Source organism: Schistocerca americana, chromosome 4, assembly GCF_021461395.2.
Source record: "Schistocerca americana isolate TAMUIC-IGC-003095 chromosome 4, iqSchAmer2.1, whole genome shotgun sequence".
Lineage (NCBI taxonomy): Eukaryota > Metazoa > Arthropoda > Insecta > Orthoptera > Acrididae > Schistocerca > Schistocerca americana.
In genome coordinates this window covers 603705382-603777470 of record NC_060122.1, presented here as the reverse complement: position 1 = coordinate 603777470, position 72089 = coordinate 603705382, and the positions used below count along the sequence as shown (strand labels likewise).

General features: G+C 41.0%; 1 pseudogene; it reads left to right on the top strand.

The window, feature by feature from the left end:
* Positions 1–47122: 47122 nt before the first annotated feature.
* On the top strand, positions 47123–69443 carry LOC124613645 (annotated as a pseudogene).
* Positions 69444–72089: the final 2646 nt, after the last annotated feature.

Genomic DNA, 72089 nt, shown 5'->3' with positions numbered 1-72089 from the left:
AACGCTGAGCAATAGTATCAAGTGCTAATCTAATTCATACAGATAAAATGTATGCTATCCACGTTATGCAGAATGTCCTTTTAGTCTCTGTCAGTATATTTCTAATGATTTCATCAATAATAAGGTCAACAAGTGATCCACGTGTAACGCTTTTCAGCACTGGAATTATAACACTTTACATTGAATCCAAATGTTTTATGATTCCAAACACCCATGTCCTGCAACTCTCATGTATTGCTAAAGAACATCACAACATTTTGAATAAAAAGACATTTCCATTTGCTCACGTTCACAGGACTAGTGCTAATGTTACAATTTCGACTTGCCACCAAGTCTCTCTATAATGCAATATCTTTCCACTTTTAAAGCGTGTTTGGCGTCATTTTGGATCGAAACAGGATATCCAGACACTCTGCGATGATAATGGCATTGAAACAGAGGTTGACACGCGTAACGCTGAAATACTAAACACCTTCTTCCAAAGCTGTTTCACAGAGGAAGGCCGCACTGCAGTTCCTTCTCTAAATCTTCGCACGAAGGAAAAAATGGCTGACATCGAAATAAGTGTCAAAGGAATAGAAAAGCAACTGAAATCACTCAACAGAGGAAAGTCCACTGGACCTGACGGGATACCAATTCGATTCTACACAGAGTACGCGAAAGAACTTGCCCCCCCCCCCGCCCCCCCTTTCTAACAACCGGGCACTGCAAGTCTCTAGGGGAACGGAAGGTTCCAAATGATTGGAAAAGAGCACAGGTAGTTCTAGTTTTCAAGAAAGGTCGTCTAGCAGATGCGCAAAATTATAGGCCTATATCTCTGACATCGATCTGTTGTAGAATTTTAGAACATGTTGTTTGCTTGCGTATCATGTCATTTACGGAAACCCAGAATCTACTCTGTAGGAATCAACATGGATTCCGGAAACAGCGATCGTGTGAGACCCAACTTGCTTCATTTTTTCACAAGACCCAGAAAATATTAGATACAGGCTCCCAGGTAGATGCCATTTTTCTTGACTTCCGGAAGGCGTTCGATACAGTTCCGCACTGTCGCCTTATAAACAAAGTAAGAGTCTACGGAATATCAGACCAGCAGTGTGGCTGGATTGAAGAGTTTTTAGCAAACAGAACACAGCATGTTGTTCTCAATGGAGAGACGTCTACAGACGTTAAAGTAACCTCCGCCGTGACACAGGGGAGAGTTATAGGACCATTGATTTTCACAATATATATATAAATGACCTAGTAGATAGGGTCGGAAGTTCCATGCTGCTTTTCGGATGATGTGTAGTATACAGAGAAGTTGCAGCATTAGAAAATTGCAGCGAAATGCAGGAAGATCTGCAGCGGATAGGCACTTGGAGCATGGAATGGCAACTGACCCTTAACATAGACAAATGTAATGTATTGCGAGTACATAGAAAGAAGGATCCTTTATTGTATGATTCTATGGTAGCAGAACAAACACTGGTAGCGGTTACTTCTGTAAAATATCTGGGAGTATGCGTACGGAACGATTTGAAATGGAACGATCATATAAAATTAATTGTTGGTAAGGTGGGTGCCAGGTTGAGTTTCATTGGGAGAGTCCTTAGAAAATGTAGTCCCTCATCAAAGGAGGTGGCTTACAAAACACTCGTTCGACCTATACTTCAGTACTGCTCATCAGTGTGGGATCCATAACAGGTCGGGTTGACAGAGGAGATAGAGAAGATCCAAAGAAAAGCGGCGCGTTTCGTTGTAACCTCCCCACAAAAATATTAAAATGAATGAACCAAGTGTAACCTCACCACGGAAATAATAATTAAATGAATTTTAAATATTGTAACCTCTGAACAAAATTGGTTCCCATTTATGATCTCTGTGCAGAAATGCATTCACATTTAATGTACTCACAAAATTCTTTTCTCATTTAATGTTAAGTTTGAAACAGAAAAACTCCTAAACCCCGAAATAAAAAATATTCAGTAACCTGGTAAATTTTACGACGACAGTAGCGCTGCGCCACGGCCCTGTACTCTGAATAAAAAAAGCAAAAATTCTTACCTCAATAAAATCCGCGAATATATCAGCTCTTACCTAAAAAACAATTTTTTTGGCACAGCTCTGTGCAATGCTGGCCTTTACTTTTGTGATTCGTGAAAGGAATGATCATGTATTGGATAAATTCTTTAAATTGAAATGAATGTTTTTTTTTTAGAAAATTACTTTATATTATAAAAATTGTTATTGGGGCATTTTTTAAAAGAAATTGGATGACAGTTAACATACATTACTAGATATGCGCAAGGCTGCTTCTTTACCTTACACAATAATACTCATCCTCCAGAGTCCCGACCAGAGCAGACTGCACACAAGCGCAGATACGCGTAGACTACTGCCGACCACTGCCGACTCACGCAGACTACTCAAGACTACTGCCGACCAGCGCACACAAGCGACAAGCGACAACTAACAACATGCTGCTCTCTGGTCAGAGACTCTCCTATGCCTTGCCTATTGCAGGCAGCCCATATAGCGCATACCTCTTACATAACCCTCCACTGGGGGGGGGGGGGGGGCAAAAATTTGGCAGCGATGTTGAGTCAATTGGACTTGCCATGAGCAACAAATTTTTCCTAATTAACTAAGTTTACAATCACAAAATATATACATATATATAAGTGCAGAACATGAAATAAAATATGGTGCACATGCACTGACTACAGAACATATCAAGGAATGACAAAATATATACGCAATGAGTACAAAAAATATTAACAAATGGCATAAAGCGCACACGCACTGTAGTACAGAACATATCAGGAAATCACAAAATGTATACGCAATGAGTACAAATCATATTAATAAATGACAAAAGTGCACACGCACTGCCGTATTTTTTTTACCATTTTACAAGAACTAGGATAGGAAAGGGAAGGATTGCATCATGGTTGTAGCACTGCACTGAAAGTCCATATCTTTCTACAGAAGCACAACACCAAGTGAGACAATCTGAAGTTCTTTTCCCTGAAGTATTAATCAGTATAGCCAAGACACTGAAATGTCGTATTAATATTCCATGTTATCATTTTGGTAGTGCATTATGTACACCAAACAGTGGGACTATAATAACATCTCCATCGCTCAAGGTGGTGGACAGCATGTCGTGTCAACACCACGTTCTTGTAAGGTACACCAACGTAGAATTAGTGCAAAAACTAAGTATAGTGCTCCATGATCATGAGGATAGACAGGACAAACGGATATTGCAGTAATTTCTGGTAATTAGGTCAGAAGGCGAAGGACATTAGGTCTTATGCCAGTCATAATTGATAATTACACTAGTCTATCAACTGATTTAAGTAACTGGTGGCACTCATCGCCCAGTTATTGAACATTTCTGTACCATGTATGAAGTGTTACAGAACAATGTTCGTAAGTCAACTGTTTACAGATAACATTGGCACTCACTGACCAGTTACAAACCATCAGAAGTCATCATTCAAAACAGGAACTAATGAGTGTAGCATCAAGCTACTGGTGTTCATATATATAGCATGTAAGTGACATAATATAAATTTAAAATATAAGAAACAGTGGCATTCATTGGTCAGCAAGTATTGAATATTACAAAACATTTTTCATCATTCAAGTGACATATGACACATTTAAAAATAATTATTGGCACTCATTGGCCAGTTACAAAACATCAGAAGTCATCCTTCAAAACAGGAGCTAATGAGTGTAGAGCATGCATGCATTATTACAAAATATCATTCACTATTATTCCGAACTCATCATTCAAGTGACACATGTCATATTTAAAAATGTAACACTCTGTAACTGTTACTCAAAGTCTGTGGTTGGAGAACATCATTCAGTATTACTCATAACTCTTTTAAACTAGTAGCAATATTTGGGACTGGTAATACTTTTTTTTGTGCTAGCAATGCATTGCGTTGGGATCGATAATTAATTGCTGGGCATAACAATATTTGCTTTTGACTTATTGCTGCAAATGAGGATAGGTAACGTCATTCGTCATGAGTCAGCTGTAGCAAGGTTATGAAACAAATAGAGTATATGTGATCACATTCATGAATGACACAGGTTTAATGACCAACTGCTTATAGCACATTAATTTCATGAATAATTTCTCCAGAAAAAATACAAAATGGATTATTAAGCTTTAAGAAGAAACGCATATTATGCTGAAAAGTAGTGAACTTCGAATTAACAGGTAATGAAATGTGTATTAAATATATATGTTCTCTAGCTGTCCTTTCCAAAACTTTCAGTCATCATACCACGCGACATAAGACATACTTTCAAAACGAACTGCAACAAATACTTAAATAACTACATAGCATAAATACATAAACTTCAACATTATCCTCACCTGCAAAGAAAAACTTCATTATCCATATCATCATAACTCCGTTATTATCATCACCTGTAAAGAAAAATTTCACTATCCATATCACTATATTCTTCATCATTATTCATCACCATTCATTATCATCTGCAAAAAGTCACCTCATTATTCATTATACAACTATTCATAGTATAGAGTTCCTTATTTCTAGCATATTTCATCACTAAAACTAAGATGTGTAGTTATATCTGACAGCCTGTATCAATCGCCTCGTATTCTGAAAGAAAAAATTAGTTAAGACCGCTATCATACGATGTGTTTAGTATATTCTTGTTAATGCTTGTTAATTCTGATCCATTTACTCTTCGTGACGAAGTATTGCATCTTCTTTTGTTCATTCCGAAGGTGAAATTCGCATTTTTATTTCTTTTACACATTATTTCTTTCTGAAAATGATAAACAATGGTTAATGTCTTGCATTTAAATCATATACCCATTAAATAAAAGCTGGTTTAGTGATATAATTGAGCATACAGCATAGCATGACAGAAAACGTAATATGTCAAAAACATAGACAGTGTTCAGATGCAAAAATGTGCACAGAGTATCACAATGTAGCAGCAAAAAAATGTAAAATAGTCGCAATGTTGAGATGTCATAAGGCAAAATGTCAAAGTCAACTGATGTTTGTTATATCTTAAATATTTCATAGTGCATACAAACAAAACAGGAAAACAATCATACATACATGAAGAATGGAAAATGTGCACAGTCTGATGTGTAACGACAGGAAAAGCGACCTGCTAACCTTACCTTGCCAGGCACTTGCCAAGAAAAAATACGATAATCATAAATAAGTGTTCATGTAAATACAATTGCATAAGTGGTTATATATAAAAAAATCAGGAAATGGCATTACAGTGTGATAAATCATAAACTATGTTCATTCAATAAAGGGTTTGATGTTGGAGATATGGTGATTGCCTTTGGTTTTTCTGGTTCTCAGAGTTTCGGCGTGTACTACATTGGGGTGAGGAATGCTGCGCATTCGATATGGACCTGCTTGTAAAAGCTCAAATTTACTACATCTACTTTTTCCTCCATTAGATAAATAATGTGTGCGTACTAATATCTTCTGTCCAATGTGAATGTCACGGCGTGTACAAACCTGTTTTTGCTGTCATCTCCGGCGCTCTGCGGCACGTTTGATGTTGTTCAGCGTAATGTCAATTATTTCATGGTGTCGTAGTCGACGAGATGTAGGAAAGGTTACTAATTCTTTAATTTTGTTAGGTGGTTCAACATTTTTCAGTATAACAGATGGAGATGGCATAGTAGATTCATTTGGTATGGAATTAATTACATCCTGGAATGAGAGTATGTGTGTGTCCCAATCAATATGTTTTTTATGGCAGTATATTCTACACAGTTAACCAATTTCTTTCATTAATCGTTCACAAGGGTTCGAAGAAGCATGGTATCTGGATATATAGATCGGAGAAATGTTTCTAGCTCGTAACATACGTATCCATATAGCAGATCGAAACTGTGGTCCATTGTCGGAAATTACTTTCAATACATGCCCTACATGAAATAGAAAATGTTTTACAAATGCTTTAGAAACAGTTTTAGCAGTAGCTTTGCGTAACGGAGTGAAGGTAGCAAATCTCGAAGTGAGTTCAACAGCGACAAAGATGTAGCAAAAACCTCTATTAGTTCTGGGAATCGGACCAAAAATGTCTACAGCGGCCATGTGTCTCAATTTAACAGGTACAATGGGATGTAACGGAGGAATATGTGAAGTCGTATCTGACTTAGCTTTCTGGCAGATTCTACATGACACTAAAACTCGTCGAATACGTTTCTCCATGTTGGTAAAATAACAGTTCTGTCTCAGTATAAGAAAACATTTTCTGGCTCCATAATGTGCGTAACTTAAATGAGTATACCAAATTAATTTGTTAACAAGTTCGTCAGGAATTCATAATAACCCATTATTGCTGTCAGGGTGAGAGCGGCGAAACAGAATGTTATTGTGTACAGTGTAATGGTTTCTAATGGCAACATTATTCCTATCTTGCCAAAGGTGTTTAATTTCTTTCCATACGTTGTCTTTACTCTGCTCCTGTGCTATGTCTTGTAATTACGACGAAATGAAATTTTCAAATGCAACTTGTTGAATGTACATGACGCTGAAATTTGCTTTGCAGAAGTTGGTTGCGATGTCTTGCTGATTGTTGCTGAGAGAACGCGATAGTGCGTCTGTTACAATATTTTGTGTACCGGGAATGTGAACAATTGTAAAATTAAATTCCTGCAAGTAAAGTTTCCATCTACTTAATCTGTCGTGTGTAAATTTACCGGAAAGTAAAAACTGTATCGCTCTATGATCTGTGTAAACGGTAGTGTGTCTTCCATAAAGAAAATGCCGAAATCTCGTAAATGCCCATACAACACATAATGTTTCAAGTTCTGTAACAGAATAATTGCGTTCAGCAGGTGACAGAATGCGACTTGCAAAGGCGATGATTTTAATTACTGTAGTGCCATCTTCTTTAATTTCCTGAAAAATGTGTACGCCTAAAGTGGTGTTAGAACTGTCGGTGGCAATGGAAAAATTTCTAGTAAGATCTGGATGTGATAAAAGTGGTGCATTCAACAAAGCTTGTTTTAGATTGACTAATTCAGACTATTAGTTTATCATGTAAAAGTATGTCTCAGATGTCGTCAAAAGTAATAACATTTTCGTGAACAAAATTCTCTGTGTCAAACGTATTGCTTGCGTTACTGTAAGATGCAACCTGTACTGTATCTAGTCAAATTCTATCTCATGTACTATTATTTTCGGGAGGATGCTGTGGCATTTCCACTATTTGAACTGTTCTGATATTTCTTCCTGACGTATTACGTTCGTGATGATATCTACAGTCTGGTTCATTCATGATAATATGTTGTGGATGATTTTGCTGTTGGTAAGACCGACTTTTATTAAACGTACGCTGAAAATTGTGCTCATTACATTTACATCTGTCATGATAGTCATTTCTATACGGTGCATTGCGATAGGAACTGAAATGATGTGTTTTCTGTACGTACTGATTTCCTTGTCGCTGTGCATTACTATTTGTTGGAACTGACGCTATACGTGTAGGCGGCGAAACATTAAAGCTTAGTTGACCTTGACGACTGCATTGTTGGTTAGGTATGCTAACCGGCTGCCTTTGATGCTGTTGCGGAGAAAAACCTGTATTGTTACCAAAATGTGTTTGCGTCTGCTGAAAATTTTGTACATACTGATGATTACAATTTTATCTGTTATTAAAATTACGGCGGTAGTTGTGATTTCGGGAGTGTCTAAAGAAAACTGTCACTTTCGGTGAAACTCGTCATATCCGATTTCTTTACTCATTCATAACCCTAGATAGAACGATAGTTGAAGAGTTGTTTTGATAGATATAAAGGACAGTAGAAGAGAAGGCAGCAGTGCAGAAAACTGAAGATGAAACAGCACTACTACGGCTCGGGGCCCTATGCACGTTACGGCACATATTCATCGAAGCGTAATGGATCCCCTGAGGTCTATTACGCGGTGCAAATAAATTTTAGTTTCTGCATTACAGGAAATGGCGGTGAAAATTCAAAAGCAAGTTGTTCTATCCAGTCCAAAGCATGTACCTCTGCTCTGTCATTTTTAAATACCTTAAATTTTCTCACGGATAGAAAGTGTTTGTAATAAAAATTATCGTCTCTGTATGTATGAATAGGTTCAGGGTTGTATCAGAATCTATTTGTCTGTGATTGTTCGGAATCTAAGTCGCATACTCTCTGTAAATTACCTAAATTATACTGGCTGTATGAGTGTGACAAATGTTCGGAATGTGCCGTATGCTGTGACGTGTTATTGACTGAAACATTTTTCATCTCTGTTACCTCTTGCTGTAAAGTTGACAATTTTCTACGTAATGTATTATTGGACGAACCTATCTCACTGATTGTCTGCTGTAAATTTTGGAATTCGGGTGTTTGATTAAACGAAATCAGTGAAGTATGATTTTCTGTCATTATTATTTTCAATAACATCAATACGACTGGCCAATTCATCATATTTTTCAGTCAGTATTTTTACCTGATCATCGTTTTTAGTGTCACAAGCATTAATTTGTTTTTGTATTTTACGTGTAGTTTCGTTCAATTTTTTAACGTCTGCTTTGATGGCATCGGGATCCTGTATTAGTTCTAATTGTTCAAGTCTGTCGGTCACTGTCTGAAGGTCTACTGTGTGTGTATGTGTTTTTGATTTAAGATCGGAAATTTCATCACGCAATTCGGTGTTCAACTGTTTGATAATATTAATTTCGTCTGATACTGTAGCAATATTGTTGTCTACGTATGTTTTTGCTTTCGTAAACAATTTACGTTTATCTTCCTGTCTCTGTGCGGTAATTGTTTCCATGACTTTTCGCTTTACTTTATTCTGTTCCTGTATAAATTTACGGTAACGCGTTTCACTGTTTTGTAGGTAGTGATTAAAACGTTCGTCAATTTGGCTGTTCTGTTGTTCAAATTTCGCGTCTACCTTTGCATCCAGTGTGCGCGAAAGTTCTGCTGACATTAATTTAAACTCGTCGCGTAACTGTGTTGCGTTTTCAGAGCATTGTTTAGCGACTGCACTAATTTCGTCTCTAAGTGATTCTGTTGTAGCTGTTTGCGTATTCCTTAATTCTTGAGCAACAGATCTAATTTCTTCACTACTTTTCCTAGCACAAGCCTTAATTTCCTCACGTAATTGTTCTTTAGTATCATGACATTGTACGGCAATGGCTGTAATCTGTTCACTAAGCTGTCTGGAATTGTTGTCTAGTTTTTCATTAAGGTTGTCATGTTTTTCATTAAGTTGCTTGAAATTTTCATTAAGGTTGTCTTGTTTTTCATTAAGTTGTTTGAAATTTTCACTACAGTTGTCTTGTTTTTCATTAAGTTGTTTGAAATTTTCACTAAGTTATTTGTGATTGTTGTCTTGTCTTTCATTCTGTTGTTTGGAATTTTCATTAAGTAGTTGTTTAACATTTTCACCAAATTGTTGTTTGAGATTCTCGTTAAGTTGTATCATTAATGCTATGACTCAATCCATGCCAAAATTAGCTACTGTATTCTCTGTGCTGTGTGATGGTGTATGTGCATTTGTCACGTTTTCTGTAACCATTTGGTTCTTCTGTAATTCTTGAAAGGGTTTGCCAAACGGATGTGCACTGTTAGTCACTACCTCGGAATCAAATAAATCTGTCGTACTTTGAGTACACTGTTCATTTTCGTTAGAAAAATTTATCTGTTCACAATTCAAATTTTGCAAATCGGGTGTGTTAAACTGTGCAGCGTTCATTGTAACAGAACGTGCCGCGTCATCAATTGTCGTTAAATTGACAGACGACACAACTGAATTTATTTGTTCATCATTAGGATCAAAATCATTACTAGTGGTCGGTAGGCACGGATTGTCGGTAAATGGAGGATTATCATTAAGACACTGACTGTCGCTAATATTATCAGTCAAAATATTCGAATCTGCTATTTCATTCATTGGACATCGCGATGTACTGTTAACAGTTTTTCGCGGCATTTCCCACAAATCAAGATTAAGCACCAATGAAACAAGGACAATGCATAATAGAACAAACAATTACAACAAAGAGCAATAAATTTCCGATGATCTGTGAAAGCAAGAGTGACAAATTAGTAAATGCGTTGCGCAAGATGCAAACTACATTTGAATGAATAAGAGCAGATATATGACTACTTATCAGAAGATTCACCAAGAAATACGATCCTGGCCGGATGTCGCCAAGTGTAACCTCCACACAAAAATATTAAAATGAATGAACCAAGTGTAACCTCACCATGGAAATAATAATTAAATGAATTTTAAATATTGTAACCTCTGAACAAAATTTGTTCCCATTTATGATCTCTGTGCAGAAATGCATTCACATTTAATGTACTCACAAAATTCTTTTCTCATTTAATGTTAAGTTTGAAACAGAAAAACTCCTAAACCCCGAAATAAAAAATATTCAGTAACCTGGTAAATTTTACGACGACAGCAGCGCTGCGCTACGGCCCTCTATTCTGAATAAAAAAGCAAAAATTCTTACCTCAATAAAATCCGCGAATATATCAGCTCTTACCTAAAAAATAATTTTTTTTTGGCACAGCTCAGTGCAATGCTGGCCTTTACTTTTGTGATTCGTGAAAGGAATGATCATGCGTTGGATAAATTCTTTAAATTGAAATGAATGTTTTTTTAAAAAAAAATTACTTTATATTGTAAAAATTATTATTGGGGCATTTTTTAAAAGAAATTGGATGACAGTTAACATACATTACTAGATATGCGCAAGGCTGCTTCTTTACCTTACACAATAATACTCATCCTCCAGAGTCCCGACCAGAGCAGACTGCACACAAGCGCAGATACGCGCAGACTCCTGCCTACCACTGCCGACTCACGCAGACTACTGAAGACTACTGCCGACCAGCGCACACAAGCGACAAGCGACAACTAACAACATGCTGCTCTCTGGTCAGAGACTCTCCCATGCCTTGCCTATTGCAGGCAGCGCATATAGCGCATACCTCTTACATCGTCACAGGATTATTTGGTAAGCGTGGTAGCGTTACGGAGATTTTTAGCAAACTCAAGTGGCAGACTCTGTAAAAGAGGCGCTCTGCATTGCGGTGTACCTTGCTGTCCAGGTTTCGAGAGGGTGCGTTTCTGGATGAGGTATCGAATATATTGCTTCCCCCTAGTTATACCTCCCGAGGAGATCACGAATGTAAATTTAGAGAGATTCGAGCGCGCACGGAGGCTTTCCGGCAGTCTTTCTTCCCGCGAAGCATACGCGACTAGAACAGGAAAGGGAGGTAATGACAGTGCCACTAAAGTGCCCTCCGCCACACACCGTTGGGTGGCTTGCTGAGTATAAATGGAGATGTAAATGTAGACTCCTTCTCTTATATCTAGTCATTACAGCCACTCTGTACCTACATCTACATCTACATCTACATTGATACTCCGCAAGCCACCCAACGGTGTGTGGCGGAGGGCAGTTTACGTGCCACTGTCATTACCTCCCTTTCCTGTTCCAGTCGCGTATGGTTCGCGGGAAGAACGACTGTCTGAAAGCCTCCGTGCGCGCTCTAATCTCTCTAATTTTACATTCGTGATCTCCTCGGGAGGTATAAGTAGGGGGAAGCAATATATTCGATACCTCATCCAGAAACGCACCCTCTCGAAACCTGGACAGCAAGCTACACCGCGATGCAGAGCGCCTCTCTTGCAGAGTCTGCCACTTGAGTTTATTAAACATCTCCGTAACGCTATCACGGTTACCAAATAACCCGGTGACGAAACGCGCCGCTCTTCTTTGGATCTTTTCTATCTCCTCCGTCAACCCGACCTGGTACGGATCCCACACTGATGAGCAATACTCAAGTATAGGTCGAACGAGTGTTTTGTAAGCCACCTCCTTTGTTGATGGACTACATTTTCTAAGCACTCTCCCAATGAATCTCAACCTGGTACCCGCCTTACCAACAATTAATTTTATATGATCATTCCACTTCAAATCGTTCCGTACGCATACTCCCAGATATTTTACAGAAGTAACTGCTACCAGTGTTTGTTCCGCTATCATATAATCATACAATAAAGGATCCTTCTTTCTATGTATTCGCAATACATTACATTTGTCTATGTTAAGGGTCAGTTGCCACTCCCTGCACCAAGTGCCTATCCGCTGCAGATCTTCCTGTATTTCGCTACAATTTTCTAATGCAGCAACTTCTCTGTATACTACAGCATCATCCGCGAAAAGCCGCATGGAACTTCCGACACTATCTACTAAGTCATTTATATATATTGTGAAAAGCAATGGTCCCATAACACTCCCTTGTGGCACGCCAGAGGTTACTTTAACGTCTGTAGACGTCTCTCCATTGATAACAACATGCTGTGTTCTGTTTGCTAAAAACTCTTCAATCCAGCCACACAGCTGGTCTGATATTCCGTAGGCTCTTATTTTGTTTATCAGGCGACAGTGCGGAACTGTACCGATACTACATCTGTAAAATGATCCACAGAATTTTGCTAAGGAGTCTGTAAGCTATATCAACTCTTAACGTAGACTCTTCAGTCATTTTGGGAGCTGATGGCCTTGTGATTCTAATACTTTTCTTCCTTGGCACAAACTTGTAGCTTCCTAGGAAATAACCCATATGTATCCGATCAAGTCTTATGACACAAAAAGTTTAGTCCTCTTCCTACGTATAAATATAGATATCATGTACGACTATGTTGTATTCGGATTTTACCATACGTTTTGACATTTGTTGCCGTTTTCTCCACATTTTTTCCACCTTTCCTGTGCTTCCCATGATAGACGCTGTATAAGTAAAATTGCATATATATATACACCCTGTTGCTTACCTTACCAGGTGTGGGTTGCTATTTTTACCTTTAAACACTGATACAAAGTCCCAACACCAGAAGAATATCTACGTCCTGTACTTCATCCTAATTTCAACACACACACACACACACACACACACACACACACACACACACACACACACTGCTATCTCAGCATTTTCCGAATTTCGTTATTAAACCAGGTGGGTCTTTGCCATCGTTAATCCAAGTTACTAGTACATACCTCTACAGACCTCGAATTAAAGTCTACTTAAACTTTGCCCATAATTCCTCTAGGTCCATCTTACTGGACATAAGTGAGGTCAGTTCAGTGTCAAAGTGCGATATTAACAAATGCTTATCTGCTGTTTCTAGTAGAAACACTCTCGCAGCCTTCTTGGCCGATTGATTGACTTTCGTAGCCACAGTTACTATAATGACATCATGAGCGCTAATCCCTGTTTCTATACTAACGTTGTCGATAAGGTCCTGCCTTTTTGTAGCTGCACGGTCTATGTTATTTACACTGCGTGTGAGCTGCCGAACTAGCTGCTCAAGATAGTTCTCTGAAAACATGTTCAGAGGGACTACTTTGCAAGACGGTCTGTCTCTACCCCCTCCCCGCAATGAATCCAAATACAGTACATCCCAGTTTATACTCGGTATGTTAAAGTCGCCTCCAATTAGTATTGGATGATCTGGGTATCTATGTCCTACTGTTGGTAGACTTTCCTTGAATGACTCTAGAACTGTCGCAGCGGAATCGAGTGGCCGGTAAAAACATCCACGAATTAACTTGGTTTTACCTACACCTATTATACGAGACCAGATAACTTCACCGTCACACTCAATTTCGGCTTCGACAGAGACAATATTTTTGTCTAGTGCATGAACACTCTCCCTCCTGTGGCCTCTAATGTGTCTACCGATATACATTCCAAGATTCGCTAAATATCTCAAGAGTTTCCACTTCGGGTCTCAACCTGCTCTCGATCCAAGGAATAATTTGAGCACGAGAACTTTTTTAAGAATACTTCGTCAATTTGACAGTCGAAGTGCTTTACTCTGAACTCGGTCTGACTTCCCTTGCTGCGTATCGACTGGTGAGTGTTCATCAGACTACCTCAAACTACCAAATAGCCTAAAAAACCTGATGTGTGCTCCACGAGTACTCTACCACCTGAGTAGCAGCTTCCTTTCCTTAACTTCATCATACATTGTTTCGGCCTCTTCATCAGCTGCGGAGCTGGTAGTCATATATACTTGTACTATTTTGGAAGATCATGGTTTCGTGTCTCTCTTGGCTACGCTAAAGCATTCGTTATTCTGTTTGTGATAGCTCATCTGTATATTCCCTTGTTCATTATTAGACCTAATCCTTTACTGCTTCTATTTGATACAACATATGGGAACTGTAGAATCTCGTAACACAATTTAACATGCACTAAGTGCAACAAACTGACGTACAAGCAGCTGGAGTATGTTATGGGATGTGAGCTCAACGTTGTTGCCAAAACTGGTTGGTAGTGATGCAGAGAAATAATGTCCGACTACAGCCAATGTCTATTTATTGCTGTGTCTGAGGTAATCTTGTGCCTTTAGCTATCAGTTTCTCCGAGATTCAGAGTGTGGATTTCAATTATATCTTAAGGAATTACTTTTAACCGTAAACTGGCTGGAAAGCGCAAAAAACGGTCCTCAGTCGCACTTTTAAATTAGAAATGGTGGTTAGACGGGACGAGCAGTTCGCTTACACTGAAACAGTAGAGAAACATGTGATAAACTCTTTTGAAACACAGATGTCATTTATCTCATCTTTTTTTTCATGTTTTACACCAATGAGCAATGCTACATTCCTTGCCCTACTAGTTTAACAACACGGCACTATCAGGCATTGGCGCCCTGTTTTGTTTTATGCAGAGAATATGCTTGTTAATGAGCCGTCACTACTGTTTTGCAGATAACAAATGACAACTGCTGGCAGAATTTCAAAACGCAGGAAAGGAGGCGGGAAATTGCTATTCTGGCAGGCAGAGCGGCATTATGACTCGTTAATATTGACAAATATTGTGTGTGACACGGACATCCATTTACGAACTTCGAATCCACAGAATGTACAAAATTCGATTACACAATACTGTGACAAAAATGCAGTCTGACATGGCTGTTGTTCACGCAGAAAATGTTATTCAAAGAATCTCCGCTCAAATTCTGTACATATGATTCGTCAGAGTTGATAAAAAACTACATTTGATGGTATAAAGATCCATCATCTTCTTCATTTTAAAGGCAGACTTTTTTCATTAGACTCGAATCGATCGAAATGAAATGAGGATAAAGAAAAATAAAGAAAGCTTGCAACATATATTTTTTATTTGATCACTGGATAGAAGCTGCCACGTAAACTAAAACGAAAAATATGAAGACAAGATATATTGTATAAATTCGCCGAGTACCAGATTGTCCGTTAAGAATTTCTGTAGAGTATTTCGAATACTAACCTAGTCTTCTTTATCAATTGCTGCGATATATTCTCATTGACGCGATCGATTAGGACAGTAGCTTCTGCACCATCTGACGGAGACTATCAGCCGGCCGCTTTGGTCGAGTGGTTCTAGGCGCTTCAGTCCGGAACCGCGCGACTGCTACGGACGTAGGTTCGAATCCTGCCTCGGGGATGGATATGTATGATGTCCTTAGGTTAGTTAGGTTTAAGTAGTTCTAAGATACAGGGAACTGATAACCTCAGATGTTAAGCCCCATAGTACTCAGAGTCATTTGAACCATTTGAAGACTATCACGTCTGTCGTCGAAATATTTTTCATGAGAACTCAGAGTTCAGTCTTGCTGCACATAAACAATTTTAACTTCTTGTTAGCGTTGTAGGCTGGTTGATCATAGGGAACTCAAGATGAACGAACAGAATAACTCTTACATCAAATGAACACATTATGTATCACAGTTTCTACCTTAAAATAAAGTAGAATAACAAATAAAGAGAAGGGCGTGTTAAAGTACAAACTAAAAATTAAATTTTTTTTTTTTACCAGAAAAGGAAGGAAAGAAGCAAATGTTTTCAAACAGTGGCCACGAAAGGCAGAAAAAGATGCCGGAAATCCAAGCTAGTGAGACATGATTGTGTGAAAGTGAAAAGGGGACTAATCGAAAATGTAAGTTCGTACTACCTAAGAAATGTAAGCCTTGATCGAAGAACACGAACTTATTTACTTTGTCTAGTTGCTATTCAATGCATGAGGTGTAAGAAATACGAGCAAATTGTGAACTGCACTTGATTACACGGCGTTGCCAGTGCCACATCATTACAAAAGAATGTGTATTCGGAAATGAAGTATGTTGTAGATCTGAAGCTAGTCTGGGAGTCTTATTTGTGTACATCGCTGGAGTATGTTATGGGACGTGAGCTCAAAGTTGTTGCCAAAACTGGTTGGTAGTGATGCAGAGAAATAATGTCCGACTACAGCAAATGTCTAATTATTGCTGTGTCTGAGGTAATCTTGTGCCTTTAGCTATCAGTTTCTGCGAGATTCAGAGTGGGGATTTCAATTATATCTTAAGTAATTACTTTTACCCGTAAACTGGTTGGAAAGCGCAAAAAACGGTCCTCAGTGTTTTATATGAATTGTTTCTTCTCTATACATACACCAAATGCTTGTATGAAGACTGTGCAATAATTTTCTGATCAAATATTTATTGAATTTTGTTTGTCGTTTCCTTATAACTTAAATGATCTTTTCACGAAATGCTGTTGGTGTCAAATGTAATTATGGAGCAGGTAGAGAACCCTCTACCACCGAGAGTAGTTTCTATTCCGAAGTGAGGTGATTGCATCCAGGAACTATAATGCCTTGTCACAGGACCAAATAAGGTTGCCTAGGCACTTCGTATTGCAACTTTTAGCAATATAGATTAGCAACAATTTCCAATAATTCGTTGAAAAGAACTGTAACATACTTAACTGTAGTGCGTCGCAATAGTTTAAAGTTCACGTGCGCTGATCTAAATTTAGCTCCGGCCTAGACTTTGATCGATAAGGGGCAGTCAAATGAAATGGAGACAGTTGTCTCCGAGCAAAAAGTTTGCGGCTGTCAATGGCATCATGATTGTACGCAGGAGCACACCTGTTCCTCCGAAGCTAATAGACGACCACGTAGCCTTTGTTGAGGCCTACAAAACTATGGAAACTGCATGGGAAAAATTGTATGGACGATTTTAAGAACTTCCTAGTGAAATTTGGCAACATGGGCGGGCCCCAAGACATTCGTGGCTGTCGATTTGCTTTGGACAAAGAAGTGCACACCTGGTTATAATCGTAGTTTCGTAGGCAACCAAGAACTTTTTTCCATGTAGGCTTTGGATCGGCTTGTCTCACAGTCGGATGAATGTATTTATAGCTATAACAATTACTTTTGAAACAATGAACAATTTACTTACTTATTTTCTCGTCAGTCCCGTTTTTATTTGACTGCCCTTTATACGAAGACTAGTCAAACGCTTGGTTGTTTGGTTCCTTTTGGCGGCGCTTACTGCCACCATCCGGGATTCTGTCTTGCGGCACTGTTGATAGCTACTGTTGATTATGTCTCTGATACCGTTGATACTGACTTGAGTGGAAGCATATGCCCTCTTATATCCGCTTTCGGATATCGGGTTAGGAGCTATTTGCGTGATATATGGCAGATAAATAAAATTTTCCTTACCTTGTGCAGTTTCTGTTGGAAACCAGCCTTACTTCACTTGCATCTGAATACCAGACAGCTCTGCATTCTATCATGCAGGTTGCGTTCCGAATCTTCCAAAAGTCACAACAGCTAGCTGTAAACTTGAAGAAAAGTGCAGAAAAACACTGTCCTCTGTGTCTCACGTGAGTGTCAGTTCCAGTCGTATCTTGTATACTTATGGAAAGAATGTAACATAATTCTTAAACCAAATATTTACCGAGTTTGGCTTCTCGTGTTCTTATAATACGAGGCCTGTTCAGAAAGTAAGCTCCGATTGATTGCCAAATTGAAACCACAGTGAACATCAGAAATGTTTTACTTGTAACAATTAGCTACACCTTTCAGCTACTTCTCTACGTAGTCGCCGTTCTGACTTAGACTTTTGTCATAGTGTTGTACCAACTTCTCAATAGCCTCATCATAGAAGGCAGCCGCCAGTGCTTTCCGCCAATTCTCCACGCTGGCCTACACCTCGTTGTCTGTGTCAAAATGTTGTCTTCAAAGACAGAGGTTCATGTGACCAGAGATGAAACTCAGGGGGAGACAATTGCGGACTGTATTGTGGGTAATCTCACATTTCCATTTGAAAACGATGCAGGAGCATCTTGATTGCCCCTGCAGAATGCGGCTGAGAATTGTCTTGAAGAAGAAACAGCACGACAGTTATGTAATGTTAGCTGCATAGCTTCAGGCGAAATTTCTCACCAGGCCCTCGTACTTGGCGGCAGACACTATTTTCTAGACATCTTTACGCACTCACTGCGAGCTCAGAAATGAGAAGAGCGACGTGATGCTAACTGGGGTTATACTAGAGACACTACCCAACACATCTGTGCAAAGCTTTATCGGATTTTCATAGTCGTTTCCATTTCGCGACCGATCGGAGCTTACTTTCTGAACGCCCCTCGTATATACTGATACAGATTGTCCTTGGTTCTTGATTTTTTGATGTTGCTGTGTTCACTGAGCAGCAGCTGTTCAAGCCTCTCTTGGGAAATACATATTAAATGAACTCATTAAAAAGATACAATCCGACTGTCTTTAGGACTTTCAGATGAGCTGCATAATTAAACTACCTGTTCGAGCTAGAAAGACCGCACAAGACACGTCTTTAATTTCGTGTGATTGCTTTAAACGAAGTACTTCAGTAGGGAGACCTCTGCCCTCATCAAGGTTACTGACGGGTTTTCAAAGTACTGTTAATGTCCTGTGGCTGCCAGCGAATGTAGAAGATGCATCTGATAGGAGGAGGAACTTCCTGAAGAAGTCGTCAGTGGGTGAATACGTTTTCTGCCACAGGCTTAAGTCTGTTTGTGGAATTGCAATGTAGACATAAGTGAGAATCTACATTCTGGTCTCGCTGAAGTATGAACACCATTTAAACGTTAACACTCTAACATACAGCTTCCGTTTAGTTATAGGTCATGGATATTTGCGGAGCATGGAGTATTTCATTCCAATACAAGTAAAAGCATTTTCAGGGACATCGTGTGTACCATTTGTGGCGATTATGCGCGTTTAATCTTTCCATTGATATTTTTTCCGTAATTTACAGTACTTTTTCGCGTTATCTCTTCGCATTTTCATCATTCTCCGGTTAGACTTTTGGATACATAATTTTACGTAGGACTTCATCAGGTGCCCAATGCAACACTAAATCTTCAGGACCTAATTATATACAGAACAAACTTAGCACATGTTTATTCCAGTCTTTATTCATTTCCTTCTCCCTCCTCTGTCCATCTCCTCTTTCACTCACTTTCTGTGTCCATGTACTCCTTCACCCCCCCCCCCCCCCCCCCACTGTCAATCTGCTCCACCCCACTCTGCACCTCCTCCTGCTCAACCTATTTCCTCACAGTCCTTCTCTCAATCTGCTCTTACCCTCCCTACCCATCTCATCCTGCCCATTCTAATTCCATCTGCTCCTCTTCTCTTTGTCTATCTCCTCCTCTCTCGCCATCCATATCATCCTTCTCTTCCCTCTGTCCATATCACTTTCTCCGCTTCCTTTTCTCTAACCATTTCCCCGTTCCCCTTTCCCTGTCCATCTCTTCCCCCTGTTTGTGCCCATTTCCTCCTTCCCCGCCAGACTGTGTAGCTGAGCGGTTCTAGGCGCTACAGTCTGGAACCGCGCTACCGCTACGGTCGCAGGTTCGAATCCTGCCTCGGGCATGGATGTGTGTGATGTCCTTAGGTTAGTTAGGTTTAAGTAGTTCTAAGTTCTAGGGGACTGATGACCTTAGAAGTTAAGTCCCATAGTGCTTAGAGCCATTTTTGGAATTCCTTCCTCCATGGTCTGTCCATTTTCTCCTCCCCCCTTCTGCCTGTTAACACGCTCACGCCGTTGGTTCTCCCCTCACGATATTCCTTTACAGATTGTAACTAAGATGCGTACTAAATTTGGTTGAAATCGTTCCAGAGGTTTGGGACGAGCTGTTTACCCGTAGCTTTCTACATGTAGAAACATATCTAATATTTTTCACGCATATTTAACACATTCATCGTGTGTTTGTACACATATTTCACCCGTGTATCAGTTGAACTTCGTTTTTCAGTTTCATTTCCAAACAGTTCAGTGTTTACAATGTCGTATCTCCTGAACTATGTGGTCTAAAAGAACATAATTTTGCAGGTAAATCGAGTGGTATATGTGGCTACTGTCTGGGAAATGTGACTAGAGCTAGTAGCAAAAATTAATAAATTGAAAAGCCATTCTTCATGAACAGCGAAAATATTGTAGGCGATAACATTTTACCCTTTCATCACATTGTAGGGGGTGTCAGGGAGAAAAAGTTTTGTAAAGGTTTGAAATTATGTGTAAAGCTTATTATAAGGCACTAAGTGCTTTCGTTCTCAAATACTGGATCAGGTTGAAACGTCGCCTTAGAAAAATTATACAAGACTGTGCTTAAACTGACACACAATATTTTTGGCGCAACGCAATCTGACTTTCAATAATCCTTACAAAAGAATGGCTCTGACTAACATTAACCTATACGTTTCACAAATCACTTACCTCACAAAAATCTTCGTTACTCGAACTACTGCAATACAGCGAGTGCCACTACTGCCAGCTAAATAAAAGATTTAAACTACTGAAGGCACTAACTACTGATAGGCATAGTTAGCAAATGAAAGATTTTGATAGAGAACAAACAATGCATAGTTAGCAAATGAAAGATTTTGATAGAGAACAAACAATGCATAGTTAGCAAATGAAAGATTTTGATAGAGAACAAACAATGTATTTACCTTAATAGTGTTCAAAAGTCATAATATATACAGCAGTTCATGACATCCATTCTTACAAATGTACTGTTTCTGATGGACACACGTCCAGATCATCCGCTCTCAAAAATACGCCATCTCACTTCACCACATCCACTACTGCTGGCGGCTCACCTCCAACTGCCCAACACGACATTGGCCAACAACAATGCAAACCAGCCACAGACTGCACGCAGCACAGCCAGTGATTTTCATTAAGAGTGCTACGTGTCGGTGGCGTTACCAATATAAGAACCTAAACAGCCTGCTTATAAGGCGAGACCTTAACTTTTCCCGGCGAATCGAATGTTCACATAACTTACGGGTTTGCTGCCGGGTGACGTCGTCCGACACCGCCGATATTTCGACAGGAGCACACCCTGCCATTCTCAAGGCACAAATGCAAGGAAGAAAAAATGTGCAAGCAAATTTAATACCTCGGTTCATAGAGGAGAAACAAGGAAGATATCACACACAGAACAAGTGTCAACACAACCAAAGATAACCAACATCAGAAATATCAATGGTTACTATTAATCAACAGGTGAGGTAGCACTAATTTTCTCCCTCTGTTTTTTGAGGAGAGACAGAGCCGGATTCCAAGCAGCATTTAAACAAAATCCACCATCTCTGCGGACAAGGGTAACGCCACCGTTTTGTTGAACAAGCACGATTACATTCAAAAGATGCAGTGTCTACTTTCTGATTCGGCGTATCGCAAAATCGGTGCTGACCCTACTAAGAGTGTTGAGAGAAAGACAAATAGCCTCCTGAAGAAAAGTTCTTTGTCACAGGATACTATCAAGAATCTTAATTCTTACTGTGCTGTACCACCTAGATTATATGGCCTCCCTAAGGTCCATAAAGAGGTTGTCCCGTTGAGGCCTATTATTTCTAATATTGGTGCTCCGACATATCGTGTAGCTAAACATCTTGCTAGTTTGTTGAGCCCACTAGTAGGTAGGTGTGGACACCACATTAAGAACTCTGCAGATTTCTTACGTCGATTGCAGGGATTGTGTCTGAATGACTCTGATATTTTAGTCAGTTTTGATGTGGTTTCTCTTTTCACTCGCGTTCCTCTCTCTGATTCGTTGCAGCTAATTGAGGTTAAGTTTGGTGTCGAATTAACAAATTTGTTTCGACATGTGCTGACTTCCACTTACTTTTTATTCAATGGTCAGTACCACGAACAGACTGATGGAGTTGCAATAGGAAGCCCGTTGTCACCTATTGTGGACAATTTGTATATGGAGGACTTTCAGGAACGTTCATTGGAGTCAGCGACCTTGAAACCTGCGTGTTTTTTCAGATATGTAGATGATACTTTTGTTGTGTGACCTCATCGTAGTGAGAATTTAAACCGGTTTTTGGAACATCTGAATTCAATCCACCCGAATATTCAGTTCACTATGGAAGCGGAAAACAATGGATGCCTTCCCTTCCCTGATGTTTGGTCAAAAGGAAGACTGATGGTACGTTAGAACATTCTATTTATAGGAAGCCCACCCACACTGAATTGCATCTGCGAGCTGATAGTTGTCACCATCCAGCTCAGCGTGAAGGAGTACTTCGCACCTTGGTTCACAGGGCCCACGTTATCTCAGACCCTGAAAGTTTGGCAGCTGAGCTAGCACATCTCGAAGTCACCTTTCGTCAGAATGGTTATAGTGAGAGGCAGATCAAACGTGCGTTGCGCCATCAGCCTTCTGTGCAACGGGTGAGTGACGATAGCAACGAAGTGGCACCTAAGTCTACGGCCTTTTTGCCTTACGCAGGAAGCATTTCCAACAGGATTGGCCGCATTTTACGGAAATATGATGTGAAATGTATTTTTCGACCACCTTCCAAGATTAAGGGCCTGTTGGCGTCCGTAAAAGATGATCTTGGTTTGCGTAAGGCTGGGGTCTATCGTATTCGTTTCATTTGTGGCATGTCATATATTGGTCAGACAATCAGGACTGTGGAAGACCGGTGTATTGAACATAAGCGTCACACACGCTTACAACAGCCGAGCAAATCCGCTATTGCAGAACATTGCCTTGACACCGGTCATCCTATGGAATACAACAACACGGAAATTCTGGCTTGCACGTCCAGCTATTCGGATAGTGTTATTAAGGAAGCTGTTGAAATCAGACTATCAAGCAACCTTATTAACAGAGATGGTGGATTTTGTTTAAATACTGCTTGGAATCTGGCTCTGTCTCTCCTCAAAAAACAGAGGGACAAAATTAGTGCTACTTCACCTGCTGATTAATAGTAACCATCGATATTTCTGATGTTGGTTATCTTTGGTTGTGTTGACACTTGTTCTGTGTGTGGTATCTTCCTTGTTTCTCCTCTATGAACCAAGGTATTAAATTTGCTTGCACATTTTTTCTTCCTTGCGTTTGTGCCTTGAGAATGGCAGGGTGTGCTCCTGTCGAAATATCGGCGGTGTCCGACGACGTCACCCGGCAGCAGACCCGTAAGTTATTTGAACACTGGATCAGGTATTCGCGCATCGTAGTCTGCACTACTTTTTCACTCCCACCCTTTTCATCAGTAGGTGGTAGTTGCCCCACAGCGACGTTTCCCATCTAGTAAATTATGTGGGTACGAAGTTTGATTGAAATAGGTCTGCTGGTTTACGAGAAAATGCGTAACATACATCCATTTTTATGATAGGTATGGATGCATAGGTAAGAGCCAACAACGGTTAGTGAGACTGCTCAGGAGGACAAAAAAAAGTTCAAATGTGTGCGAAATCTTATGGGACTTAACTTTCAAAAAATGGTTCAAATGGCCCTGAGCACTATGGGACTTAATATCTGTGGTCATCAGTCCCCTAGATCGTAGAACTACTGAAAACTAACTAACCTAATGACATCACACACATCCATGACCGAGGCAGTATTCGAACCTGCGACCGCAGCGGTCAAGCTGTTCCAGACTGAAGCGCCTAGAACTGCACGGCCACACTGGCCGGCGTATGGGATTTAACTGTTAAGGTCATCAGTTTCTACCTTTACACACTACTTAACCTAAATTATCCTAAGGACAAACACACACACCCATGCCCGAGGGAGGACTCGAACCTGCGCCGTGACCAGCCCTCAGGAGGACACTGCATTCTTGTTTCGACAGGGGACCACTGATCATAATGCACTGTTTGGAACTTCTACGACATCATACTTGCGGCAGTTGTTTTTGTCGTCCAAATTATTTCTGACACATTAGCCATTAGCGTAAGTTCGTTGCATGGGGGATCAAATGCAAAATGCTTATTGTGATGCCCGGGGCAGTAAACGAACGACTCTGTAAAAGCGGACTGCACACACAGGAAGTCTACTTGGGGTTCGTCATGCTTCCACCTTACATTGATGTCTGTTGGTTTGCATAGCGAGTAGTACACTAAACACCGAAGGCGCTTTCAAGCCGGCGTTCTCAAACTTAGACGGTCCACATGGCCCAAAATCTCCTGGGACGGGGTCTTTCAGCTACCTGTGGCGCCCAGGGTAGAGGTGGTAATGCTCAGCACCCTATGTAAAAACTTAATGATGATCAGAAATTCGTACCATATCTCTATAAAAATCTGTTTATAGAGAAATGTTTAAGGAGAGTAGCAGTAATGATCTGAATGGCTGAATTACATTCTGATCCCCAGATTTTCGGGAAACCATTGAAGAGAATAGTAAAGTCTGGTGTTTATCAAACCGATCAGGGAACCGTAAATCAGTATGCGCCAGACCATTATCATCTCCAGAAATGCAGTTCTTCTCTAGTGCCAATGTGTCAAAAAAATAAATAAAAAAATAACCTACATAATTAAAACTTTTCCATAGACCGTAATAATTATTACGGTGGAAACTCGATTAACCGGACTAATTATTGGCGTAAGTCTTGCGGATAATCTGAAAACTATGTAGTTGAACATACGAATAAAAGTGATTTTTCATTACTAACTCTACAAAGTTAGCCTACGGCTCTCGCATATGATTATTTTCTTAGGTACGTTATTATGTGGTCCTCTTTCTACAGTTATGTAAAATGTTACGAGTTTATTCAAAATAAGTTACACTTATTAAAATCAAGAAAAATACGTCTTTATTGAGAGATAAAAGGTATGTTTTCGTACGGAAGTACATTTTTTCTTAAAAGTACTGAAATACTGCAACGTTGATCATGAAGTATCTAATAAGTCACATCAGACCATCACTATAATTTTGTTTAAAATATGTGGTAGTTGTCATTTCACATAGAAAATTTTCTCTTCACTGCTGCTACATCTTTAATTCATTTTAATTATAGCTGAACTCACAGCACAACACTCTGGTTTTCGAACCATGTGAAAGCCGTTTCCACGCCTTCCACATTAGATGGTCCTGCATAATTTTCTGCGTCTACTTTTTTCCTCTTCCATCTTCTAATATTTCCTGCTGTTCATTTGCCTGCATTATGTTTTCAACAATTACGTCATCCGATATCATCTGAAAACCTTCATCATTATTGTCACAAATGAGACACTTTTCCATATTATCTACTTCATATTCCTGATATTTGTATGTCGTTAGTTCATGTATATCCTCCAAACCACAATCACCCGGATCGGCTACATCACGCTCCTCTTGTAGTATTCTGTTCAAAGACTTGTTCAGAGTCTTCCTTTCAATCACATCCCACGCATCTAGAATAACGTAACAACACTTCTCTAAATTAATTTTCTTGAAAAACGACAGTAAAATCTCTATGTTTACTTCATCAATAGACAACAATTTACGAAATTATCATTTTCTATAAATTCGTTTTAATGTTTCAGTAACGCTTTGATCCATTGGTTCGAGCAAGGACATAACATTTGGAGCCAAAAATTTTACTATAAACATTCAATTTCGTCACTCTAACCGTTCAGCCGGAGGATGGTTGACGCATTATCCAGTAAAAGGCTTTTTTTTAGAATTTTATTTTGAATTTTCTTTATGTCAAGGTTTAAAGTGTTGTCATACGAGTCAAAGAACATTTCGGTGTTCATCCACGCGAGTTTTCGGTTTTTATAAATTATTGAAACTCTGACATTTTTAACCATTTGCCTTTTTTGGGTTTTTCGATGAGGAGCAAAGGAATTTTATGAGTCCCGGTAAAGTTTTCATAGATTAATATTATTAATGCCTCTATATTGGTTTTAAGTCCCCGAGAAGCTAAAGAATTTGACGGTAACGATTTCCAGTTTAATCCATTTTCATCACCATGTGAATAAAGTCTAAGTAACACTCATTTTCGTCAAATTATTTTTTAAAAGCGTCTTTAAAAGAATTTGCTATATCTCCAGCGATTGAAATTGTATTTCCAATTCGCGAATTCCATGACGAGATTTAAGTCTATTCAAACATTCGTTGATTGCTACAAAGGAATCATCGCTTATGTTTTTATTTCACTGTAAAGCTCTTTCACACAGCAAAGGACCAGATATCGATTGCCCAGTTGGTCGTTTATGTAAACACTAACAATAGAAAGCTTCTTCTAAAAGTTCGTTTTTCTGTTTCACCACTTTTCGATGTTAAATCCAGTCTTCGCTATCAAGTTTGCAGATGTACTTAAAAAAATTGAATCAGTATCATTCTTAATACCGCTAATCGCAGAAGTATTTACGCCGTATTTAACGACTAACTTGCGGCCTGTTTCTCCTTTTTGTAACGAATCAATAATGTTTATTTTATGTTTGTGCGATAACACCACTATCTTGCGCTTTGACATATTTAAACACAAATGCGAAGCGGCGCAATGGCTTGGCGATTGGTAACAGTCTTAAGGCAAACAACAACGAAACGCGAGCTGTTCAACACAAACGGTAATGAAACGCGATAAGCAGATATCCCTCTGGACGCTGGCGCATAGTGCCACCGTATGTCCGTGCACACACGAACTATATCGCAAAGATATTAGCTCGCGGTTGACAATCCGGATAATTGCGAATCTTTATAGCTAAGGTCAGTATAGTGGAGTCTAAACTGTATTTCTACTGGAGTGACCACGGATTCTACCAAAGATCGAATTGTGGTATGACAGTTTCAACGGAACCAACACTATGCTGAAGGAAGGAACGCAGATTGGGATTAATGTCCGGTTGACATCGAGGTTATCAGAAACGGAGAACATGCTAGGATTGTGCCAAAGATAGCGATGGAAATCGGCCGTACCGTTTCAAGGAAACAATGCGAGCACGGTTCCTTTGAAAGGATCGATTTAGGGAAATCATGAGAAACCTAAGTCTGGATGGACCACTATGCTCTGTATTCAGGTAAGATAACCTGGAATGTAATTTTTGACTATTTTCAACATGTTCAAGTTATCAGTTGTTCATTCTTTTCGTTCACAATACTGACAAAAAATTTATAATTTTAATGCAAGTTCCACGATGAAAGCTTTCTTCGCGTACTTTCTCTTCCATTATGGTCGTTGACATCGTGACCTACAAACCAACGCTAAACTCAGCAGCCTCTTTACAGCCATCAGTATTCTTACTAGATACTGAAATCTGATTTGTAATTGTGTCCAACGAATTAAATTCCTTGTGTCACAATGACAGAGTACCTCCAAATGTGTTTGATAGTTTTTCGAAATTAATTCACTGACTACAAATTTCTTTACGTCAGCTGTATTAAGTATAAACCTAATAGCCAATAACGGCATATGAAAATCTGTGCCGGACCGGGATCCGAACCCGGATTTGGCGATTATCGGGAGCAGTGTCTTGATCACCTCGGCTATCAAATGGTTCAAATGGCTCTGAGCCTATGGGACTTGACTTCTGAGGTCATCAGTCCCCTAGAACGTAGAACTACTTAAACCTAACTAACCTAAGGACACCACACACATCCATGCCCCCGGCAGGATTCGAACATTCGACCGTAGCTGTCGCGTGGTTCCAGACTGTAGCGCCTAGAACTTCTCGGACACCCCGGCCGGCCACTTCGGCTCTCCGTACAGGCTCCCTGGACTACTCCACATGTCACGTTGTGTGCAGCCTTTTATCGTAGTCCACTAAATTCTTCAGCTAATGATCGCAACTTTACTTGGATTGCCGCAACAATGCAACTAAGACAACAAGGAATCGAGACCAGTTCTGTGATCTTCGTGTCTAAAAGAACAGACACTGTTGACATTCTTCCAGACATAACGTGTAAGTATCACAAGCCCAGGCAGGCACTCGAATATGACAGCACTGGTCTCGAGTCCTTGTCGTCTCATTCTCCCTCTTGTGCGAATCTGAGTTATGTTGCGAGTATTCTGTGATGAATTTAGTGGACTACGATATAAGCAAGTAGACAGTGTGATGTATGGATGCTTGGGTTAGTCTGGGGAGCGTGCACGGATAGCCAAAGTGGTTATGGTGACCGCCAGCTATAAATAGTAAATCCGCCTTCGAGTACACGTCTTGCACAAACTGTCATATTTCACTTCCAGGGAGTAAATCTATACGTAATACAGCTGATGCCAAGGAATTCGCAATCGGCGAATAAATTTCGAAATTATTTAGAGTAGCCGTGGGACGCCAACAGTGTCTGTACTTTCAGACATGCATGTATGTTTGTTAATGTTGCACCGATGTACTAATAAGTGGTAACTGGTAATCTGCCTTGAGTAGACACGTGTGCTTTCTTTACACAAAGGACAGGTGGCAAATTTACTATCATTTGTAAATCCGGTCCATCGAGATAGCCAAGATGACTGAAGCGATACTGTCAAGAGCTCCATAAAGATATTACAGTATGCCCTACAGTACTCCCACTACTACTGGATTAGTTTTGTTGCTTTATGTTATGTTGATGTTGGGTCACGGCGTATTACAATTGTATTTTTAAATAAACTGACTTCTATTTCGTTACTAAACGTTCCACTCTGAAACGGAGTGTGTACTATTTTTAGTTCCCAGTCCAGCACTAAGTTGCAGCCTTTCAAGAAATTCAAATATTTCCTTTGACCCAAAAAAAGTTCAGAATTCAACATCCTTTTTGTTACGTCTTTCATCTAGGCATACAAGTCTGATGTTGGACTACATACACACCGATATACTTCAGAGTTATCACCAGAATTATTTTATTTGTTGGATCTCTCTGAAATTTACTCCACCTGTGTACAATGCTGACACAACAGTTCAACACGGTTCTTTCCCACAATACTGTCGGTCGACATGCAGAAGTAATAACTAAAATTTCTAAAGATTCGTCTTTTCGCCGGTTGTTTCGAAAGCGATTGTAGTTTGGCGTTCTAAACTTCAAGTCTACAGATATAACTTAGCAGTTATCATACATTAAAAGCTCTACTGAAAGCGGCTGTATTAATTCACACAGCTGTTATGTATCATTCAGTACAATAATCCAAATGAGAGTATTGCAATATCATGGCAGTTCGTTTCTCCAAGAATTTAATATTTCATAATTTTCTGACAGGTTGAAAAATGCTTATTTGCTATATCTTCCATATGTTTGAAAACAAGAGACGACGATAATCCTTACGTCTAATTGGTGGTGCTTTCCATATGATTCTCTTTCCCGGTCGACGACTACACACCGTTTAATTCTGTTAACATTTTAGATCAATGATGACACTTTCTTTATTTTACACATGCAACGAAACAGGACACCTTGGAATATTAAGCTAACTAGATATGACCCGTTCACCTAATAAAAGTGGAGGAAACACCGATACATCTCCCTGATGTCTCAGGTACCCAAGTTCTGAGGTAACTGAAACAATGAACATACATTTTTCCCAGGATTAACTGAATATTACAATCACAGACGCAAATAAGGTTCGAATAACTATAACGTGATGAGTATTGACACTTCTCTCAAAATGAAAAAGTTTCCCCCTAACAAACAAATTTACCAAACCCGGTGGACAAATCGTGGCGGGCTGCAGTTTGCTAACGAATCTGGGACACTGCACAATGCGCGTATTTGATTGAAACAAGACAACAATCCACACGAGAATTAGCACAAAAACGAGTGAATGCAAATGCACATCAACATCCATGAATAGCCCAAAAAATATGCGTAAGAGATTAAAAAGATAATAAAAAGTAAAGCCTAACATTGGTCTCATTTGTAATAATAGCAGTTATTTGCAATAAATAGCACAGTCTCGGAAATTATCGGGTTTGCCGAACTATATCGTCTATAGTGAAGAAAGGTTTAGTGAACGAAACAACTTTTAATTATAGTTCTCAATGTTACTGGAAAGAAAAAACAAATGCAGTTCATTGTGATAATTTGCAATTACGTGAAACAAGTGACAATAAAATGTACCATCGATTTTGCAAAAACATACAAAAAAATCTCTTACAGCATTATTTTGGAATATAGTTCATAAGACTTGAGCTTTTTATCATTGTTTTTCAAAGTCAATTCCCAAGCAGTTAGTGCTGTTAGCGAGTCGTCGACGTCAGAGCTGTCAGTCCACAATCACCGAGCGTGCAGTTCAACGGCTGTCCAAACTTTGCTTTTGCTCTTGATCGCAGTAGCCCGATGTATATGCAGCAGGATCGCGCAGTGTTGGTAGAATTCTCTCTTTTAGCGAATCCACACTCAGCAACGAACATAAGAGACGCGTCGTTCAGTTAACACATTATGTATGCCAACCACATAATTTTTATAGCCGTTACTCCACACTGTTTCAAATGAATGGGTTTCCGTTCGGTTGCGGCTTGGTACGTTTCATTGTACAACCACCCGCAATAATAAAAAGAAAATATTAATATCCTTGTATCTTGATTTAACAGTCGCGGTACGCATCAAAAAATCCTACTGTCAACAATAGTCACTAAAGGAAACAACTAGTTTACTGTTACCAGTCACCGCTTCGTTTATTTCCACGACGCGTTTCAAAGGTTTAAACCTCCATCATCGGTTGGATTTACATTAGTTAATATGACGTTTGTGTGTGTGTTGTGTTACGACATTTGGAGGAACTTGTGGCACTGCCTCCAGTGGTCACAGGTTCCTTTCACTGTTGCAACACATCACATTTATATACTAACTACTGTAAATCCACCCGATGATGGAGGTTTAAACCTTTGAAACGCGCCGTGGAAATAAATAAAACGGTGACTGGTAACAGTAAACTTGTTGTTTCATTTAATGTCAATAACAGTCACGGAAAAGCCTACGGTCTAAGGCGCTGCAGTCATGGACGGTACGGCTCATCCCGGCGGAGGTTCGAGTCCTCCCTCGGGCATGGGTGTGTGTGTTTGTCCTTAGGATAATTTAGGTTAAGTAGTGTGTAAGCTTAGGGACTGATGACCTTAGCAGTTAAGTCGCATAGGATTTCACACAAATTTGAACATTTTTGGTAAAGCCTAACCTAAAGAAGTTCGCATTTAAAACAACAGTCACCGTAAACACAGCATCCTCGCTGCTATCGGTAAATCCATTGTCAATTACAGAATGAGGTGACAAAAGTTATGGAATAGCGATATGTACTAATACAGATGGCGGTAGTGTCGCGTACACAAGATATAGAAGAGTAGTGCATTGGCGGAATGGTCATTTGTACTCATGTGGCTCACGTAAAAGATGTCCGACATGTGAGATTTAAAACTTTCCCGGCATACATATTGTTCCACAAAATTTCGGGAGAACTGCCAGATGTTTGCAACTTCCTGCCACAATATTTCTGAGCAGAGTCTTTTGGCCATCTGAGTATCATCTGAAGATGGCCAGAAGACTCTGCGCCGAAATATTGTGGCAGGAACTTGCAAACATCCGGCAGTTCGCCCGAAATTTTGTGGAGCGATGTCCGACATTGTTGTGGCCGCATAACGGAAATTAAAGACTTTGAACGCGAAACAGTAGTTGCAGCTAGCTATATAGGCGTTGCATTTCGAAAATTCAATATTTCGAGTTCCGCGGTGTCAAGAGTGTGCCGAGAATACCAACTTTTAATCTCACACAACGGACAGCGTAGTAACCGACACCCTTTTCTTAACGACCGAGACCAGCGGCGTTTCCGTAGATTTGTCAGTGCTGACAGACAGGCAACACTGCGGGAAAAGAACAGCAGAATTCAACATGGGACGTATGACGGACTATCCCTTAGGAGCGTCCGGCGAAATTTAGCGCCAATGGAATAAGGCAGCAGACGACCGATGCGAGCGCCTTTGCTAATAGCAGGTCGTCACCTTCAGCGCCTCTCCTGGGATCGTGGCAGTATCGGTTGGGCCCTAGACGACTGGAAAAACGTGACCTTGTCAGATGAGTCCCCATTTCACTTGGGAAGAGCTGATGTTCTGGTTCGAGTGTGGTGCAGACCCAACGAAGTCGTGGATCCGAGTTGTCAACAAGACACTGTGCAAGCTGGCGATGGTTCCATAATGCTACGAGCTGTGTTTACATGAAATGGAGTGGATCCTCTGGTCCAACTGTACCAATCATTGGAAACTGTTATGTGCGACTACGTGGAGGCTATTTGCAGCCTTTCATGGATTTCGTGTTCCCAAACAACGATGGACTGGGTGACAATGTGCCATGTCACCGGACCACAATTGTTCGCCATTGGATTGAAGAACACTCTGGACAGTTCGAGCAAATGCTCTGACCACCCAAATAACCCGACATGGGGCAGAATCTTGAGGTCAGTTCGTGCAAAAAATCTTGCACCGGCAACGCTTTCGCAATTATGGACGGCTACAGAGTCAGCACTGCTCAGTATTTCCGCAGGGAACTTGAAACGTCCTGTGGACTCCATGCCACGTCGAGTTGCCTCATCACGCCGGGCAAAAGGAGGTCCGAAAGATATTAGGAGGTATCCATCGATTTTTGTCACTTGAGTACAGTTCTCAATATCAGATCACGACACAGGAAAGCGTTATCATATCGAGTTATCGAGTACTTGTACTTTCCTATGTAGCACGCGCCCGCGTAATCGTATTTTATACTTTTGTGTCTGGCACATAGATAGCTAACACATACCTACGAGAAAAGTGGCGGCCATGCAAAGTTGTTAAAAAAATACAGTGTTGGAGGGATAGAACAACGGCTTCCAAAGATAATATTCTCCTAGAGCTCTCTCTTATTGCTAGTTTATCATCGCTCTATTTACACTGAGTGACATTATGAGCATAACATATCCAGTCAGAAAAAATCCTACAAGACCCTAGCTTGGACGTCACGATGGCAAAACCAAAATTAGATTCAATGCTCAAGGTGTACGACGGCAAAAGAGCTTATGCTGATAGCCACTTTGCTCGTTTTGTTGAAGAGGCGAAGGCAGTTATGGAAGAATTAGACGTGGAGATGAGTGTTCCTCATCTTACAGGCAGACAAAGGCACAGGGAAAACTGCGATCATAATGATGATACTATGACATATTGGAAAAGAGTTGTTTTTATTCCAGCACTGGACCATGTTACGACTGACATGAGAGAACATTTTGCTGAAGAAAATATTTATCATTTAAAATTCAACATACTTTTGCCCTCACAACCACTGAAACATGACGGTAATTACCTGGCACGTGAAGGAGAATCACTCTTCGTGTATAAAAGTGCATAAACGCTCTTAAAGATCGTGAGTCTCTTATGCAAGCGTTGTTGTCAGTTTGTCTTAGATCTGACTAGCCTACTTTGCATACGCTGTACAAAACATTTGCTTGTCTACCTGCATCACTTGCTACAGCTGAAAGAAGTTTTTCAACATTGGGGCGTACAAAGACATGGCTGAGATTGTCCTATTGGTGATGTAATTAACCAATTTGCGAGGAAGAATAGGCGCATAGAATTCATCATTTAAGGAAAAGAATCACAACTGTAACTTTTTATACCATAAGATGGCATCATCTTGTATATGTGTATAATCAGTTTAAAGAAAACTTCATTAAACTTTGCATGTGATTTGATTACTTTTTACTATGGTAAAAGTAAAGGTAGCACGAGGCGCTCCCTCCTTGAGGTTTTCCTGGATGCGTCACTGCCTACAGTGTTGACGCAGCTTAGCGGTCTGTATTTCGTAGATTTTAAGATTAATGTGCCGGGCAGGAGCTCCGACTAATAAGCTACGCGGCACATATGGTTGTTAATTCCTTGTCGGTACACACCGAAATTACAAAACTTATCACTGTCAGAACATTTATTTTCCACCGGCCACGGACGCAATACACTCTAGCACTCACGCGGCACGACAATCTCCTTCTTGTTCTCGTTCCCGACTCTTCGTTGGTGCCTGTTTCTGCCAACCTATTATCGATGTTTCTACGCCGCTCAACGCATCTCGCTTCACATTACACATTAAAAAGGTTTCGACTACATCGATGTAGAGTTATGTAAAATTACAACACCTCAATACTCTGTTCATGGAAAATGAATTTATACGTGTTAATGAAAATGGCAGTTATATTCCTGACCACCTCATGTCGTAAACGGAAAGATATTTGTACAAAGAAATAAATTTACAGCACTCATCCTGAAATATCTCTTTCAACGTGTCAGGAAAATAAAACACAGAAAAAGAAGCACATTAAAAGGAGAAAAATCTATATCGTACTATAGATTTAGCTTCACACACAATAAATTTGAAGATGAGGAAGGTATTAATTGAGAAAATATATCTTATTCATTTGTGTCTTTCGAACTGCGGTAGTAAGCATCGTATTCAACACTTTTGGAGCAATACCTGCGCCTCAATTCCGTTGGTCTGTTTAGTCGCTCAAGACACAAGACATAAGAAGAGAAACTTTTGTATTGTGTGGATCTGGAGCTCTGTTTCTCTCGTAGAATTAGCAGCATCTTCAGCATTGATCTCAGCTTCTTGGAGTTACAGTGTCGTATCAACGACACTTGATGTTCTTGTTTTCAGTGTCACTTTGGAATATAACTTTAACCTTACTTTCCAGTTCCTTGCCATCGTGTTACCTCCCCTGTAGTGTGGAAAAAAGCCTGGGAAAACACTATTCTCTTTTAATCCTTCAGCACGGCGCACAACAAATATGCATAGTAGATGGTTTTGCATACAAGTTTTATCTAGATAGACTTTATTACTTCATTTTAAATTGTGTTTAGGTAAGGTTTCTGCCACATATTAGTCTCCCCTCCCCAACTTCATGTCTGACCTACATATTTTTAGAGCTCTAGGGTTTCTATGCCTCTATTCTCTCGTCTTGCATATTTTTCATCAGTGACAACGATTTCCCTGATACAGTTTGTGTGGCTTTCGTTAGATCGAAAGGTTTTACAGTATTATCTCACAGAGTGCACGAAATTACCAGTTTGTCTTTCAAAACTGACTAAAGGGTGAAACTAAGAGAATATCCTGAATTAGAAGCTCTTGATTATTGTTATTGATGTTGGAATTTTTTGACGTGCACATCTATGTTATGAGCGTAATGAATGTGGTTACGACCTGATATGTTTATTAAACTAACATCTAAGTTTGAACTTGATCTCGTCCTCCTTCCATAAGCGAGGGTGTCTACCTGCAGACTTAGCATAGCAGATGTAGCTCGGTAATTATTTCGTCACTACTCCATATCCAAAGTGGGTAGTTTCACTGTGCCACAGAGTGCACTCGCACCTGCATCGATAGATGGCACAGTGAGACTGACTTAAGACAACTGATGAATATGCTTTAATTTTTCAGTGTGTTTGTTATTACCTGATATCAGCCGTACATGCTAATTGTAAACTAGTTAGTATCTACAGCGATAAATTCAACAAGTCTGCAGGAACAGACTCTTCTGAGACATATATTTCATCGCAGGAAATCCAAATTGATGTCGATCAAAAATGTATTGTTTGGCCAGCCGTGGTGACCGAGCGGTTCTAGGCACTTCAGTCCGGAACCGCACTGCTGCTACGGTCGCAGGTTCGAATCCTGTCTCGGACGTGGATGTGTGTGATGTCCTTAGGTTAGTTAGGTTTATGTAGCTCTAAGTTCTAGGGGACTGATGACCTCAGGTGTTAAGTCCCATAGTGCTCAGAACCATTTGAATCATTTTTTGTATGGTTTGTGATGAGACCGGTCGTGAGACAGTGTTGCAATTACCTAACCCTACAAAATACACCCTGAAACAGTATCTAAGAGGCATTTGACAGTTCCAGTGTACTCACACTCCTTATATAATATGTTAAGTGCTATTTAACTTCAATAATATGAAGGAAATCAGCTAAGAAACTATCCCCCACCACTATAACTGTTCTGTCTGACTTACGATGTGCATATGTTCCATGTAGGTTTTACAGATTATTGTACCGTTAGTGCAAATGAAACTGTCGATCGTTGACCCGCAAATACCATCTGGTTTTGCCTAAAAAATTTCTTTTTATACTGACTTATCATTCGCTGATTCTGTACATAAGGGTGGCAGCTTACTTTGATAAGTAATTTTGCTTGGCTATAAATCTATCAGTTACTGTGATTCATGTGACAATAGGACAGTTGTAGAAGAATGACGGGAAGTGTTAAAACTAAAATCAGTAATTACGAAGTTGGGGTAAGTAAATATTAATTGAAATCACTCGAACAATTATTTGTTTCTATAGAGCTAAATTTGTAATCCAGTAAAATTTAAGTCCCAATATACTATGGAAAATATTATAATAATCATCATCATAAATAAGATGTCAAATCATGTAAGATGATGTCGAATTTACTTGACAAATATCACATTTTATCTGTTTATACGCTCTATTTTCTCTCTGATATTATTTTGGAACTAAATATCCAATACAGAGCTCGAAATTACCCTTAAAGAAGAAAGCAATGAATGTACAACCATTTTATGTTAGTGAAAGAAGATATACGGGGTGTTCAAAAAGTCTCTCTGCAGTGCCGTATGATTGTTAGCCGCGCGTGCCGCATGAGTGTCCGCCTGCCTTGGTTACCTCCCTTCAAGTGGACTGTTCCAACACTCCACTGTTTCGTTTACCTCAGCCAGGGTCAGTAGTATTGTTGGTGTGTGACGTTACATGTTGACGTGAATGTTTAAGCTTAGTTTCTTTGTTCGTTTGTTTCGTTTTTGTCACTGTTAAAATGCTAACCATTGAAGAACGTGTGTTTTTAGTCGCAAAATTGTTCAAAGCTGGCGGTAAATACACAGTTTCAGTTCGTCAAACATCTAATTCAGTTATCCCGGAGACAACACTCCCACATCGCGATACTGTGCGAGATTTGATTAACAAATTTCGAAGTACGGGTTCAGTGACAGATGCGCCGAAAATTGGTCGTCCTAGCGTTTTGTCTGAGGATAAACTGCTCGATATTTCGATTAAAATGTCCATGAGTGCGAACAAGTCAGTAAGGAAACTTCCCCAAGAAATCGATGTTACTGTCGGAACGGCCCACACAGCTGTAAGGAAAAAATTAGAATTTTCGCATACAAAGTGACAGTCGTGAAGGAACTGAAAAATACTGATCATGGAAAGAGACTGCATTACTGTCAATGGTTCAAAAATTTCGTTTAACAAAATGGAAGGGATATTCTTAATGAAACGTTTTTCACTGATGAGGCGTGGTTTCATTTATCCGAGTGCATGAACTCGCAAAATTCTCGTATGTGGAGTACTGCAAATCCATTGTGTATTCATGAGGAACCACTTCATTCTGTGAAAATAGGAGTTTGGATTGCAATTTCTAGACGTCGGATTGTGGTCCCATATTTTTCAACGAAACAATAAACGCACAACGATACTGCAGTGATATTCTGTACCTATTCATAAGAGAACATGTGTTAAGTGAAATACTGAACGGTTATTTTCAACAACATGGTGCAACCGCGCATACATCTCGCGTTTCAATGCCACTGCTTGCTGATGTTTTCGGTGATCGCATAATTTCACAGGGACTTTGGTCTCCATGATCGCTTGACCTAACACCAACTGACTTTTTCTTCTGGGGTGCAGAGAAAGCAACTGTCTATAAAAGCCGTCCAAAATCTATCGATGAATTGAAAACAGCAATATCCACTTTCACTGCTTCTGTTAAAGAATAAATGTTACAGTTTGTACTTGGCAACTTGATTAGACGAATTGTATTGTATTGTATTCAACAACAGAGGGGACACTTTCAACATTTAATGTGAAAGTTTGTAATTAAAAATGAATATTCCATAAATTAATAACTTGTATTTCACTGAGTTTCATTTTGGTATATTCACGGCGGCACACGGCACGCGCGGCTAACAGTCATACGGCACTGCGGAGAGACTTTTGAACACCCTGTAATATCTAAAGTGTAGTGTTGATTGCCTCCATACACTGCCTCCTCAGTGCATCTTAGTCTGTAAACTACAGAAACAAAATCTAAAGAAGTTATGTATGCCTTCGTGGAAAAGAAAGATATCTCTTGATAGTATGGGGATTAGTGAATTCAGTAGAAATCTTTTTAATGAATGATACTTCGCTATGTCATGAAATACCTAGTCAACTGCCACTCAAAATTTTTCGTTATGTCAGCTGTACCCATTATTTTCTCAATTCGGATCTCAGCAAACTGTTCATATGAATTACTCCTCACTTCTGCCAGCAACGTACTATGAGCTTACAACCATTCTTTCGATAAAAGAATATCGTTCCATTGTCTCTCTGTCGGTAAAAACATCGTTGACGAATAAGAATAAATAAGAACCTTTGATTTACGTATTACGAAACTCAGTTACAGCCAGAAACGGAATGGGTTGGAGCAGCAGGTTTCACCAAAGGACATTTTAAATGGCCATCACTCAGGCGGCGCTGCGTTCGTTACAATTAACAGATTTACTGGCACTGGCGCAATTAACGTTAAAATTAATTTGTGTTGTCAATTGCTTGAATTATTGCTGACACAAGTAGAACTAATGAAGGGACTTCCTAATACCGGACCCTGTTCGCATTCAGGCTTACAACACAGACGAAGCTAATGAAAAATTGCTGCCAGGCATTGACTATAGAGATAAAGCTTTCGGCATGTTCCAGCCCTTTTTATATTTCCAATAAAAAAAATCACCAGCAGTGTTGGCTGAAGACTTCCGGCACAACATGTCATCCTCATTATGCCAACGGCCTTCTCAAAGAGCCAAGAGAGGTTGAGGGCATTTTATTGCCCTTGAGGTGGGAAACTGCCCCTAAAATGCGGAAGAATCACCAATGATCAGCGGCATGAGGATGCAGAAGGCAATGGAAACTACCACATTAAAGACACATAACATGTATCCACAGGACATGTGGCCTGTTATTTAAAAATTGTGATGATGATCTCTGCATCGGCAAAAGATTTCCGACTAGTCCCCCATTCGCACCTCCGGGAGAGGACTGCCACAGCGGAGATAACTATGAGAAAAAGACTCAATAACCAACGAACTTTCCATGAGTCGCAGAAAGGATTGACAGAAGTTTGAATGTGGTAAGAAAGCTAGAAAATCTGAAAATGGAACTGATAAGGCTCAATCTAGACTTAGTAGTGCTAAGTAAAATGTCATGAAGACAAGGATTTCTGGTCAGACGAGTGCAGGATAATATGAAGAGCAGCAGAAATAGGTATAAGTGGATTAGTATTCGTTATGAATGGGAAGGTAGGGCAGAGGGCATGTTACTGTGGCCACTTCAGTGATAGGTATTCTCATTAGAAACGACAGTAAACCAACACTGACAACAATAGTTCGGTTATACGTGCCGAAGTCGCAAACAGATGATGAAGAGATAGAGATAGTATACGAGGATACTCAACGGGCAATTCAGTATGTAATGGGAGATGAAAATCTAGTGTCGTGGAGGATTGGAATGCGGCTATAGGGAAAGGTATAGAAGAATGAGTTACGGGAGAACATGGACTTGGTAGTAGGGATAAGAGAGGATAAAGACTATTTGAGTTCTGCAATACATTGAAACTAGTAATAGCAAATACTCTGTTCAAGAGCCACAAGAGGAGGAAATATACTTGGAAAAGACCAGGAGATACGGCAAGATTTCAGTTAGAACACATCATGGTCAGCCAGAAATCCCGAAATCGGATACTGGATTGTAAGGCGTAACCAGAGATAGATATAGACTCAGATCACAATTTGGTGACCTTGGAAAGTAGGCTAAATCTTAAAGGAGACTTGTCAGGAAGAATTAGTGTGCGAAGAAGTGGGATGCGGACATACTAAGGAATGAAGAAATACGCCTGAAGTTCTCTGAGGCGATAATGAATAGCTCAGTAGGCAGTTCAGTTGAAGAAGAAAGGAAATCTCTAAAAAGGGTAGTCACAGAAGTTGGAAAGATAAACATAGGTGCCAAAAAGAAAACTGCAAAGAAACCATGAGTAACAGATGAAATACCTCAGTTGATCGATGGAAGAAGAAAGTACAAAAATGTTCAGGGAAATTCAGGATTACAGAAATACAAGTCACTTAGGAATGATATACACAGAAAGTGCAGGGAAGCTAAGACGGAACAACTACATGAAAAATGTGAATAACTCGAAAAAATATGACTATCGGAAGGACGGACTCAGCTTGTAGAAAAATGAAAAGAACCTTTGGTGAAACTGAAAACAGTGGGAATTACACTGTTAAATACAGATGAGAGATAGGCGGAAAGAGTGCATTGCGGACCTCTATGAGTGATGAAGTGATAGATGAGGAAACAGGAGTCGGTAGGGAAGACATAGAGGGTCCAGTATTACAATCAAAATTCAGAACAGGTTTGGAAGATATTCCATCGGAATTTCTGAAGTCATTGGGGGAAGAAGCAACAAAACGATTACTCACTTTAGGGTGTAGAATGCATGGAACTAATGATATGCCATCACACTTTCGGAGGAAAATCATCCATACAATTCGCAAGCTTGCAAGAGCCGACAAGTCCGAGAATTATCACACAATCAGATTAACAGCCCATTGCATGCACGTTACTAACAAAATAACGCACGGGCGAATAGAAAAGAAAACTGAGGATCTGTTACATGATCTCTTTGGCTTCATCAGAGGTGAAGGCATCACAGAGACAGTTCTAACATTGCGGTTGGCAATGAAAGCAAGCTTGAAGAGAAATGAAGACACGTTCATACGTTTCATCGGCCTGGAAGAAGCGTTCGTTGATTTAAAATGGTGCAAGATATTCAAAATCCTGAGGTAAGCTAAAGCGAAAGACGGATACTATACAATATATACAAGATCCAAGAGGGAACAATAAGATTGGAAGACAAAGAACAAAGTGCACGAATTACGAAGCGATGTAGACTTTCGTCACTGCTGCTCGATCTGTACACCGAAGAAGCAATGACGGAAATAAATGAAAGGTTCAGGAGTGGAATTAAAATTCAAGGTGAAAGGATATCAAAGATATGATTCGCTAATGACATTACTATCCTGAGTGAAAGTGAAGAAGAATTACATGATCCGCTGAATGCAATGGGCAGTCTAATGAGGGCAGAACATGGATTGAGAGTAAATCGAAGAAAGACCGGTAATACACAATACACAGAAGCGGCAAGAGGGAACATTAACACTGGAAGACCAGGAACGAAGTGCTCGGATTAAAAAGGGTGAAAGACAGAGATGTAGTGCTTCACCTCTACCGTTCAGTCTACACCTGGAAGAAGCAATGAGAGAAATATAAGAAAGGTTCAAAAGCGGACTAAAATTTTAAGCGAAGGGATACCGATGATAAAATTCCCCTATGACATTGCTATCCTCAGTGAAAGTGAAGAATTACGTGAGGTGCTGACTGTAATGAACAGTATAATGAGTACAGAATATGGACTGAGAGTATATCAAAGAAACCAGGAAGTAATGAGAACTGCAGAAATGAAGACAGTGAGAAAATTACGAACTAGAAGAAGTTAAGAAATTCTGCTACCTATGCAGCAAAACAACTCTTGACGGACGGAGCAAGAAGGACTTAAAAAGCAGACTAGCACGGTCGGAAAGGACATTCTGGCTACGAGAAATCTACTAGTATCAAACATTGATTTAATGTGAGCCAGATATTTCGGAGAAAGTACTTTTGGAGCACAACACTGTATGGTAGTGAGTCATGTACTGTGGGAAAATCGGATCAGAACAAAATAGCAGAATTTGAGATAAAGAGCTACAGAAGATTGTTGAAAGTTAGCTGCACTCATAAGGTAAGGAATGGAGAAATTCTCAGCAGAATCGGCGAGGTAAGAAATATATGGAAAACAGTGACAATAGGAAGGGAGAGTATGACAGAACATCTGTCATGACATCGGAGAATCGCATCCATAGTACTAGAGGGGGCTGTAGACGGTAAAAGCTGTAGAGGTAGACAGAGATTTAGGTATATCCCGCAAATAATTGAACTCGTAGGTTGCAAGTGGTACTCCGAGATGAAGAGGTGGGAACGCTGACAGCTGAGGGGTTCGTGGCGGGCCGCATCAAACCCGTTAGAAAACCGATATTTAATGAGAACAATAAAATAAAAAAATTCCTTTCACAGCTGAAAATCATCCCGATGTCGTCTTTCACTTGTTGTTTTTCTCACTCTTGTGCTGCTGATAAGACATCTACAACACGCTAAAAAGAGGGTATGGGTGACAATGATAAGCTGCAGTACAATTGTTTGATTCAGGTTAATCACAGGAGTTTTCAGCCACTAAATGCCACAATCACCTATGTGCCTTCTATACGGGATCACAAGTCACAGCCTGCTTAGAATTCCAAGAAGAGTAAGTCTCTTCCTAACTCACCATTTTCACAAAAAACCTTGCTGTCAGGCACCATTTTCAAATGTACAATTACATGGACGCTCAAAACCAGCACTACAGTGAATGCTAGAGAGTACTATTAACTAGCGTTAGTGAGCCATGTTACATTCAATAACGAAGCACCAGAAAAATGACTCTGCAATTTCAAAAATACATATTTAAGATGTTTTACTACGTATAATACTGACACGTTGAAATAACAGGTCCAAATACGGAGGCAGGGTCTCGAATCAAGCACAACACATGGAACTGGAAGCACATTTGTTGCAGCCACCAACGTACAGCCAAAAGGGAACTAATTTCCTGAATGGAGAACAGTTATTTATACAAACGTCGACTGTTCCAGAATGCTTGTATTTGTAGAACCATCGAATATTCCAGATTTACAAAAGCTACAAACACAAAATGTTTCAAGAACTTTCCAGAAATGATAAATACGAAATAACAAGTAATTGCTGATGGGCAAATGTGAGGCAGCTTCCCACAATAAGCCAGTCAACGACGTTAACCACTACACCACACCACATGCACCGCAGCTTGCGCCGTTGCTCCTGTCCTAACGAAACTGAGACCCGCTGTTTCAGAAGCCCTCGGTGGAGCCGACTGCAGCACCATGGATATGGAACTCGTCAGTAGTACTTCGTGTGGCGGCACTGGTGGATCCTCGCGTTCGGGTCACGTTGTTATATCCGCTATCAGATTCGATGGCAGCCTCTCCTGTCGAAGCCTTTCGATCGTCGGGTTGGTCTTCAGTATCCTTGAATCTCCAACCGTCGATTTGCGCCTTTGCACTATAGTAGGAACTGATATGGAGGATGTGGACGACATCTCTGTGCTTCTGATTGCTTGATGAAAGATGAAAATCCGTCGTATGTGACGTCCGACAAGCGACGAAGGACACGGTACAGCAAGTAATAGTGCTTTACTAACTATTGCGATGATCTCATTCTCTGCACAGACCTAAAGATCCGTCTCCTTGGTTGCCTTTTGGTCTTTCTCTAGAGCGTCCTCGTCCATATCCAGAATCTACTATGTAGGAATCAACATGGATTCCGGAAACAGCGATCGTGTGAGACCCAACTCGCTTTATTTGTTCATGAGACCCAGAAAATATTAGATACAGGCTCCCAGGTAGATGCTATTTTTCTTGACTTCCGGAAGGCGTTCGATACAGTTCCGCACTGTCACCTGATAAACAAAGTAAGAGCCTACGGAATATCAGACCAGCTGTGTGGCTGGATTGAAGAGTTTTTAGCAAACAGAACACAGCATGTTGTTATCAATGGAGAGACGTCTACAGACGTTAAAGTAACCTCTGGCGTGCCACAGGGGAGTGTTATGGGACCATTGCTTTTCACAATATATATAAATGATCTAGTAGATAGTGTCGGAAGTTCCATGCGGCTTTTCGCGGATGATGCTGTAGTATACAGAGAAGTTGCAGCATTAGACAATTGTAGCGAAATGCAGGAAGATCTGCAGCGGATAGGCACTTGGTGCAGGGAGTGGCAACTGACCCTTAACATAGACAAATGTAATGTATTGCGAATACATAGAAAGAAGGATCCTTTATTGTATGATTATATCATAGCGGAACAAACACTGGTAGCAGTTACTTCTGTAAAATATCTGGGAGTATGCGTGCGGAACGATTTGAAGTGGAATGATCATATAAAATTAATTGTTGATAAGGCGGGTACCAGGTTGAGATTCATTGGGAGAGTGCTTAGAAAATGCAGTCCATCAACAAAGAAGGTGGCTTACAAAACACTCGTTCGACCTATACTTGAGTATTGCTCATCAGTGTGGGATCCGTACCAGATCGGTCTGACGGAGGAGATAGAGAAGATCCAAAGAAGAGCGGCGCGTTTCGTCACAGGGTTATTTGGTAACCGTGATAGCGTTACGGAGATGTTTAATAAACTCAAGTGGCAGACTCTGCAAGAGAGGCGCTCTGCATCGCGGTGTAGATTGCTCGCCAGGTTTCGAGAGGTGCGTTTCTGGATGAGGTATCGAATATATTGCTTCCCCCTACTTATACCTCCCGAGGAGATCACGAATGTAAAATTAGAGAGATTAGAGCGCGCACGGAGGCTTTCAGACAGTCGTTCTTCCCGCGAACCATACGCGACTGGAACAGGAAGGGGAGGTAATGACAGTGGCACGTAGAGTGCCCTCCGCCACACACCGTTGGATGGCTTGCGGAGTGTAAATGTAGATGTAGATGTAGATATGTTTCCAACTGCCTTGCTACTTCGGTCCTAGTGATGAGGTGTCTCATGTAGTCATCTTGGGTATCATCTGATTAAATGGAAGCATTACGCCCAATTCTGTTTTGGCTTGGACACTGGAGCAGAAAGAAAATAATGGAGCTTATAATGTCTTGCGCCGCTGTGCTGTAGGGGAAATTTCAAATGGTTCAAATGGCTCTGAGCACTATGGGACTTAACATCGGTGGTCATCAGTCCCCCAGAACTTAGAACTACTTGAACCTAACTAACCTAAGTACATCACACACATCCATGCCCGAGGCAGGATTCGAACCTGCGAACGTAGCGGTCGCGCGGTTCTAGACTGAAGCGTCTAGAACCGCTTGTCCACACCGGCCGGCGTAGGGGGATGTCATCATCAGCAGTTTTGTATTCCAATCTCTCTGACACCAAAATGAACTGAAAGCATATATGCCAAAGTCTTGTTAAAGCGTTCTGTGAGGCCATTATTCTGTGGATGGTAGGAAGTTGTCATCCTGAGGGTGATGTCACAATGAGAAATTACCTATGAGACATATCTCGACTGGGAAATTTTCACACGATTAGAGATCAATACATGAAGTACTTCTGTTTCAAAATGATAACTTCTGCAATGAACTTGGCAGTTTCCAGGGTTTCGGTATTGGGTACAGCTTTACGAACAGCATAATTGGTGAAGTAGTCTGTGCATACTATTATCCATAGATTCCCATTTGTTGACTCTGAGCCTTCCCAAGAGATGGAATGCTAATGCTACAGGCAGAGTCGACACGAGACGCTCCGCAGGTAATTGTGGCAAGCATTTTGTTGTAACCGCAGGAAGAAGCCAAGTCTAATTGCAGTACCTTGAGAATAGTACGTAGGCAGAAGTTAAAGTTGTAGCGCTGGACGCCAGGCGTGGCCGAAGGGTCAGCCGAGGCGGCACTCAAACTGCTGGGCAGCTGGGTGCTTGATAAGAAAGTAAGCAGCCAGAAGATACAAACGAAGGTCTGTGCAGGGACTCATGATAAGCAATCAAGTAAGGAGTATAAATAGATGCATTCCTGGCTAGAGAGAGAGAGGTCTGGGAATGGAGAGAGAAAGAAAGAGGGCCCTTGGTGGGGACAGCGCTACGTCACGAGGAGCCAATGAAGGGCTCAGGACGCAGTGCTTGACCATATAGGAAGAGGCGCCTCTATCCCTCCACTCAGCCTCTGAAGAACAATAGCAACAACAATGCTTTAACGATACCAAATAAGGACAAGTTGCCTTCGACGCTACGTCATGCCAAGTGCTGGCGGGGTCGAAGGGGACACGCTAACAAAATCCGAGAGCACGCCGCTCTGAGGGTCTTGTCGGGTCTTGTCTGGTCGGGTCGAGTAGTTAGAGCGTGATAGCAGCAGCCGACATGGGCTGAGGGACGGGCTGTAAGCAGGCAGTCGGAGATAGTCGCTGGAGCGCGCCAGGGCGTAGCCGCGGGACTCTAACGTAGGGTGTTAGAAATATTGCAGAGCTTCTAGTAGGCAGTCGGAACGGTGGAGTCAGTCACCGTCTCAGTATTAGACTTGGCCTTCCTGTGAATGCAATCACCGCGCAGTTAGGGTGAGCTGTATTCATTTAGAATAAACTGCAATTTGTTAAAGTTATCAAGACTTTAATCCTACCCGCTTCCTAGCCTAGTACCTTCACACAATGGATTTCTACATCTAAGCCAGATCAAAAAGTCTCCCTCTCACTAAGGTCAACCGGCTAAATCCCATCCACGAACCGTGTCGCTCAATCCCTCGCAATACCCACGCTTGGGACGCGACATAAATAAAAACTTTTTGGTGCCAGGTGTGGGGTTATCACAAAGGCGCATAGGGAAATAGGAGGTAGGAGCCATTAGATTTTGCTACAGCGACTGTGGCAATTGGCAGGAAGTTGTGGCGACTCGCAACTTTCAGCATTTGTAGCACCAGTACGTCAGAGTCCAGAAAGGTAGTCCTCGCGGGTGCAGGGCAACGCAGGACAGCGGCAGCGCGACGAGGAGCGACGAGGCACGGAGGTACCTGAGCAGCCAGCGTTCGAGTCCGAGGGTCCGGGCCGAGCAGCAGCAGAAGCGGCAGCAGCCGTAGCAGCGGCAGCCGAGGAGAGCGACGGGGTCGGCACAGCCCAGCAGAGCGGCGGCCGGCGCATCGCAGCAGCGCGGAACAGCGCGGGCGCAGAGACAGCGCGGAGCAGCGCGGGACAACGCGGGCACAAAGAGAGCGCGGAGCAGCGCGGGACGACGCGGATCAACAGAGCAGACGGCGCACCACAAGAGAAGCGGTACTTGTAAAACTGTATTGTATTTTGTTGTGTAAAGTATTAACTTAGTTAAGATGCCCCTAACTAATGAAGTTGCGTCATCCTCCACTAATGGTAAGATGTCAGTGAAGGAGGCCGTATGCGTTGTGTCTAAAGTGTTCGAAGGGAACAAGAAGGATTTAAGGGAATTTATCGAAAATGTAGATCCAGATTTTGAATTAGTAAAGCCAGAGGAACACTAAACGTTATTGAAGTTCGTTAAAGCAAAGATAACCGGTGAGGCCAGGTCGAGGTTGCAGGTGCGTGAACACACAGGTACGTGGCAAGAGGTGAAACGCGTGTTAGAAGAAAACTATGCCAGCAAGCGTACTATAGACTACTACGCATGTAAAATTTTCCATGCCAGACAGGGACAAGGGGAACCAGTAGCAATGTGGGCAAGCAGAATAGATGAAATGCAGAGAGATTTTCGAGAAGCAGTAAACAGAGTTACGTCCAGAGAAAACTTGAAAGGTGCGATAGAACTAGTTGATTCCTTAGGAAGAGCGTGCTGTATACAGGGTTTAAGTAATGACAGAATACAAACAATAGTGAGAAGCAGAGGCGATGAAATTACGTTGGCAGCAGCAGTGGAGTTGGCACTGCAGGAGGAGAGTGCGATATTGTCCATGAAAGAGCCGGGACTAGCCCCGAGGGTAACGTACACTCGAAATAAAGAAGCTGTAAAAAACGCGAGAGAAAATAAAGAGTTGAAATGTTTCAATTGTGGGCTGAGAGGTCACATAACCAGCAAGTGTAGGAAAAGCAGGCCAGAGCATAGAGTACGAGCAATGACGGGTAGAGAGTTTACAAACTTTTGCTATGGGTGTGACAAGCCGGGTCACACAGACATGGAATGCCGGGTGCGGTTAAGAAAAGTTCACCCGATAGATGTAAGGGAATTCAGAGGAAATCACAGAGAAACCGATGGAGGGTTACGAGAGTGGAGATGTCCACAGTGTAATTTACCAGGGAACTGCGGAGTTCCGTGCACAAGAGTAAAAGATGTTGCGTGTTTTAAGTGTAAGCGGCAGGGCCACTACGCGAAAGATTGCCACGAAGGGCCCTGGCACGCCTGGAGAAAAGGCAGGGTGCCAGTATCGAGCAAAACAGGCAAGGTGGTACAGGGAAACTAAGAGGCGGCAAGGCCGCGCAGTCGGGCCTTGTTGCGATAGGTAAACCCACAGTGAGGGTAATCGACTGTGCAACAGAAAACGACGTGGTCATATTGTACTGCGTAGAACTAAAGAAGCAATTGAAACTACTAATAGACACAGGAGCACAATTGTGCTTGCTAAAGAGGACGAGTATTCCGGTAAAGAGTATGCTTGGAATCAATGAAACAGAAAAGCTTCGGTTAAAGGGTGTAACGAGTGAAGCCGTTAGCACAATAGGCACGGTAGAAATAAACTTAAGTATAGACGGATCTGAAAAAGTGAGACAGAAATTTCACGTGTACGGTAGAGGTCTAGACATTCCGTACGACGGACTGATAGGAAGAAATTTCTTAACAGAGCATAGAGTCAAGCTGGACTATGCGGGTAAAGTAATACGGGTAAAAGGGCGAGATATACCCTTAGTAGTAGAGGAAGAGCCAAAGGGACAAGATATAGAAGCAGATTCAGAAATAGGCGGGGAGATAGGGCCCCGGGAAGAAAGAATAATGTTGTTGAAAGTGGATGGAAAGGTACCACGGGGAATCGAAAGAGAAATGGTCATACCGAGGCAGGAGATTGCACAAGGGGTGCATGTACCTGAGTCCTTAGTAAAAGTGCGAAATGGGAGATGCATAGTAAGTGCATTGAACGTGTCAGAGGACAGAGTTCGACTAGGAAGTGTCAGATTAATAACGGAAGAACTAGAAAGAATAGCGAAAGTACGCGAAGTAAAATGTAGCACTGATGCAGTAGGTAAGACGGAAAGTCGTGCTAGTGTGTTGCGAAGGCAACTCAGAATGGATCATTTGAACGTCGAAGAAAAGAGCGCTCTAGCAGAGGTCTGCACGGAGTACGGAGATGTATTTCATCTACCAGGGGACAAACTGTCCTATACTTCTGCAGTGAAACATAGAATACCGATTGCGCCGGAACACGCGGGGAAGGTAGTGAACTCTAGACCGTACAGAATCCCTGGAGCGCAAAAGGAAGTGCTAAAAGAGCAAATAGAACAGATGGTGAAGGATGACATAATTGTCGAAAGCAAGAGCGCATGGAACGCACCGTTACTGTTAGTTCCAAAGAAGTTAGATGCCAGTGGCAAGCAGAAATGGAGAATCGTAGTGGACTACCGGCAATTAAATGACATCACGATAGGCGATGCATTTCCACTACCGAATATCTCCGATATCCTGGATCAATTAGGGCAAGCCAAGTACTTCTCGACGCTTGACCTCGCAAGCGGGTACCATCAAATATTGACGGACGAGAAGGACAGAGAGAAAACGGCATTCAGCTCAAACTATCAACATTACGAATACAAAAGAATGCCGATGGGACTGAAGGGAGCCCCAGGATGTTTCCAGAGACTGATGAACACAGTATTGGCAGGTTTGCAAGGTGTGAAATGTTTTGTCTATTTGGACGACATACTATGTTATGGGAAAAACCTGCAGGAGCATAACGAAAAACTACGGGAAATATTTGACAGATTGCGAGAGCACAATTTGAAGTTGCAACCAGACAAGTGTGAATTTCTGAGGAAGGAGGTAATCTTCCTACGTCATTGTATCACGGACAAGGGAATATCACCGGATATGGCAAAGGTGGAGAAGGTGAAGTTCTTCCAACAGCCGAGAACAACAAAAGAACTAAAAGGGTTTCTAGGATTGATAGGGTACTATCGACGTTTCATTGCAAACTTCAGCAAAATTGCGAAACCTTTCCATGAGCTCTTAAAGAAAGGAGTATAGTACCAATGGGGAGAACGACAAAAGAATGCGTTCGAGGAACTGAAAGAGAAATTAGTGAATCCGCCGTTACTTCAGTATCCTGACTTTACGAAACCATTTATAATCACAACGGATGCGAGTAACGCAGCGTTGGGCGCCGTGTTATCGCAAGGGAAAAAGATTGGCGAAGACTTGCCGATTGCATATGCATCCAGAGCACTGAACAAAGCAGAACTGAACTATAGTACAACGCAAAAGGAGTTGTTGGCAATAGTGTACGCGGTAAAGCAGTTTAGACCATACGTGTATGGGCGAAAATTCACAGTGGTGACAGACCATAAGCCACTAACATGGATATTTAGTGTGAAGGATCCGAGTTCGAGGCTCCTAAAGTGGAGACTGAAGCTCGAAGAGTACGACTACGAGGTAGTATATAAGCCAGGAAGGCTAAACAGTAATGCAGACGCGTTAAGCCGGATAAGGCAGGAAGGAAAGGAAGAGATAAGTTCAAAGCGAAATGTGGAGGCAGAAAGAACCTCAGCAGCACAAGCAAAGGCGGAACAGAGTTCCGTAAACGTGCGGCAAGCGCAAGTGTCAGGTGAGATAGACCAGGAAACAAATAGTAATGAAATTAGCCCCGAAGAAAAGGAAAGTATATTGAAGGAGATGCACGATATTCCCTTGGGAGGGCACCAGGGAATGCATAGGACATTCGAGAGGATAAAAGCGTACAAGCAGTGGCGCGGAATGAAGCGGGACATTGAAAATTATATTAGGAAGTGTCCATCATGTCAAAAGAACAAAAACACACAAAATGAAAACAAGGATGCCCTTAGAAATTACAGACTCAGCTGAAACAGTATTTGCAAAATGTGCAATGGATATAGTGGGTCCACTAGATGTATCTAGTACAGGGAAAAAGTACATGCTAACATTCCAAGACGATCTGAGCAAATTCACCGTAGCAGTCCCGATTGACAAGCAAGACGCTGAAACTGTAGCAGAAGCATTTGTAGAAAATATAGCACTAAGATATGGGATTCCATCAGTTTTGTTAACAGACTAAGGATCGAATTTTCTGAGTGACGTATTCAAAAGGGTATGTAAAGTGTTGAAGGTAAAACGTATAAACACTACAGCGTACCACCCTGAGTCAAATGGTGCTCTAGAAAGGAGTCATAGAACAATTGTAGAATATCTCAGACACTTTGTAACAGGAGATCAAAGTTCGTGGGACAAATGGGTGCCGTATGCAATTTTTGTGTTCAACACTACACCACACAGCAGCACAGGTTACACACCATTCGAGTTAATGTACGGAAGGAAGGTTTACATACCAGGAGTACTGCAGCAAGAAACATCACAGGTAAGTTACGATTATGATTCGTATGTCAATAAGCTAAGAGCAAGAATGCAGGAAGCCCATAGAGTGGCTAGGGATTCTATTATAAGAAGTAAGGTAATCAGTAAAGGACAGTATGATCTGAAACAGAACCCAAAGGAATACTGTACACTAGAATCAAATGAACAAATTCTAAGGACAGGCATGCAGAGACTAGAAAGGTTCATGAAAGAATATGTGAAGGAAACAGATATGGGTTTCAAACGAGTAGCAACTTTTGCCACTGTAACGGAACAAGTATTACAATTAGCGGCAGTGTTTGGCCAAATCGAAGAAGAGTACGAGAAATGATAAATGCCATTGTAAATGCTCAAAAGTTAAAATATATTAGAAGCGTCTTATGAAAAGGTGTAATCAATTTTAGTGTTTTGTCCATGTTTTATGAAACTGTACGTACTTGTAATTACCAATGTTGAATGAAAATGGTATTTTGTATCAATGTTTTAAAAATGTACCTTGATTGTAATTGTATCAATGATTTGAAAAAAAAGTGTATCTTGATAAATGTATGTATAAAATGATTGTATCTCACAAAGAACTTAATGGAATTAAGTGTATATGAAAGAAAAAGAAAACATATGAAGTGTTGATGTAACAAAAGAAAATGTAAGCAAATAAAATGAGAGAATCACAATTGACGCCACTCTGAGGAGTAACGCCAATTTCCCTGCCGGGGGAGGTGTTGTAACCGCAGGAACAAGCCAAGTCTAATTGCAGTACTTTGAGAATAGTACGTAGGAAGAAGTTAAAGTTGTAGCGCTGGACGCCAGGCGTGGCCGAAGGGTCAGCCGAGGCGGCACTCAAACTGTTGGGCAGCTGGGTGCTTGATAAGAAAGTAAACAGCCAGCAGATACAAACGAAGGTCTGTGCAGGGACTCATGATAAGCAATCAAGCAAGGAGTATAAATAGATGCATTCCTGGCTAGAGAGAGAGGTCTGGGAGTGGAGAGAGAAAGAAAGAGGGCCCTTGGTGGGGACAGCGCTACGTCATGAGGAGCCAATGAAGGGCTCAGGACGCAGTGCGTGACCATATAGGGAGAGGAGCCTCTATCCCTCCACTCAGCCTCTGAAGAACAATAGCAACAACAACGCTTTAACAATACCAAATAAGGACAAGTTGCCTTCGACGCTACGTCATGCCATGCACTGGCGGGGTCGAAGGGGAAACGCTAACAAAAACCGAGAGCACGCCGCTCTGAGGGTCGGGTCGAGTAGTTAGAGCGTGATAGCAGCAGCCGACATGGGCTGAGGGACGGGCTGTAGGCAGGCAGCCGGAGATAGTCGCTGGAGCGCGTCAGGGCGTAGCCGCGGGACTCTAACGTAGGGTGTTAGAAATATTGCAGAGCTTCTAGTAGGCAGTCGGAACGGTGGAGTCAGTCACAGTCTCTGTATTAGACTTGGCCTTCCTGTGAATGCAATCGCCGCGCAGTTAGGGTGAGCTGTATTCATTTAGAATAAACTGCAATTTGTTAAAGTTATCAAGACTTTAATTCTACCCGCTTCCTAGCCTAGTACCTTCTACATCTTAACCGGATCAAAAAGTCTCCCTCTCACTAAGGTAAACCGGCTAAATCCCATCCACGAACCGTGTCGCTCAATCCCTCGCAATACCCACGCTTGGGACGCGACAATTTGACTCGTTGGAATTCCTTTCAGTGGCTCACATAGCGTTTAATGGATCGGTAGAGACCTAGTCAATGATACCTATGACTTGTGTCTAGAGTCTTCAAGGAATGTTCCGGGGGATCAGAGGTAGGAGCGCTGTGGATATATCTTACGAATGCTGGCCATAGATGATTTGGGCGACAAGCAACCTTTTCTGCCCCCATTGGATCCTCGTTCCTTTTACACATAGATATGTTAATTAATTGCAGTCCTTTAGGTGGTTACTCATTCTTCAAGGCTTATATGGTTTTCAGCAGTGCTGGGACCTTCTATCTGTTCAGTAGCAATGTCACTTAATACAGCGATGACTGAGATTTCATTCACACTTTTGTTGATGCCAAAGTATGTCTTCAAAGACAGTCAGTGCCCTTACGTTTCCGTCCGTTTTTCTGTGCCACTGTGACGTCGTATTCCGAAGCTGCAGTGTCTATCTCACAGGTCGACCCAATGGAGCCCTCAGGTTAGGCAGGCAGCATAGAGAGTGGTAGTCCATCACAATGGGAAAGGTTTGCCAAATAAAAACGGCCAGAACTTGTTGCTGGCCCAAACATACGCGAAGCACACTTCTCTATCGGGTAGTTCTTATCAGACTTTAAGGACACCCTGGAAGCTTAGCTATCACCTTTTCAGAACCTTCTTGATATGTCCTGCCACACAACGATAGAGCTGGAAAAGGTGTTGACACCTCCTTCAGTACAAGGTAACATCATCCTTCTTCCCCTTTCCAGGAGAATTTGATATCTCCATGTATTAGATCCTGCAAGGGAGCGCCTTGGTACGGAGATCTTTTATGTGTAGCTGATAGTACAACCACATTCCGCGAGAACTCACAACACAGATGTTCTGAGGAGTCGGAAAATCTGTGATTGCCCGTATTTTCTTTGGATAAAAATGGATCGCATTGCAGTTCACTGGGTTTATAAAGATTTTTCTTTCTTGGATGATGAAGAGGCACATTTTTGGATTCAAGTGGAGACCTGCAGCCTGAACACACATAAACATAGTTGCTGAGGCAACTTCAATGCTCTTAAAATGTTTTAAGAAAGAGCAAAGTCACTGAGAGAACAAAGGCACTTTGTCCATCTGACGTACCGAAGCAAATTGTCCATCTCTGTTGAAATGTGGTTGCAGCGTTAAATAATAGTAACGTAATAACTTTTAACTCAACAGAGGCCTTCAGGAATTATGAATGTAGTCATTTCCCACTCACTCTGATCCGCCTCGATTTGGCAGTAGCCTTTCTGCATGTCCATAGTTGGGACATACCCTTTAAGAGTTAAAAAAGAGACGCATCACAAGGAATTATCCAAATGGAACAGATATCGGCAGATATGATATACGTGTACAAGCAAACAAATGATTAAAATTTCATAAAAACTGGATGATTTATTCAATAGAGCGAGATTCACAAATGGAGCAAGGGAAGGAAGCGCTCGTCCACCTCTGGCCCTTATACAAGCAGTTAATCTGCTTTGTACTGATAGATGTGGGTGCTGGATGTCCTGAGGGATGTTGTGCTGGTTCCTCTCCTATAGGCACGTCAGTTCGTCAACATCGTCAGCTGGTTGGGGGGCCTTGCCCATAATACTCAAAATGTTTTCAGTTGGGGAGAGAAGTGGTGAGCTTACTGGCAAGGTCAAGTTTTCTCAAGCACGAAGAAAAGCAGTAGAAAGTGATGCTTTGTGCGGGCAGCCATCATCTTGCTCAAATTTCAGCTCAGGCTGTTTTGTCACGATGGGCAAAAAAACAGGGGACAGAATATCGGCTACTTACTGATGTCCGGTAAGGGTGACAACTGAAGGGGTCCTGCTATGAAAAGAAATAGCACGCCAGACCATCGCTCCTGGTTATAGGGCTGAAGGCCAGGCGACATTTAAGTTGATGTCCCACCGCTGTCTGGGCGTCTCCAGATACCTCTTCGTCCTGGAAGTTCATTTACTCGACTATAATTGTCTTCAGTCATAACGCCAAGAAGGAGTTGTCCGGCATAAGCGAAAGTTGATAGACGTGTTTCTACATCTGCAGCAGCAATTTCACTAACACAACGAACTGCTACAAATCCGTTACTTCAAGGACAGCTCCAAACCAGACGAACTGTAGCATGCATTCCATCGACCCTGAACCACCGCCATTTTAGACTTCAGTAGCTTCAAGCAAGAATTCATAGGAGGGTAGGATGGAGGTCTGTTGTGTTTTCTGATGAAAGTGGGTTCTGCCTCGGAGCCAGTGATGGCCATATATTAGTTAGGAGGCCGTTTAAGAGCCTGCAGCCAACAACTTGCCGCTGTAGTTATGGTCCATAGTACGATTCGTATGAGCACTGTCATGATTCTCGCATGCATGCTGACCGCAAAATTGTACGTCAGTCTGGAGACTCGACCTGTTGCACTGCCATTCCATGGGGTGTTTTCCAACATAATAACACTCGTCCACATACCGCTATTGTAACCCAGCATACTCTACAGATTGTCGACATGTTGTCTTGGCCTGCCTAATCACCAGAACAATCGAGCTCATATGGGACATCATTGGACGACAACTTCAGTGTCATCCACAAACATCATTAACCGTCCATGTAATGACCGACCAAGTGCAGCAGGCATGGAACTCTGTTCAAGAAACTCACTTCCGTCACCTGTAGAACACAATGACAGTACTGGCATTCAATATTCTGGCAGTTACACACGTTAGTAACGTACCAGCATTTCACAATTGAAATGGCTTATCTCTCGATTAAATTAACCTCTTATCTTACAATGTGAAACACTTAAATATGTTGACGTGCTAACCTCTTCATCTCAGAGCAGCACTGGCAAACTACGTCCTCAATTACTTGCTGGATGTATTCCAATTTCTGCCTTCCTCTACAGTTTTTGCCCTCTACAGCTCCCTATGGTACCATGGAAGTCATTCTCTCTTGTCTTAACAGATGTCCTATCATCCTGTCTCTTCTCCTTATCAGTGTTTTCCGCATATTCCTTTCCTCTCCGATTCTGCGTTGAACCTCCTCATTCCTTACCTTATCTGTGCACTTAATTTTCAACATTCGTCTATATCACCACATCTCAAATGCTTCGATTCTCTTCTGTTCCGGTTTTCCCATAGTCTGTGTTTGACTACCATACAATGCATAAGGGAACAATTGACAGGAATGGGGGAAAGAAATACAGTAGAAGAAGAATGGGCAGCTTTGAGGGATGAAGTAGTGAAGGCAGCAGAGGATAAAGTAGGTAAAAACACGACGGCTAGTAGAAATCCTTGGTTAACACAAGAAATATTGAATTTAATTGATGAAAGGAGAAAATATAAAAATGCAATAAATGAAGCAGGCAAAAAGGAATACAAACGTCTCAAAAATGAGATCGACAGAAAGTGCAAAATGCCTAAGCAGGGATAGCTAGAGGACAAATGTAAGGATGTAGAGGCTTATCTCACTAGGGGTAAGATAGATACTGCCAATAGGAACATTGAAGAGACCTTTGGAGTCAAGAGAACCACTTGTATGAACATCAAGAGCTCAGATGGAAACCCAGTTCTAAACAAAGAAGGGAAAGGAGAAAGGTGGAAGGAGTATATAGAGGATCTATACAAGGGCGATGTACTTGAGGACAATATTATGGAAATGGAACAGGATGTAGATGAAGATGAAATGGGAGATACGATACTGCGTGAAGAGTTTGACAGGGCACTGAAAGACCTGAGTCGAAACAAGGCCCCGGGAGTAGACAACATTCCATTGGAACTACTGACGGCCTTGGGAGAGCCAGTCCTGACAAAACTCTACCATCTGGTGAGCAAGATGTATGAAACAGGCGAAATACCCTCAGACTTCAAGATGAATATAATAATTCCAATCCCAAAGAAAGCAGGTGCTGACAGATGTGAAAATTACCTAACAATCAGTTTAATAAGCCACAGCTGCAATACTAACACGAATTCCTTACAGACGAATGGAAAAACTAGTGGAAGCCGACCTCGGGGAAGATCAGTTTGGATTTCGTAGAAATACTGGAACACGTGAGGCAATACTGACCTTAAGACTTATCTTAGAAGAAAGATTAAGGAAAGGCAAACCTACGTTTTTAGCATTTGTAAACTTAGAGAAAGCTTTTGACAATGTTGACTGGAATACTCTCTTTCAAATTCTAAAGGTGGCAGGGTAAAATACAGGGAGCGAAAGGCTATTTACAATTTGTACAGAAGCCAGATAGCAGTTATAAGAGTCGAGGGGCATGAAAGGGAAGCAGTGGTTGGGAAGGGAGTAAGACAGGGTTGTAGCCTCTCCCCGGTGATATTCAATCTGTATATTGAGCAAGCAGTAAAGGAAACAAAAGAAAAATTCGGAGTAGCTATTAAAATCCATAGAGAAGAAATAAAAACTTTGAGGTTCGCCGATGACATTGTAATTCTGTCAGAGACAGCAAAGGACTTGGAAGAGTAGTTGAATGGAATGGACAGTGTCTTGAGAGGAGTATATAAGATGAACATCAACAAAAGGAAAACGAAGATAATGGAATGTAGTAGAATTAAGTCGAGTGATGCTGTGGGAATTAGATTAGGAAATGAGACACTTAAAGTAGTAATAGAGTTTTGCTATTTGGGGAGCAAAATAACTGATGATGGTCGAAGTAGAGAGGATATAAAATGTAGACTGGCAATGGCAAGGAAAGCGTTTCTGAAGAAGATAAATTTGTTAACATCGAGTATAGATTTAAGTGTCTGGAAGTCTTTTCTGAAAGTATTAGTATGGAGTGTAGCCATGTATGGAAGTGAAACATGGAGGATAAATAGTTTGGACAAGAAAAGAATAGAAGCTTTCGAAATGTTTTGCTACAGAAGAATGCTGAATATTAGATGGGTAGATCACATAACTAATGAGGAAGTATTGAATAGGATTGGGGAGAAGAGAAGTTTGTGGCACAACTTGACCAGAAGAAGGGATCGGTTTGTAGGACATGTTCTGAGGCATCAAGGGATCACCAATTTAGTATTGGAGGGCAGCGTGGAGGGTAAAAATCGTAGAGGGAGGCAAAGAGATGAATACACTAAGCAGATTCAGTAGGATGTAGGTTGCAGTAGGTACTGGGAGATGAAGAACCTTGCACAGGATACAGTAACATGGAGAGCTGCATCAAACCAGTCTGAGGACTGAAGACCACAACAACATCAACAATGCTGTACCCCAGATGTACATTCTCAGAAATTTCTTCCTCAAATTAAGGACGATATTTGATATTAGTAGACGTCTCTCGGCCAGGTACGCCTTTTTTGCTATAGCTAGCATGCTTTTGATGTCCTCATTGGTTATTTTACTGCCTAGTTAGCAGAATTCCTTAACTTCATCTACTTCATGACCATCAATCCTGTTGCTAAGTTTCTCGCTGTTCTCATTTCTACTACTTCTCATTACCTTCGTCTTTCTTCGATTCACTCTCAGTCCATACTGTGTACTCATTAGGCTGTTCATTCCGTTCAGCAGATCGTGTAAGTCTTCGTCACTTTCGCTCAGGATAGCAATGTCATCAGCGAATCGTATCATTGATATCATTTCACCTTGAATCTTAATTTCACTCCTCAACCTTTCTTTTATTTCCATCATTGCTTCCTCGATGTATAGATTGAACAGTAGAGGCGAAAGGCTACATCCTTGTCTTACACCCTTTTTAATACGAGCACTTCGTTCGTGGTCGTCCACTCCTATTATTCCCTCGTGGCTGTTGTAAATATTATGTATGACCCGTCTTTCCCTATAGCTTGTCCCTACACTTTTCAGAATTTTGAACATCTTGCACCATTTTACATTGTCGAATACTTTTTCCAGATCGACAAATCCCATGAACTTGTCTTGATTTTAGTCTCCCTTCCATAATTAACCGCAGCGTCACAATTGCCTCTCTCGTTCCTTAACTTTTCTAAAGCCAAACTGATCGTCATCTGTCGCATCCTCAATTTTCTTTTTCATTCTTCTGTATATTATTTTTGTAAGAAACATGTATGCTTAAGGTGTTAAGCTGATTGTGCCATAATTGCCGCAGTTGTCAGCTCTTGCAGTCTTCGAAATTGTGTGGATGATGCTTTACTGAAAGTCAGGTGTATGTCGCCAGACTAGTCCACGTGAATAGTCGTGTTGTTGCCACTTCCCCCAATGATTTTAGAAATTATGATGGAATGTTTTCTATTGCTTCCGTCTTATTTGATCTTAAGTCCTCCCAAACTCTTTTGAATTATGATTCTAATACTGGAACCCCTATCTCTTCTAAATCGACTCCTATCATATCAGACAGATCTTCCCCCTCATAGAGGCTTTCACTGTATTCTATCCACCTATCTGCTCTCTCCTCTACATTTGACAGTGGAATTGCCGTTGCACTCTTAATGTTACCACCCTTGCTTTTAATGTCACCGAAGGCTGTTTAGACTTTCCTGTATGATGCGTCAGTCCTTCCGACAATCATTTCCCTTTCGATGCTTCACGTATTTCCTGCAGCCATTTCGTCTTAGCTTCCCTGTACTTCCTATTTATTTAATTCCTCAGAGACTTGTATTTTTGTATACCTGAGTTTCCAGGAACATTTTTGTACTTCCTCCTTTCATCGATCAACTGAAATATTTCTTCTGTTACCCTCTTTCTACCTATGTTTTCTTTCCCAACTTTTGTGATGGCCCTTTTTAGAGATGTCCATTCCTCTTCAACTGTACTGCCTACTGAGCTATTCCTTATTGCTGTATCTATACCGTTAGAGAACTTCAACCGTATCTCGCCATGCCTTAGTACTTCCGTGTCCCACTTCTATGAGTATTGATTCTTCCTGACTAATGTCTTAAACTTCAGCCTACTTTTCATCACTACTATATTGTGATCTGAGTCTGTATCTGTTCCTGGGTACGCCTTACGATCCAGTATCTGATTTCGGAATTCTGTCTGACCATAATGTAATCTAACTGAAATCTTCCCGTATCACCCGGCCTTTCCCAAGTATACCTTCTCCTCTTGTGATTCATGAACGGAGTATTCACTATTACTAGCTGAAACTTGTTACAGAACTCAATTAGTCTTTCTCTTCTCTCATTCCTTGTCCCAAGCCTATATTCTCCTGTAACCTTTTCTTCTACTGATACCCCTACAACTGCATTCCAGTCCGCCATGACTATTGGATTTTCATCCCCCATTACATACAGTATTACCCTTTCAATACCCTCGTATCCTTTCTCTATCTCTTCATCTTCAGCTTGCGACGTCGGCACGTATACCTGAACTATTGTTGTCGGTGTTGGTTTGCTGTAGATTCTGATAAGAACGATCCTGTCACTGAACTGTTCACAGAAACACATTCCCTGCCCTACCTTCCTATTCATAACGAATCCTACTCCTGTTACAGTGCAGCAGAAACAATGAAAAGACGAGGAATAAATTTAAAAAATTGTAACTAATTTCTGGCCCTATGATTAACTCACGTGTTATGGATGGCCGTAGCACGTTAAGAATCTATCATAAATTGTCCTTGGTAAAGGCTTGAAATTGTGGTTGCTGAAGAAAGGTACACATAATTGGTAAAAGGTTTCCTTTAACAGTGTATGTTCATAGTATTACTCTGAATTGCTCTCATATTAATCCAGCATACAGATTTGCACTGCATCATATGTTCTTTGAACTAGAAAGACGATGTATATTCCGTGTATGTGTTTATTTCAATGCATGAAAAGTAAAGCATTTAACGGCAACGCAATCTGAAAACGCAGGCGGCGACCACTGAGAAAGCGCGACAGAGTAGACAACATTTATGTTTCTGTAATTTCAAATAAATCTACAAGCTGCTGAAAGCATAATCTCTTAAAATACGTAGTGGAGATATCTAGTTCGATTGCTTCACGTTTCCAAGGGACGGAAAATATAGTTGCGTACTTTCCTTAGGCTAACACTTTTCTGCACACTAGACTCGCATTCGGGAGGGCGACGATTCAATCCCTCGTCCGGTCATCCTGATTTAGGTTTTCCGTGATTTCTCTAAATCGCTCCAGGGAAATGCCGGGATGGTTCCTTTCAAAGGGCACGGCCGACTTCCTTCCCTAATCCGATGAGACCGATGACCTCGCTGTTTGGTTCCTTCCCCCAAACAACCCAACCCAACCCTAACACTTTTCTGGTGATCAGGACTAACACTCATCGATTTCAGACATTATTCACTTTGTGATTATGTCGTCTTCGATCTGTTGTCTGGTGTAACATTGCTATTGACGTTAGTCGGTCCTATGAAAGCCTCGTCATCTCTGAGACCTACTGAAATCTACATTCACTTTATCTGCTTATTATATTCAAGCCTTTTTCCCCAATTTTTAACTCCCTTACCTCCTCCCCACCTCTATTCAAAAACTTCTTTCTAACATCAAATTGACGATGGATTGACGCATCCTATCAGCTGATATCTCCCTTTAGTCACATTTATCTCTTCATTTTTTACCTAAATAACCCAATAAAGCTTTAACCTTACTCTGTAGCACAACATATGAAAAGCTCCTTATTCTCTACATGTCTGAACTGATCGTCGTCCATGTTTTGAGGCGTAGCGTCTTCTATCGCGCCTATGTGCATTGGACGTTAGCGAGGAGACAGATAAGGACAATTGGTTATGGATCTAACATGACAGATGTGCACTCAGATCCAGCAGCTGTTTCCAGTAGTTACGGATATGGTCTATTTAAAGAGGAAGTTTTTTTGATATTTGTGGGTTAAAGGCTGTTAGCCCAATGTCGTGATTGCTCTGATGTAAAAGACGTGAGATTCCACTGTTTAATAATGAAATCGTATTGGCTATGATGTATGTCAGCCAGAGGACAGTATGTTCGCATGTATTTTGCGAGCTAAAGAATTGGTTTGTGAAGTCTATAGGAAGTATGGAGCTGAGCCTTTATCATGTTTGGATTCGTGTTTTAGGGGCTCTCATTAAACGTGATTAATTTTGTGAAATAATGAATTAAACGTGACCGTTAAGTGCCCCAAAGTGAACACGAACGAGTGAAGAAGACGAGCACGCCGAATTCCGATTTTTATGTGTAAATTGACTGACATCCGCGGGGCATATTGCGCAATTCGAAACCGAGAACTGAACGTTCACGGAGATCGATTTCGATAACATTAGAACAAGCGTTCTGTCACAATCTGTTTTGTAACCTCTCTGGTAACAGGGTCGATCAAATACCAAATACTAGAGGCTGGCTATTACGAATGACTGTGATCGCGCTTGTGTGTGTGTATGTGTGTGCGTGTGTGTGTGCATTTGTGTGTGTGCGTCGAAACTGTACCTTGAAATTAGCACGGGTTTGTCGATGGTTTTGTATGAAATAAGTAAGAATACATTGACGTCTGCACTCATAAACTATCATTTAAAAGCTCAGTTAACCTGAAGTAGGAAATATTTAATGCCACCCGTATATACTATTAGTGCTGCTGTTCTATTACATATTGTCAAATAGAACAACATTGATTCTTTCCTAACAGAGAAGGCGTCTTTTCGAGCTGCAAAAGACGAAATCACTCAAGGTGACAGCACATTTGTGTAGGACCAGTAGTAAAATAGCGCAGCTGCAGTTTCACTGCAGTACAAGGGTACACTCCTGATAAATACCTTTAGAAAAACTTTTTAACACTTAAATTTATATTTTATTTTAATATACTTCTTTCTTTCCGTTACACTTTTACTGCATTTGCTAGTCGACATTTTATATCCTTCGGCCAATGCCAGTTACTTCGCTGGTCAAATAACAAAACTCGACTGCTACTTTTAGTCTATCATTTTAACCTAATTCCCTAAGCATCGCGCTATTAAATGCCACGCACGTAAAATCTGATTACGTCGCACAGAGATGAAGCGCCTGGAATGTTAGTCTGAAGTGTGGCACTGATGCACACATGTGTGGAAATCACAGCCACAATTTTCCCGTGGAAAACCATGCGTGTTTATTGCGTCAGACGCGAGGCTGTATTCTTCCTGCAGCTGAAACGATAACAGAGAGCGGAGAGGTGTGGCTAGCTTCCAAAGCGGCGTAGCGTGCCAGAGGATGACAGATTTATCGTCACATGTCTGTTGTATAGAAGGGGACTTCGCACGTCAGGTCCGCGAATGCTGGAACGGGAAAAGCGATTCTGAAACGGGCGTGCGTCACTGCGACTCAATCCGCAATCTGGACAGCTTCGCATCCCTACTCTGATACCATCAAACGAAAAATGCGATCAGCCACATACGAAAAATCTTGTGTTCTGAGAGACGTGACTCATAATTCGATAAACGCCGTTTTTAGAGACTGACTCACTAAAAGACGTCTGCGTTCGCAGGACATTTACTAGAAACTGAACACCAACCGCCGACCGTAGAATGTCTGAAATATTGCACCAAACTCTAAACAGGCAATAGCTAAAGCTCTTTAGGGAAAATGAGACAGTAAAACATTCGCTCACACATATAGTGTTAGTCCTTAATGGTCAGCTGATTACCAGACACTAAAACCTTTACAATACTATGCAATCAATTTTTAATATGTACATCTTAGTTGCACCATGTTATAATTAGCCGTACAGAGCCCTATACACGTAACTTAAGAAGCGTGCGCAACAATTTTTTATTAATATTTTGTCCACGTTTTTACTGCTGAGTGACATTTCACCTTCGTGTTGTGCCTTGTAAAAATTTTACGCAAAATAACTATAGTAGCTCAACAACGAAGCAGGTATCGCATTACATTTTGTTTTACTATCCTCCACTGTTTTACTACCCTCCACTGTTTTATTTTACTGGTAGCACTATTGTACGTAAACTCTTAATCTGTTTGTGCAGCGGTGAACTCTAGTGTGAAGTACACGTTAATTTTAGCCTACCAAGTGAAGTGGAACTAATTTTGTAACGTGACATTATAATTACACTCATACTAAAATAATGCGCGATGTTACGCCGCAGTGCAAGCACTGAAAATGAGCGCAGAAACCGTCTTCGTTACGGCTTCCAGCTATTGGGATTAAACTTGATGAAGAGAAAGAGAAGGGATTTATTGAGCCGTAGAAGAAGGCAACAGAACGTGCAGCCAAATGTTAAAGTTGGGCAACAGGATGATTTGCAAGTTACAGAAGGAGGTACACGTAACCGAGTAGAGTTCAAAAATGTTCAAATGTGTGTGAAATCTTATGGGACTGCTAAGGTCATCAGTCCCTAAGCTTACACACTACTGAACCCAGGACAAACACACACACCCATGCCCGAGGGAGGACTCGAACCTCCGCCGCGACCCCGAGTAGAGTGAACTGGAGCCTCTACACCAAAGAAAGAGAAGCAAGTTGCTCACAGTAAGTATTCCATTGACGATATGGATAAATGTATTATCAGGGAGTAATTTATATGCTATTAGGAACAATATAAACAAATACCAACTTTACGGAAACCACACAGTTTCTGCTGCACAGAACTGAACTTCAAGGCTAGCATGAAAACTCTTGGACAAACTGTTCTGTCTATGGGATTAAGTTTTAAAAGGCGCCAAAATAAACGTGTTATTCTATGCAAACGAAACGACATTGTTGCAAAACCGTGATAGAGTACTGGGTTTTTACGGAAGAACGAAGCATCAGAATCAAAGAGGCCAGTGGTTTACTTAGATGAAATATGGGTTCACATACATTACACCGTCAATAAATGTTGCCTGATTGACAGTGTGTGAGGAGTATCGTCGGATGAAAGTGACGATCAGCGTTTGTTTGCATGCTGACAGTGTCAAGGGTTTCGTTAGAGTTTCACTTCTCATATATGACCCAAAAACCAGAATGTCGGACTATCACTCAGAAATGGACCATGAGGTCTTTTTATTTGAGAAGAATCACAGTTTATCTTTTTTGACGAAACAAAAACATAAGTGCAGAAATATTTTCTAAACTAACAAAACGAAATTAATTAGTGGCAACCTCATAATCCGTCGTAGCAGGCTGATTTGTAAATCATGAATACCGATTTTCTCCTAGTGGCAAACGCTTTCGTCAGCAATCATTTGCTGGAGGAAAAACTTGCGGTAATTCACAACGGGGAGGAGTGGAATCGACTTTTCCAAACCATCAATAAGATGGTGGGCAAACAAGGAAGTTCATAAGGTGTCGGCTGTGATTTTAATATTTTGTAGCGTGGAATGATCTGATTGTACACTAGTGATCCTAAACTGTATGTCTCGATAAAAGTAGGCAAAAATGTTCTCTGCCCTCAGTCACACTTTAATCATTGACTCGTATTGTTTTTTTACCATTAAAAACTGATGATGGTGTCACACCCAGTAGGTACAATGGCCACACTGTGGTTAATTTAAGGGTGAGGAATTTCTTTCCTGAAAACATGTAAAACAATTTTCTTAACCTAATGCAAAGTAAACAAGCAGCTCAGAAACAAGCAGCACACTATGGCCGCAAGGAGACAAACGAAATGTTGAGCCATATCTCTTGTGCTTCGAAAACTGTTGCCTGATGCATCTGGAAAGGACCTGGCGGAGCTCGAATTAAAAAATTAAATGAAATGCTTTGGATTTATTGATAGCTACTTTTACAGGAAGGATATCTGAATTGCGAAACAAGCAATATCCTTAAATTCTATTAGTCCTAACGAAATGAAGACCTGACAATACCTCAGGAGACAAAATGAGCAGCATGGGGGGTGCCTCTGTGTGAACAAGGCAAAGGATTTTTTTAAGCGTGTGGGTGATCCGACATGTTGCAACAGAGATAAGCTTTACTGAGGGCAGAGAACAGAAGAGAAAGTTGCTATTAATCATTCACAGAGATTCGCAGTGCTGATAAATTTACAGTTTCGTTAACCAAAAAGAGCAGAGCGACAGAAAAATGGGTATGAGTTACAGTTATTGAAGCAAGAGAACGTACGTACTGGTCTACCTATAACAGTGCAGCGGAAACAATTTAACCTACGATACATGTGGCAAATATTCTAGCAACTAGGAAAGATTTTGGTACATAGAATTGTGGGTACAAACAAGCTCAGATGGTGACCGAACCAGGGGTACGCCGTTAGGAAGTAGCGTCTGACCGTCACTGTCTCACCGTGCAGCTGCACGGCGTGTCTCCAAATGCCCAGGGCACCTCCAGGACATCCGGACTGCACCTTGCTCCGTCTACAACTGCCCACTGTTCGGGCCTAGCTTTCGGGGGTAACACAGCGGCACAATGGGCTCGTGTCAAAAACCGTGCCCTACGGATCCCTTGTTCGTCCGGTTTAACTGACAGATTACCGAGGAAGAACTCGAAGCTTCTACTGTGAATGTCGAGCAACCAATGAAAACACTCGCTCGCGAATTCGGTGGGAAATATCGCTCACGAACGAGCTCCAAGTCACGAACACCAAGACAGAGGGGCTACGGTCCTCTGCCACCATTTCTCTCCTTGTTATTCGGTTCCCAATGATATTATCCTGTGCATTCAAACGATTGAGCCCTCCTTTTCTAAGATCGGAGAGAGCAGAAAAGTACCTTTGCCCACTGCCAAACTAACAAAAATATGTTTGACCACTTCCTATACACAATGCTCCGAGTCGAATATGATGAAGATGTCATATAAGAATAACAAAGCTGTACCTAGTTGATAGAATAAACTTTACTGAAAGATGTACTCAAGTAAATCATCGAACTGATTCTCCTAAGAGATTTCTGCAGGGACTCATCACTTGCATAAAATGATGAGGAACAAAGAAATTTGGGTCCGAAAAGGCATCAAAAAATTGCCTAAACCGAGGCAATGGACGCCGTATTGACCATAAGTCGTCCAGTTCAACAAATGGTATCACTTAGCGTATACTAAACTCAGCTGGCGAAATAAAAGTTGGCTCTTTTTTATTTGTAGTGCATATGAGTCTCTCAATAATCACGAATTCAAAAGACTACATGTTTCGCAACAAATATAGTGCTAATGTCTAGTCACAGACATAGTAAACATGGGAAATAAAAAGAAAGAATTTTGCACGAAAATACTTGAGTTAAAGGAGATAGAATATTGGCGTACAACATCATAAAGTGTAGGACTGTGTCCAGTATTGAAATGTTGTTCAGGCACATTGAAAGTTGTGCTATGTGTAAATAAAACAACGAAAACACACTCATATGAATAATATTACATCTAATAAACACACAAAGCTGGCTATTGAAAGATAGACACGTATAAAAATGAGCAAAAATGACATTGAAATAGATAAAGCATTGTCTAAGAACGTACAAATCCAGTGATAATGGCTAGACGCTGATAACTGATCGCATTTGCCTTAGTCTGCCTCCAAAATGGAAAAGACTATAGTATGTGCGTGGCTGCAAACTTTTCTTTCTGTTGCATGACTGACTGTTGCCGGAGGAGAGGAGCAAGAATTAGTAATCTGAAGACATACTGTGAGAGGAGTCATAATGGAAAAAGAAACGGATTTTATTTAGCACACATTTTACTGTCAGAGGAAGCTGCAACAAGCCGTAATAAGTTCAGTACACCATCGTTACATGCTTGTATTTTCCGTTGTTAAGACTTTTCGGACAGTGCTTGAAGCAGTTCATGACTCACTTATATACATACCCCATTTTTTTTTGCAAATGTTCGCTATTCGTAAGTCTCATTATCGCGAATAATCGCTGCAACCTGGCTGGGACTACACAGTTCCATCTTCTCACTCTGGAAAGGAAATGTGTCTCTCTCTCTCCCCCCTCTCCCCCCCCCCGTTATTGTTTTCATTAAGGTTTTTAGCGAAGTTACGCTGAAATCATAAAACGAAAAGCAAAATATTTGGTGCACCACAGGAGCGATCGGAGCAGCCGGAAATAGAGAGACATAATGAGTTTAAGAAAGCATTCCTTGCCAAATTGGTTGGGATGCGTGCAGGAGGGACTCGTAAAGAAAGTTTTTAGGTCTGTGATCTATTACCTGAAGCAAGGTAGTGTCCAATAGTATTTCGAGAGGTAAACTGGGAAAACACGCTACTGCGATGAGCCTACGGCAAACAAGAATTTGCTGCGAATATTGAAGTCCGAGTTACCTATCAATATCCGTGAAATGCTAATTAACGATCTAGACAACAACCTGGAAAACATCCTGTCAGTCTGGAATACTTCACGAATAACGGTGGCAGCAATGGAGCTCGATCTCCATATTCCAACGGCTGCAACTACCATCACATTCGCCGCACTGAGCCATGTGGTAATGGTGTAGTGCACCATATTCTGGAGCTGAAAACCGTAAAAGACATACAGATACAGGATCGTCACATTTCAAACAGTGCCAGAGAAATAGAAATTATCATTTTAATCTAGTGTACATTTTAACTGAAAAACAGCAATAACCATTTTGATCTGGGGTATATCACCAAACGGAATCAGCTGAACACCAGTAACTGGCCTCACTATGGCAACCCAATTTTGGGAAACCACTACCGAATCAACACAATAACAATACTGTTAGGCCCCTACTGGCCTCAGGGCTTTCTCCTAATTGGGAATCCCCATAAAGTCATGCAGTACATGTAGTTGAGGTGAGGAGGGTGGAATGTGAGAACTTATTCACATGAATAGCTTCACCTGATGACGTGCAGTGAGAACGATGACATTAGGGAAGAACTTTGAAATGACCACGAATCATGCAAAGAACCAAATGAAGATCCAGTGTATGCAGCAGGGAAAGCTGTAGTGAGTAGAGTACCTAAAACAGCAGTGATCGACGTAGGTGGGAATATAAACGTGAAGGTGAGTAATTTTTTCTAGAGAATAGGCGACACAATACATTTTCCAACATTGCCAATCGAAATTTATATATTGTTTGGTGCAATTGGTGCTAAAGGATAACGAATGAAGACGCAGGCACAGATAAAATTTGAGTTTGAGGGTGGAGCAACCAGATGGACGTTCCTTATAGTCAAATGCCTTCAGTGGACTGTTTGATCAGGATGGATTTCCTGTGAGAAGGGAAAGTTAGAATCGACATTCCCAATGGCTAATGCCATTTGGTAGAAGGTAGTAGGAGTATAGTTTAGAATTTGATATGAACTAGGTCACGACATGGCAAAAATGGCTCTGAGCACTATGGGACTTAACATCTATGGTCATCAGTCCCCTAGAACTTAGAACTACTTAAACCTAACTAACCTAAGGACATCACACAACACCCAGCCATCACGAGGCAGAGAAAATCCCTGACCCCGCCGGGAATCGAACCCGGGAACCCGGGCGTGGGAAGCGAGAACGCTACCGCACGACCACGAGATGCGGGCCACGACATGGCAGATACTGAAGAAAAGTAAAAGTAAATATGTTAAAATTTAAAGTGCTGTGTATTCAGACCGACCAGGTCCACTTACATGATGCACCAGTATTGCAGAATTCAGAGGATGTCCAGAGTACAATAACCTGCTTCCAGCTAAGTAAGATTTGTAAGAAGCAGACCTGAAGCATTGGAAGAATAGTTACAAAAATGCCATGGGATACGATAACTAACCATCACTGACCAGATGACTGACTGACTGAGCAATCACGGAAGTATACGATGATTATTTTTGCAGGCTGATCATACCAGTTCAGAGTATTACCGTTTCTGAATGTAAGCTCAAAAGTATGTGTAACAGCTCTAGATTCAATACTTAGACCAGAGCTGTTAGCCAGGTCATGCTCTACGAAGATGGCTTGTTAATAGCCACTTAAATGTGGAAAGAATATATTCATTTGCTAGAAAAGTACTACAGACGATCTCAAATAGTGAGGTAATAGCCAATCTAGACAAAGTTTGGTTAATATAAAATTAATTTTCTTAGGCACATTATTTCAGATTATGGAATCAATATAGACGCAGGAAAATAAAATCCAATGAAAATTTTCCACCTGCCAGTGAAAAAAAAAACTTCAAACAATCTTGGATTGTAGGTATTTTCATTCGAAAGGTTCGTCCCCACCAATTATTGAACAGCAATGTGTTGCTGAGCCTGTTATGAAAGAAAGTGAGCTCATTTTAGTCAACTCAGTATCAGGAGAATTTTGACAAAATAAACGATACCTTAGTTTCTTTTCCGTCATCCGAATATGGAAAAAGATTTTTGCATTGCCTCAGGTGGATCATGCTATGATTTAGGTGCTAGGTTATTCAGTATTACAGGGAATGATTGAGAAACTGAAGTGAATATTATCATCTTTACTAATAGCATTTTACCAGAGTGTGGATATTGTAATCACAAATGTTTTTCCAATGTTCCTACCAGATGTTCTAGAACTTCCACAGTTAGTTGAGCCAATATGGGATTATAATGTATTATTGATGGAAGATCCGACATATCGGCGTCATTACATGGGAATATGTTGGGATATGGGATGATTACAAGACGTGGACCCAAGATGCAGAAAGGTCAGACACCCCTTGTTACAACAGCCGAATCACAAAATTCACAGTAATGTATTATTTCATTAAAACCTGCCGACTAATAGTGTGCATGCTTTCTATCCATTTACCAACTTCGTCTCACTCGGTACAAGTATTTAGCATGGGAGCATTTTGGTGCGTAAAAGTGTAAACGAAAGATTGGCTTACACTGCTACTTTCCGAACTTACATCGACGAAAACACAAAATATTACATTCTTGTACTATTTGCCAGAGGGTTAAACCGTTAAATATTTCTAGCAAAATACAGTTACAAGCAATTCTAGCACCTAAACCAGTAAAAATTTTGTCCATTGTTGTGGCTGGATCCTTACCTCAAGTAAGAGGAGGGGTTAGGTACCTGGTTGCTCTTCATGACTTGTTCACGAAGTATGTCAAACTATACGCAACCAAGTCCAAAAAAGTAGGTGCTATAATCAAAAGAATGAAAGATGATTATATTCCAAGATAGGTCACATCTAAGACAATACCTGCTAATAATGCATCCAAGTCTATATTTAGAGCACTGAAGCCATTTTTGCTTGATGAAAAAGTCAAACAAATTGTAATTTCAAAATTTCATCCTGAAATGAGTTCAACAGTAGGGTATTCGTAGAATTTAAGCGTTTCATCAGAAAATACGTGCCACATAAACAAAGAAAGTAGGCTGAATGCGTTACTTCATTTGAATAAATTGTTAATAACTCGCCCCATGCTTCCGCCGAATATGCCCCAGCTGATATTATGATAAGTACCTGTCAGAGGAAGGAGTGGATGGACGTTCTTCCCCATATGGCTGGTAGTGATGTGACACGGGGAGAAAAGATTCAACAGACACTACAGCCACAGGCAACTTACGAAAGTTAGCCTATTATAAAATATTGAGCCACATGCAAAGTTTGAAGGTTGGTAGGAAGATAATCTTGAGAATCCATCCTAAACCTTCACTTTCACAATGGGAAAACAAAAAGTGGCAGTTACTATTTACTAGCCCCTACACAATTATGTAGATAATCATAAAATATAACACCACACAATCGTCAGAATCACATACATCTTATTGCTTACTCAGACTCAAATGGAATAAAAGGTCTGTATCATCGAAGAATATGAAGAAGTAACTCAGTGGAAATTATATGTGAATATTTTTAAATATGCCATTTCATAAGATGTTTTGTATATTTCATTATGTATGAAATGATCATTTTGTCCTTTGTGGTGCAAAGTATAAACACTGCATAACATCTGAACTTTTGTATGCCAGTAAATAAAGTACAAAGATCATATGTTTATTGCAACATTTTGTGTCACAGTCAAGACATGGACTGTGCGGCTCGTCCCGGCGTAGGTTCGAGTCCTCCCTCGGGCATGGGTGTGTGTGTTTGTCCTTAGGATAATTTAGACTCAGTAGTGTGTAAGCTTAGGGATTGATGACCTTAGCAGTTGAGTCCCATAGGATTTCACACACATCTTTTTGTGTCACACATACGGAGTGAACAGTAACAAAACCGACAAACTGCATGGATGGATTCCTGACAGGATATGGAGGATAAAAGGTCCTATGAACATGTGTTCAGAAATTCATCATTGGCACTGTAGAAGGCACTGACGAATGACAGTTCCACTGATCACGTGCTGTTCGTTCCATGTGTGTTGTATGTGATAGGGATAGTAGGGTTGTGATGCAA